At 38.8% G+C, this 72,089-nt stretch overlaps 2 protein-coding genes and 1 long non-coding RNA gene across 4 annotated transcripts in view; 1 reads left to right on the top strand and 2 right to left on the bottom strand.

Moving 5' to 3' along the window:
• Positions 1 to 548, bottom strand: part of LOC113063006 (cysteine-rich protein 2) — a 13,046-nt gene extending 12,498 nt beyond the window's left edge. Inside the window, exon 1 of the mRNA XM_026233135.1 lies at positions 362 to 548. Coding sequence (XP_026088920.1) covers positions 362 to 404 — 43 coding nt within the window. The 5' untranslated portion in view covers positions 405 to 548. The remainder of the gene's footprint in view (positions 1 to 361) is intronic.
• Positions 549 to 12,688: 12,140 nt separating this feature from the next.
• LOC113063009 (uncharacterized) lies at positions 12,689 to 36,773 on the top strand. 2 transcript variants are annotated; one of them, XR_003278610.1, is made up of 6 exons: positions 12,689 to 13,220; positions 22,721 to 22,785; positions 33,624 to 33,733; positions 33,823 to 34,636; positions 35,108 to 35,349; positions 35,807 to 36,773. It is a non-coding gene; the product is annotated as an uncharacterized LOC113063009 (long non-coding RNA). The 2 variants fall into 2 exon arrangements; XR_003278609.1 differs by having other exon boundaries at positions 33,823 to 35,349.
• Positions 36,774 to 38,499: 1,726 nt separating this feature from the next.
• LOC113062999 (mRNA decay activator protein ZFP36L1-like) lies at positions 38,500 to 43,306 on the bottom strand. The gene is made up of 2 exons (XM_026233123.1): positions 43,082 to 43,306; positions 38,500 to 41,351 (listed from the first exon to the last, which is right to left on the bottom strand). Exons 1-2 carry the CDS (start codon positions 43,130 to 43,132, stop codon positions 40,347 to 40,349), a joined length of 1,056 nt encoding a protein of 351 aa, XP_026088908.1. The 5' UTR covers positions 43,133 to 43,306; the 3' UTR covers positions 38,500 to 40,346.
• Between the last annotated feature and the right edge of the window lie 28,783 nt (positions 43,307 to 72,089).

A 72,089-nucleotide genomic window follows, 5' to 3' on the forward strand; every position in this document is an offset into this window, starting at 1 on the left:
TCAAATCAGAAAACTCTGTCTGTGATTTTCATGGATCTTATTTAACTGCACGGGATCAACATTTATGGTATCTCAAATACCATGCAGACAAAATATGATTTGCTGCGCCGTCTCATGCAGAAATCATGTGGATCTTAATAAGAAAACTCATTCATTACCTAAGAATAACGCGCACTCGTGATTACCCAGGTAATTACCATCGAGCCCACGTTGTGTGATTTGCAGACGTTGTTTACAATGCATGCGAGAATGAAAATAATGAAAGTACATTCAGACATTACAGTGCAGTCGATTCAGCCAGCGCGTGCGTGCTTTGTTTTATCCGAGGCTTTGCAAAATAGAAGAAAATTGAACAACTTACCAAAATAAACAGTTTTGTCACATTTGGGACATTTGGATGCCATCTTCTGTGCAAAGCTGGGATTTCCTTTGATTTCAGCACGTTGTCTTTTACTTAGCTCTGAATGCGTGAATGCTCGTACACGCTCGTTCTCAGCGATGCTCAAAGCGCGAGCGCATCCTCCCTTTGAAGATCTCCAGCGCGGAACCTCCCTCGATGACGTCAGGCAATGTGACAAGTGAATGTGCTGCACCCTTCATTTCATTAAACTCTAACTCCTCTTTCTGCGGAGCTACACAGCATTCACAGACATCATATCAAAACCTTATCATTTATGGCTGTTTCACCTGAACACTTTAGGCCACTACACTGATAAACCATTCTTATATTATTATCAGAATAAGTATCAGAATCAGAAAAAGCTTTATTGCCAGGTAGCCTATGTTAACATATGAGGAATTTGTTTTGATGACAGAAACTCCCACAGCACAAGCAGAATGACAAGACAGATAAAAAAATAGAATGGTAATATGAAATAGCAATATACACACAAAATCCAAAATAGAGAATAAATGGTATTTGTGCATGTGCACAGGCGTGTTATGTGCAAATGCAAGGAAATGTGAATAAGAAGTGTTAGATAAATGTATAAATAGTGTTGTGTGTGTTTATTGCCAAGTTAGCAGTTCATGAGAGGGGTTCTTCTTATGCTGGGCTGTTTGGTGCACATTGCTCTGTAGTCAAAAAGAAAGTGGGATGGGTGTGAGGGGTCCAGAATGATTTTGCCGGCTCCTTTGCTCTTGGATGAGTGCAGTTCTTGGAGAATGGGAAGGGTTTTAACAGTGAACCGTCAGCAGTCCAGACTATCCTCTCTCTCTAAAAACTGCTGGGTTGAAAACAACCCAATTTGGGTTATTTTGGCAACCCAGCGCTGGGTCAAAAAGGGACTAACCCAATGCTGGGTTATTTTAGTATGTTTAGTTTAGTATGTTTAACCCAGCAAGCTGGGTTTCTTTTTTATGGTTTAAAATTACTAAACTGCTAGGCTAAAATGAACCCATTGAGCTTGGTTTTAAACCTACAAATCTAGTTCATTTTAAAATCACTTTTACAGACAAAGAATAACAATCAAAAGGTAAATATTTATTAAAAACAAGAGAAAAAAAGTCATTAACATGCATGTAAGAAGAAATGCAGAAAAGTATGGCATTAACAGCATTTACAGAGTTCATAGAGCATTGAACATTTGTTGAATATAACTTTCAAGATCAAATTGGACTTTTTTGGTACATTTTATATATAGTATACAAATATACAAAAACACTTTTATACAATAATTGTACAATTAGTTAAGTTCTTTAAAACTATTCTGGCATGACAGTTCACAAATAAACCACAACATTAACACTGATATTATAACATTTAACAGACGCATGTGTGTGTGAAAGAATGTGAGCAGTATGTTTGAGTAACAGTGTAAACTCCATTTCTGAACAAGCATTTAACATTTTGTTTTTACAAATTATACACTTACAGTTTGTTTCATGGTCCATGAATACAGATCATGCATCACGGTCAATTTTCATGATCTTTTCAGCATAACTGATGTAGTCATGAAGAAGCCCCATCAGCACAGTATGTGACATTGTTTAAATCATCTAGGGCAGCGTCCTCCTTTAAAACCACTGCTGCATCAGTTTAGGACAAAGGACAATATCTTCTTTGACCAGCATTCATCCCAGTCACCGCCTGCTCTTAATCAGTGGCCTAAAAAGAGAAACACATTTGAAAAGAGAAAACACTTAATTAAACTCTATCCATTTTCAGATAGAGGTGTATTCACATCCGTAAGGATAGGTAAAGCAGTAGTGTGAGGGCATGTAATGAATAAATACTTTGCTTTCAGAAACATTAAAACAGTCATGACTTTCACATACCTCACAAATTGTCATGTACGTGGAGAGCTGCTCTTCAAAGGGTTAGTTCATAAAAAAAAAAAAAAAAAATTGTCATTTTTTACTCCCCCATTGCTAGTCTGGGAGACCAGTATTTTCTTTTGAACATACAGTACATGTTCGATATCATATAATTTAAAATGCATTCATACATAAATATCAGAATGGATTTATGAGGCTTGAAAATACTATCTGGACTCTCAATGGATTAACTAAAAATTATGATTATTAAAAATATATTATTTGTGTTATAAAGACAGACAATAGTTTTATATGTTTGGAATGACATGAGTGCAAGTAAATTATTTTTAGTTTGAACTTTACCTTTAAGAAGGAAGACCAAGAATGATGACTCTCCAAATCAGACAACTCCAAAGCTGGTTTGAGTTCTGCAATAAAAAACACAGACATCAATGGTTTTAATGAAATGAGCACGAAATCATACTGTTGTTGCATCAAAATGTGAAGTAAACAGGCAGGAGACATCAGAAACATTTATTTTCTAAAAATAATTTACATAAATCTCAAAATAATGATGCTCTCCTATGTCTCTGGCTTTCAACATCTACAACAAATTTTATTATAATAAATATTAATATTATTTTACTCTTAAAAAAAAAAAAAAAAAAAAAAAAAAAAACCCGAATAACTTGAAATTATGAAGTTCACTTGCCTTAAACTGTCTTTCCCTCTCTTCTGAAGAAACTTGAGTAAACCGCCTCCTCCTCACACAAGCAGACTTCTGTGTAACTTTAGTTAACTCCTGGCACGGGCACAATGAAGACTCAAGCTCAACAAGTCATATATAACATGCAAATATTACATGCAAAACATCACTTTTAACAATTACCACTTTAACAGCCTTAAAATAATTATGATAGTCTTTATTACATAACGCTGTTTCCTTTAGGAAACTAACGTACATTCAGTTTAACAGCGAAAAATAGGATAACAAATTAACATGAGTGTAATCGTAACCACCGTCTATTAGCACCTCAAAAAGTGCAGATATTGTAAAATCTTATGTAAATATGACATAAGACCTTTGTAAAGAAATCTCATTGCTCTCTGCTGTCTTTACTGACGACATCTTTACCTGAGTTGGTCACCATAGCTTCTCTGAAGGGAGGGGTGGGCGGGGGACTGAGCCGTTGGTGGCAGTTCGCAACCTCACGCCAGATGCCGCTAAAATATACCAACTGCACCTTTAAAATTTAATATTCCATTGGTTGATAATCATAAACATTCACCTCACAAGATTCTGGAAATTTAGGTCAAATTCATGATTATTTCACTGTTTATAAAACATACAACATGCTTCAAATGATTGTTCATACGGTTGCACTTTATTTTACAGTACGTGTACTAACATGTACTTATAGTCTACTTACAGTGTATTTATCTAAGAAAGTTCTGGTAATACAATGGGGTAGGTTCAGGGTTAGTACCTAGTTATTGCATAGTTATTGCAATTACTATAATAAGTACATAGTATGTACATAAGGAACAGGACTGTAAAATAAAGTGCTACCGTTCATACTGTATATAGAAATAGGCACTATTTTAACAACAAGACAAGGTGTTGAAAAAAATAAAAGAATAGCATTGGCAGCAGCAATCGTCATCCTCTCCACCACGTTTAAAGGTTTATGGCCCACAGAATCTCGAGTATCAAAATAATCTCAGAGTTCCCTTGAAGTAACGACTTGAGAGGCCGTTCATGTCCAATTTCCGCTGTGGAAACTCGTATTTACGATAATTCCGATAGCATGTGAAGGCAGCTTTAGTATTGTTGAGAATATCTAAGCTTTACAAAACTCTTACATGTCGTATTTTACTAAACTGATGAAAACATTGTAGTTTTTTTTTTTTTTTTTTCACAGGGACATTTAATTAATAACTGACATCATTATGTTTTGGTAGTTATGTTGAAATAAATATTTTACCAAAATGTATTTTATAGAAAAAAATATACATATGGCTGGATTTATCTGCAGTCATTCCTCTCAGTCTATTTTAATCAGGCTGTCACAAGTGTCATAAACAGACAGGGTGCTTATCTCTATCAGGTACAGAGATAGTAAAAGCCTGGCCTGATACTTTGTCCATACATGGGCCTCCTGTCTGTCTCAGTCAGACTTCACACCGGCCTTCAGATGCCACGAGAGCAATGTGAAATGCTGGTGGCTCATACAGTCTGTGAGCCTGAAGACAGCACAGCAAGTGTCTCTATACCAAAGGAATAGTATGCTGTTATGTCTTTCCATTTTACAGGGGTCATCTGGGGTTTCATTTGAGTTTAGATGATCTTTCTGCTGCTGATTTCATCACAATGATCTCTAAATATCATGTATCATCAGAGATTTGGTCAACTGATTTGGCATCCCCATTATGCACTAAAGCATATTTATTTTCAAAGCATAATGACTTTAAAGTATTTTTGAGGATGGGGTCACTGACTCTTTGGCCCCCACAGATTTATCATGCTAATATATATATAAATTAGCGTTTTAACTTTTTATTCCCACATTTAAAATCAAAACTTTTTCCGACGTTATATTTTTGACTTTTTATGCAATGATGTCTCTTTCTTCCAGGAATTTGTTGAATCCTGTCACTCCGTTTGTCTCCTCCATGCAGGTGTAAATTAGGTTTCTTTTCAACCAACTGGTCTTATTATTTAAATGAGGATATTATAAAAAGACTTCCATTATATTGAGGCCAGGAGGGCAGAGTTGACAGCAAGGCATGACAAAATAACTTGGGAGCATCACAAAGGTTATCAAAACAGTAAGAGCTTCAGAGGAAAGCATTTAATCAAGCAAATATAAACAATAATTATGGTAATTTTGACGAATTATATATTTCCAGATAGGTTAAACCCCTTATACAAGAGGTTATTAAACCTCTTTACAAACACAACTAATGAAATCATCATTACAGTCATGGCATTCAACATTTTGTGAAATTTACGAAGTTAGTGAAGTTTAAAATAAAAACCATAGATAAATGAATAAGTAAATAATCATCATTGATATACTATTATAGCTTTTGGTAATATTTTATTAAGCATTTTTTTTTCTATATTCACTGTAATTTTTTTAAAAGATTTAGTGTTATTCTTTTGTCCATTTGTATTATTATAATTTTTTATATATACATTTTATTTGTTTTTAGATATATTAGTAGCCTTAAAGTAATACAAAACTAAAATTAGAAATGTTGAATAATGAAAATAAATAATCTCTCTTAGTAACAACAACAAATTACAATCACCAATACCAGAAAATGTACAATTTCCAGGCGGTCCTTTTTACTCTTTAAATTGTTCTTGTGTCCAAATTTATTATTTTATTTTTTTGTCTAATATGTTCAGTGGTACATTGTTGTTATGTCCCTGTTTTGTTTCAGGCGCGATTCCTAGCCCTAACGTTTTTTTATATTCATGGAAAAACGTAATCCGAAAAGTTGTCTGTATCACGTGTACAATCGTTATGGAAGGGTGTCATTTATTGTAGTTGTACTGCGATCCATTAACTATCTCTTCCTGCGAGCCTGTCCTCCAACAAAAAATGACCATTTAGGTCGTTTGGCCTCTAGTGGGTGTAAAAATAATGACAGTATCGCGTAGCGTCTGTCTTCATGAAATGACGTAAAATGTCATTACCAATCAAAACGCATGTTTATTTAAATGCAATGTGTGGAGTTTTTACAACGATCTCACAGTAATTCATGCATATTTTACTAGGTGGCTTTTATTCGTTCGAATGACCACACCTAACCCCACCCCTAGACCTAACCCTCACAGAAATCATGCAAAATTATGATTTATTGAACATATACATTTCACGTGCCCATCCGTTCTCCGGGATCTAACCCATGATAGCATGATTCCATATCAAGATATGACACAATAACCTACCAACTGAGCTACACGAAACGCAAATCAGAGTGCAAATAAAAGAGTACAAAACATTAATATGAAAACAACCTTTTGCCTATGGGGCGCAATTGTAGTATATGCTCTGATGGGTCGTATTTCAGGGATTTGGACAAACAACCTATTAGAGCATATTGGTTGGAGGACAGGTTGCTTCGTGTCAATAAGAAGTGATGGAGGATGGGAGTCTCATCTGATCTCTGCGAGCGCCATCAAGAGGAAACCTGCCAGCTGAGAGACTGCTGACCACTGCCATTATTACCATAGACAGTAAAAGAAATGGACACAGAGACAAATTAAGTCAATTAGAAGCACACACTTCTTGGGGTTCGAACGTACTGAGCTTGATAATGTAAATGAAACGTGAGCATCCTGTAAGTCTTCTAACCACTGTGCCAAGAGAAATCTGAATCACCCACCGAATCTTGCAGACGTTGTTGAATAATTTTGTCCTGTTGCTTTCATGGACTCTTTGTGGGCTTCTCCCTTCACTTCATGCCTCCACGTCCCCCCAATGGCCTCATATGCCGCGTTTCCACAGCAGGAACTTTACCCAGGAACTAGGGACTTTGGCCTGGTACTCTGTGTCTTTCCACCGCAGGAACCAGGAACTAAATAAAGTGCCCCTCAGAAAATCCCTGCTGGCGAGGTGGTACTTTTTCAAAGTTCCGGAACTTTCGGGGGCGGGACTTGTGCGCTAAACATCCTGATTGGTTGAGTTCACGCAGCATTGGTTGAGTTCAACCACCATTTATTTGGATCATTTTAAAATATTACTGTTATTGTGTCATGAAATGTAATTTTAAAAGTATTTCAAGTGAGAATGTAGTTGTTTAAAACTCAACTCTGTGGTTTATTTATAAAGACAGCGCCTATTTAAAAATATGTTTCGCCAATCTCAGAGACGGTGAGCTCCATGCGATCAGCGGGAGATACACAGATTTTTCCTGGGAAAAAAAAGTTCCTGGTACAAATGTTCCGGGTAATTTCGGTGGAAACACGGAAATAGACAGTAAAAGATGGCCTGCGAGCTTCTCCTCCTGTCCATATGGTAATTTCTCTACTGTACCACAGAGAGTCGCAAGTTATGATGCAATCGTTAGCCTATTTATTTATTTATTTTTTACAAAAACTGCTTCTACAGGGCCATAACATAAGATACAAGGTAATGGGGCCTTTTATACATTTCCGTGTTTCTTTAGAAACAATTAATGGACAAATGGAGTCTTTAAATGCCTCAGATGTAAAGTTATTCGCTGTCAAAGTGATGCCAAAATGAATTGGAGTCAATGGAATGCTAACAGCAGGTGGGGGTCCGCTAATCAATGGCGGTGTCACAAACACGCCAGGTTCCACCTCCACACAATCACAGCCCACACCCTCACCTGAGTACTAAACCATCACCACCTGATCCTCATCACCAGTCATCCACCACAGCACCATAAAAGCCACACACACGCACCCAGTCATTGTCCGGTCACGTTCGCGACAAGATCATTCATGTGTGCTAACTATAAGGACTAACGCCTCTTTACCTTTTCTCCAAGGATAAACTCCGAAGACTCCACTTCCATCTTCTCTCTAAGGATAACCCCCGAAGACTCCTCTAAGCCCCAACGGTGCGTGTGTGTGGTCACTACCTTCCCGGCACGGATCCCAACACCCATCCACTCCTCACTACCTGCTCCTCTGCTTGTGTCTATAAATAAACATATACTTCATCTGTTACTCCTCTGTCTCTGAGTGATCTGTAACAGATGACTGGACCAGCACCGAGAGAAACAAGAATGAGCCTCACTGACCCCTTCCAGGAATTAGTTGATGCACTCCGTCGGACACTCATGTCAGCAACAGCTTCACCACCACCAGCGAGCACTTCCTCTGATCACGTCATCCCTCCTTCACCTGCCGTGCACGCCAGTCCCATGGCCCGGCCAGCGCCCTACTCTGGTTCGGTGGAGGAATGCAGCGGTTTCCTGCTTCAGTGTTCACTGGTCCTGGAGATGCAACCGCTCTCATATCCAACGGACCGATCCAAGGTAGCTTTCATAATTTCCCAGTTACAAGGCAAGGCATTGCAGTGGGCAGATTCTCTCTGGACTCAGAATAACCCTGTAACCCAGTCATATTCTAGCTTCATCGAACATTTCCGGGAAGTTTTCGGCAAACCTGCCTGGGACTCCTCGAAAGGTGAGAGACTATATAATTTGAAACAAGGGAAAATGTCTGTCAATGATTATGCCTTGCAGTTCAGAACTCTGGCGGCCTCCAGTGGGTGGAACGAACAGGCCCTGCTCACTACCTATCGCCATGGACTGGAACCCAGAGTGCGGTTGCATCTCGCTGCATACGAGGATACCATCAGCCTCGAGCGATTCATCCAGCTGTCCATCCACTTCGCCACTCGTATGCAGTCGTGCTTAGAAGAGCACCAGGGCCAGGCGCATTCCTCTACACTGCTCTGCCGACCAGAGAACGTCAGCTCCCCAGAACCAGCCAACGAACCCATGTTAGTGGATTCATACCGCCTAGCTATGGCGGAGCGTCAAAGACGGCTGGCCCAGAATCTTTGTCTGTACTGTGCAGCTGCGGGGCATACCATAGCTGGGTGCCCCGTTCGTCCTCCTCGTCCCATGGTGAGTGCCATCCTTCCTTCACGATATCAAATGAAACCACTCACCACTGTTGTGACACTTACTGCGGCTGATGTATCTCTACCAGTTTCTGCCGGCAACTTCACCGCTGATGTCATCCTAGGGCGCCCATGGTTGGAGCAGCACAACCCGGTGATCTCCTGGAAGACCGGAGAAATCCTGAAGTGGGGCGAAGCCTGCTTTCAATCATGTATCTCCGGCTGTCCTGTTCTAGTGGAACGTCCCCCCGAACCACTACCAGTCTACTCCACCTCCATTGAAAGCCCTGTCGAGAACCAGTCCATCTCCATTCCCCAGTGCTACGCCCCCTTCAGTGATGTCTTCTGCCCGAAGCGGGCCTCCAAGCTGCCTCCACACCGGCCGTGGGACTGTGCAATAGATCTGCTGCCGGGTGCACCAGTGCCTAAAGGACGGTTCTATCCCCTATCCGTTCCCGAGGAGAAGGCCATGGAGGATTACATCAGGGAGGCACTGGCTCAAGGATACATCCGCCCATCTACCTCCCCTGCTGCTTCCAGTTTCTTCTTCGTGGCCAAGAAGGATGGAGGGTTAGGCCATGTATCGATTATAGAGCCTTAACAAGATAACTCAGAAGTTCCGATATCCTCTTTCCCTCGTCCCAGCGGCCCTTGAACATCTCCGTGGTGCCACTGTGTTCACCAAGTTGGACTTCCGCAGCGCGTTTAACCTCATCCGGATACGTGAGGGGGACGAGTGGAAGACCACCTTCAGAACATCAACACCACGTTGCGGAGGTCCTGCAATGCCTGAGGGACTACCAGTTCTACCTAAAAGCAGAGAAGTGTTCATTCCATCATCCCTCAGTGCAGTTCCTTGGATATACCATCGACCACAGTGGCATCCGGATGGACGAGGGGAAGGTAAGCACTGTCAGGGACTGGCCCATTCCTACCACTATAAAGGAACTGCAGCGATTCCTTGGCTTCGCCAACTTTTATAGACGATTCATTCAGAATTTTAGTACTATCACCAGTCCTCTAACCAACCTCCTTCGTCAGAAGCCTAAGTCCCTGTCATGGACTCCTGCTGCCACTGAAGCCTTCCAGGCCTTGAAGCTGGCCTTCACGACCGCCCCACTCCTCGTGCATCCAGACCCAGACTTACCATTTGTTGTGGAAGTGGACGCCTCTACCACCGGAGTGGGAGCGGTCCTATCCCAGCAGCAGGGGACACCCAGCCGCCTCCATCCATGCGCCTTCTTCTCCAGGAAACTCAACCCGGCGGAGCTAAATTATGACATCGGAAATAGGGAGCTACTTGCCATCAAGCTTGCCCTGGAGGAGTGGAGACATTGGCTTGAGGGAGCCAAACATCCTTTTCTAGTGCTCACAGACCACAAGAATCTGGAATACCTTAGAGCAGCCGAGAGACTCATTCCCAGACAAGCCCGCTGGGCGCTATTCTTCACCCGCTTCCAGTTCTCCATCACCTACCACCCTGGGGCTAAGAACGTAAAGGCTCTGTCCAGGTGTTATGCACCCGAGGAAAAGTCGGAGAACCCCGAACCCATCCTCCCGGACAAGGTCATAGTCGCCCCTATCACCTGGTCAGCAGAGACTCTACCTCCAGCCGAAGCTCCCAACAACACCCCGCCGGGTTGCCCACCAGGACACCAATACATTCCTAGGACACAGCGCACTCCTCTTATCCACTCCACCCATACATCACTTGGCACTGGTCACCCGGGGGTCAATGGAACCCTCTCGTTGCTACGGGAATGCTTCTGGTGGCCCAACATGGCCTCGGATGTCAGAAGGTATGTGAGTGGATGTACCAGCTGCGCCATGTCCAAAAGTCCTCGCCATCTACCATCTGGCAAACTCCATCGTCTGCCCGTTCCCAACCGCCCGTGGTCACACCTAGGGGTGGATTTCATAACGGACCTTCCACCCTCTGACAACAACACATGTATTCTGATAATTCTGCCATGGCAACGGCAGAACTGATGTTAAACCATGTCTTCAGGTACTTCGGCATTCCAGAGGACATTGTGTCGGATCGGGGCCCCCAGTTCATCTCCCGGGTATGGAGAGCGTTTCACTCCCTCCTAGGTGTGGCCATCAACCTGTCCTCCGGCTACCACCCACAGTCCAACAGGCAGACGGAGAGAAAGGTCCAGGAGATCGGACGCTTCCTCCGTACCTTCTGTCACGGCCACCAGAACTCCTGGAACCAATTCCTGGGGTGGGCCCCAACGGTGCGTGTGTGGTCACTACCTTCCCGGCACGGATCCCAACACCCATCCACTCCTCATTACCTGCTCCTCTGCTTGTGTCTATAAATAAACATCTACTTCATCTGTTACTCCTCTGTCTCCGAGTGATCTGTAACAGGCGGCACCCAGGGGTGCTTCAAAAAAATATGAAACCCTGCCCCCTGATTATAACAGATGACTCCTGCAGTGTGTGTGCTCATTATTTTTGGCTTGACAGCCCATAGTCACTATTTGTTTTGTTTTTACGTATATGGCCACGTACTGCAAAGTTTTGGGAATGATTGACAACAACCACAGCTTTTTGTCTTGTTTTTTTGTTTTTCCCATGTTTCAACATCATGAAATATAACTTAAAAATTAGGCTGCTCATTTTTAGAAACTAGTATGTAAATATGTTAAAACAATTAAGTGAAATTATTAATATGATTAAAGTTCATAATTATAGAATAACTGAATGTTCTTCAGTTTTCACACTTACACTTTATTATAAATGAATCTACATGACTTTTATTCACATCCTGATTATGAAGTCCTCGTTGTCCTGAGACCAATATTTGTTTATGATGACCCTGGGACAACAACTGCCTCAACTGCCAATCAACGTTTATGACGTAATCACTATGTGCGCCCCAAAATCAGGATATGCTGACTTTTATATAGTCGATTGTTATTAAATAAATACCCATTTTTATCTGATGACATATTTGAGAGCTAACTATTAAATTGTATATTCATCAAAGAAATGACTTTTTAAATAATCTAATAACTTCGGTGACTCTTCCAGGTCCAGAAAATTTAACTTGTAACATTCCCTCATATATCCAGGTTTCCTAAAGATTGTGGGAATCCTGGGGCCTCGTTTATAACCAGAAATGGCAATGATATGCAGATGCAAACATTTGTGCCAAACTCTAGCATTTGAGTTTTATAAAAGAGACCCTTGGTTCTTTAAAAACTATTTTAATATATATATATATATATATATATATATATATATATATATATATATATATATATATATATATATATAAATAATTTATTCTTTTTATGTCAAAGCTGAATTGTCAGCATCATTACTCTAGTCTTCAGCCGCAGTGTCACATAGTCCTTCAGAAATTCTAATCTGCTGAATAGTATAGTAATAGTTGTAAATTATTATTGGTGGTCTATGATTAATAATGTTTCTTGTTTAAAATTTAAATTAAATTAAAATTTCTTGTTTCTTGTTATTCAAATTCAAAAGAACAGAATTTCATTGAAATATATACATCTGCATATTTTCACTTTTGAACAATTTAACAATTTATTTTTATTCCTCGTTGAATTCCTTAAAGGATCTGTTACTGGTAGTATATGTATACCTTGAATTTAACTAAAGTCGCTTTGAAAACAAAAAACAAAAAAACATCTGCTATATACCTGTATGTACACTTTTGGATTAAATGGCTGCTAAATATTTCACTGTAATAAAAATGCAATGAATACGAATCTTGAATTTAAAATGGGTTTGACTATAGCATTATTGAATGAATGAAGATAAATGAGATCATGATAGTGCCAGGCTGTATTTAAGCTTGTGATCACACATTAGTGGGGCGTTTTATTGATGTTGCACAGGCTGGAGCATCTGGAGGAGGACATAATTGTGTGTTGAGCGGGGCTCCTGATTTTGTATCCAGTTGCCTCTGTGGTGTTTGACTCGTCTAACGCTCAGGAGTAACTTACTGGCCAGGAAGCCTCTGTACTGAAGGACATCTCGCTGGAGTTCTGCATCACAGTAAGACTCTTTCCAGGATTGTGTGCACTTGTACTTGTAGTACATGTACTCAACCACAAAGTGTCACTACACAATGTACGGTTATGTCCGTCAGTGCTATTTGAGGTCACCTCTGTGGGTAACACCAGAGGGCGTGCGAGAGCCCAGAAAGCCCGGATGAATTAGAAACACTCTAGGCCCATTCACATAAAGCCTTTTCCCTTTCCATGTTATCTGATCTCGGGAATTTCCGCACTCGTTTAAGATCTTCAAAGATGCATACGTGACGTCTTTACTCACCTCCTGCATCACCAGCACGTTTCTCTAACGTGAGGAAAGGTAGGATTGAACCGGAATATGGTTTTCCGCTTCCTGCTTATAAAAAAAAAATACATACAGTGGGGTCCAATTATTATTATTATTATTATTATTATTATTATTATTATTATTATTTTTATTTATTTTTTTTTTTTTTCACATTTAATACATATTTTGAGCAAATTATATTTTATATAATTAAATTGTTTATGATTATTATATTGAGAAACATATAAAATAACAAATAATTTTTTTCTGTTTCTTTTTTTAAAGAATGAATAAATGATGATTATTATGATATAATCAGCCGAAAAAGCACAAATAGAAGCAGTCAGCAGTCAGCTTTTTTATTGTTTTGCATGCCTTTTGCTTTAATGACAGCAGTTGAACTTATTTACAGTATTTCTTCAGTTTGATCATAAATTCCTGATTTCCAGACTTTGGTGTGGACTCTGTTGTACTGACAAACTATAATTGAATATGGGTTGCATTACAAATGTGGTTACAGATCACATTTAGTTACTTATGGTAAATTAGGATGATCGTTTTACTGTCTGTTTTTGTGGTTTGTTGACATTGGGATCAAGTTTAAATGTGGTCCCCCTCCAGCCGGGCTCATTTTAAAGTTAGCTTTTGTGTTTTAAATCAGAGCAGTAAATGGCCACACATGAGTTTTAATACAGCTTTCCACAGCAGTAGAAATGGGCCTCAACATGATGAAACCACATGCTAGATAACCCCTCGAGGTAACTATGTTCTAGCCCCCCTCACACACATAAAAGCTCATAACTGTAAAATAGGTCAACCCTTTAGGTTTCCGAAGTAAAACCTACACTTTAGCACCTGGAGCCAAACTCTAATTGAGTTATTAAGTTTGTTCTTCCAAGCTGTATGCATTTAAAGGAATGTTGAAATGTTTTAGGCTTTGGCTGATTGTATTTATTTATTTGTGTGTTTGAGTAAGAGCTGTGTTAGATACCCGGTGCAAGTGTTTTATCAGATCAGAACATCGACCTAGATACAACAGTCTTCGCTCCGTCTTGTCTTTTTCAGTGCCAGCTCTGTGAATGGCATATTGCTATGTTTTAATTAACCCCATAATTAATATAGTCAAAATAGATCATGTTGTAAGCAACAGTCACTTGCCTGGTGGCCTGTGAGCATATTTCTGGAAGAGCCCTATCAGAAAAGCATCTAAAAATCACACATTTCGCCAAAATAAAAATACAATTACATTTATTACATTGTGATTGCATGTGGAGAAATTTGGATTATAGAATTGGAATTATAGAAACAATTTATTGTAAGTTCTTTGCAAAATATACAAATATTGAATATTTTGAGAGAATAAGGGGAATTATTCGTGTGAGTGGGCGGAGCTTAATATCTCTTTTAGCACACCATGCTTGCTGTGCCTCTCAGATTGGTGGATTTTTCTGCACAGCATCATGGGTAATCTAGATTCTCATCCTGAATTCTGCTATTAGACATGATTAAGATGGGTTCAATTGATTAACAACCTCAGAGCTCACAACAGATCTGTTTGTAAAGGTTTATCAGTTATTAAAAATCGATTTTCACTATGGAGAGTAAAGCTTTTGAAGTATTTGAAGTGGTGTCCGCTGAACTCTCACAGTGACAGCAGACTATTTACTCTGATCTTTGTGCGATCCCTTCAAACTGGACTGAGCTCGAGGACAGATGTTTCCCTTCTGTCTCCCTCAGCTGGTTTTAACGAGCCAGATCAGCACATGTGTGGGCGAGAAGGTTGACTGTGCTCAGAGGAATCGGGCAGATGGTAAGAACAGCCTTCCATCGACTCCAGCCTAAAGTGATTTTTGTGTAAAAGGGGTTCGATGGTGATAATTTAGACCAGAAATTCCCATCAAGAGGCTCTTCTTTTTTTCATCCCTGCCTGATGAGCAGGTCTCTGATCTGGCTAATGGAAGTCATCGTTCCCAGCCATTCCTAGATGGTATGTGGGACAAATGAGCGTCTGATATGACCTTCCAAACAAGCAGCTGTTGTAGGATCTTTGGAACTACATGCTTGACCTTGGATGGTATTACGGTAACCAGGGGGCTGAAACCGCAATCCTCTGACTCTACAAACCTGTCTGGGCCTTCTGCGGATCCCACGACTTCTCTGATTCCATGGCTGTTCAGTGACCCGTGTCTTCTGTACGTATGGACCAGCGCATGGATCCTCTGGCAAACGTATACAGTGGGAAAGAGTCTTGTTTTGGGGCAAAGCTTTGAGGAAAGAGATACAGGCTCTGTTCTTGTGTTATCTAACAGACACATGTTCCTGGTCTGTAACTTTACCCCCAGACACCTCTTTCTTTGCATCCCACTGTTCCACTCGGCAAGGTTTCTCCCACTCACTTACTCTCTGTATCATTCTCTTTCCCATGCATTGTTTGAATACGCCCAAGTGAGAATCTTGAAATCAAGTGAAAACTTTTTTTTTATTTTTAAATCTTTTTTTTTTTTTTTTTTTTTTTTTTTACAAATATCTACTCAAATTTTGCGTCTATTCAATTATAACGTCTCACAAAGATATCATGGATTAAAAAGACTTGAAATGAAGCATAACAAGTCAATGTGGACTACATTTATGATGCTTTTTTATCATTTTGGGAGCTTCATTTATATTTATTATAAGAAAAAAATAAAAGAAAAATGCCATAAGTTAATTCACATTAACAACGTAATTGTAATATCAATAGAAGAAAAGAAAATGGCATGATAACTAAACCCACACTATAATTCCCATTAAAAATAATATTATTACGATATCTATAGAAATTTTGAAAAGAAAAATTGCATGATAACCAAATTCAATGCTATGATTCATGTTAACTTTAGAAGTACAATATCTATTGAAATTTTGAGATGAAACACCTCTAGTTCAGAGTCTCTCTTTTGTGCTTCACAAAAGAAAGTCACAATTTCTTTTGTAACTTCGTAAGAGTGAAGAAATGATTATAGAAAAATAATTTGAGAAAGCTCCCCCTTTAAAATGCTTACATTTGCATTATAATGTCAAATTAGTTTAGAAATACTGATTGCAACTTAGATGTCTGTTAGCACCTCAAATAATGATGTCTGCTTTTCAAGCTGTTGTTGTATTATGTAGCTAAGAGGAACTGATTAAGACGGTTTTATTGGTTCCAAGTTATTGAGAAAATGTGTTTTTCTATATTGCGTAGTTCGTTAGAGGGATACTCCACCCCAAAATAAAAATGTTGACATTAATCACCATGTGGGTATACCATGTCTTTCCAAACCCATAAAAACTTAATTCGTCTTCTGAAAACAATTTAAGATATTCTGGATGAAAACTAGAAGGCCTGTGACTGTCCCATTGACTCCCAAATAAATAACAGTGTCAAGGTCCAGAAAGACATCGTCAGAATAGTCCTTCTGCCGTCAGTGCTTCAACCGTAACTTTATGAAGCGACGACAATACTTTTTGGAGAATATGAGCTGAACGCAGGCAGTGTACACTATTCTGTGTCAAGTCAAGTCAAGTCACCTTTATTTATATAGCGCTTTAAACAAAATACATTGCGTCAAAGCAACTGAACAACATTCATTAGGGAAACAGTGTCTCAATAATGCAAAATAATAGTTAAAGGCAGTTTATCATTGAATTCAGTTCAATTCTGTGTTAGCCGCTCCACGGGGCTGTGCTGTTTTTTGTATATATACACGTAGAAAACTTATCCTTGTGCCGCGGCTGACACAGAAGAGTGTACACTGCTTGCGTTAAATGGATATTATCCAAAATGTTACTACAGTGATGCGGAGAGACACTGAGGAGACGAATTGTTGAATAAAGTCGCTATTTTTGTTTTCCTTGCATACCATATAAGATATGGTAACTTGTAAAAGCGTTTTCTTTTATTTTAGCATGTTTATTTTATTTATTTTTCGTAACCTGCCATTTTTATACAGTGTGTCCGATCCTGGCTTATAAAAGTATCCCTTTTGCAATGAGGAACGGAACTAGATGATGAACTAGCAAGGGTTTTGACATGATTGCAACACATAAACGCTAGGTTATGACTCTTTCTACCACTTATCCAATGCAAACTGATGATTGTGCAAAGTTTAAAGCAGCGTTTAAACACACAAAAAAAATCAACGTGTGCTGGATCTGACCTTAAATCAGTGTGATTACATAGGCCTCCTTAAAACCGACTAGTCATTCAGAGAATCCACGGATGAAAGCACATAGTTTTGCACATTCTACTTGTGACTAAGGAGAAGTTAAGTATCTATTAAACAAGTCAGCAAGTGAGCTTTACAACATCAATGAGACATTCACAAAAACTTTCCCAGTTGATGGAGAGTATAACAGAGAAGATAGTTGGAAAAACTGCAAGTCTGCATGATTATTGGCTCAGTTCAGTTGCCAAACAGGCTTTTTAAAACCAAAGAAACTCTCCAAATTGTGTAACCGCGTTATCTTTGAATCTACATCACAACAGGAGAGAAACTCCCTTGTCTACATCCAGTCCAAGTCAACAACTTTCCCATTCCCCTGTCTGACAATCCATCAATAAAAATCTTTGGGCATGCTGAATTTGGTGCAAACATTGAAGCGGATCCTATAATGACTGATTTATGGGTTATTAAAAAGACAGCTGATTGAAATGTGTGAATAGCCCGGTTGTCACGCAGTGTGGGAAAGCACCCGTCGCTTCTGTTGGGATCGGAGAGTGTAGGCGGATTGTTCTGGAACTCAGAGCATTGATTTAAGAAGCTGGATCTTAACAGGGCGTCACATTTGTTTAGTCTGGCCCTCTCTAACCTTATTACCATCAGAATGAGTTTTGCCTGCTGATAGTGCTGTTTATTTGCACACGGTTGTCAGGCCTGAGTCACTATAGTAATTATGCATAAACGTGCCCATAAAATCTGTTGAATGCAATTCAAACGGTGCAGCTCCTCATCTTGCGGGTGCAGATACAGCAGACTACCACAATCTGGTGTATTTTACTTGCACTTGTTTCTTTAAAATGCGCTCATTTACACACACATCTGGATTCACGCAAGTGTTTATTTTGCAATAATGACTGGTTGACTGTACATCATTTGCATCGTATGCAGCTACTTGCCAAACGTTTTCAATGTTTATATAAACCTTCTGTGTCAAAGCTTTGGTGAAATAGGCTTTCAACCGAGGTGCAGAAATTCCTCAGGTTTCATTAAAAATATCTTCATATGTGTTTCAAAGATGCACAAAGGTCTTACAGATTTGGAACAACATGGAGGTGAGTAAATGATGACAGAATTTTTGACATTTTTGGCTAAACTATCTCTTTAAAGTAGTGCCAGGTTGAGTCACAGGGATTGAAGAATGCCATGATTCACCAGTAAGAATGACGTTTACCAGAGCGTTGTGTAAGATAAAAGGTTATAACACTATTTTCATTTGATGACTTATTTGATGAATAGAGAACACACAAACATTGCAGGATTGTGTGTGTTTAGTATATAAAGCGTGATTTTGTGGTGAAATTCTGTGTGAAAAGTGGCACTGTTTGGTAAAGTAGTCCTTTTTATCTGTTAATGTGAAACAGAGCTTAAAACCGATCTGGAGCTGTAAAGTGGTTGCCTATAGTTTCCAGATTTTTTTAGTTTTTTTGAGGATGTTGTTTTTTTCAGAGGAGGGGCCTTCCAGGCATCCAGTTCACTAACACATGCCATGCCAGCCTGTCCAGGTTTTTTCCCCATACTCGACTTTCCACAGGAAATGTTTTTCGAGGAAGTGAGAGTTGCTGCTGATGTGACAGTTTTGAATGGTATTGTCAGATGACAGCATGGTGCTTAAATGTTGCATAACAAAGAATCTCTCAGGAAAGAACGACTCTCAGGCCGTGACCTCAGAGGCTCTGACTGGCACAGCAAGCCAATAAAACACGCAGGTGTGTTTATATAGCAGTTTGAAGAAGACCCCTGTGAGTGTTGTCTATACATACTTCCTCAGGTGTTTAATCTAAAGAAGCGTTTCCATTGTTTCTCAGGCTTATCATCTGCTCTGCACTCCTTAAACCTCAATAATGACTTAAAGGTGCTGTAGGGAACTTTTGTAAAAAAAATATTTTTTACATATTTATTAAACCTGTCATTATGTCCTGGCAGTAGAATATGAGACAGATCATCTGTGAAAAAAATCAAGCTCCTCTGGCTCCTCCCAGTGGTCCTATTGCCATTTGCAGAAAGTCATGCGCTCCCGGTAAAAAACAACCAATCAGAGCTGCGCTCCGTAACTTTGTTTGTGTTCAAAATGTAGAAAAATGAACATAATAAGCGAGTAACCCATGAATCCATTTTCCAAACCGTGTTTTTAGCTTGTCCTGAATCACTAGGGTGCACCTATAATAAGTGTTTATATTCGGACTATTTTAGATTGCTTCGGGGGTACCGCGGCTGAGTAACCCAGTACCTTTGTGATTCTTCATAGACATAAACAGAGAGAAGTAGATCCGGCTACGATGTTCTTCCGCAAGACGCAAGCAGTTCTGTTTATTAACCGCTAGAGCGTCAAAAGTTCCCTACTGCAGCTTTAATGTCTCTAAGTTTTCAAGTGATTCACAGTGGATAAGTGAGAAATGATAATTGGGAAATAGAGTAATATTCCAAAACAGCTGTAGTCCACAGTTAACCTCCCAGTGGCGGATGAAATGAGAATATTTTCAGTCATGAATATTTATTTCTGATTATGAAAACATATTTTTGCATTTTATATACACTACTGTACCATTCAAAAGTTTGGGTCAGTAAGATTTTTGGTTTCTTTCTTTATTTAATAATTATCATTAAAATGATTGAAAGTGACAGTAAAAGACTTTTATTTCAAATAAATGCTGTTCTTCTAAACTTTCTAATCATCAAGTATCCCACATATTTGAATAAATAGCACATCTTTTTTCACCGTTCTTAATTATAATTGTTTTTTAAGCAGCAAATCAGCATTTTATACTGATTTCTGAAGGATCATGTGACACTGAAGACTGGAGTAATGCTGCTGAAAATTCAGCTTTCATCGTAGGGATGAATTAATTATTAAAATACATGATACATAAGTATATATATAAAACACCAAGTTTTAATCAAACTCAGTTTTTAAGTAGGCATTAATGCTAAGGTCAGACCCTGATCATTTGTTTGTTTGTTTTTTTTAGCCCTTCAGTATCTACCGAGGAGGACTCATGGAGTCTCATTGTCCAGTATAAGGACACAGAACGCAGACTGAAAAACAATGTGAGAAAAAAAAACACCTAGCTAACCAGGTGACAAACTTCAAGATGTCTCCCCTTACCATCCTGTTCCAACAGAAGGGACGTCGAAACATGGAATACAACTGCACTCACCTGGAGATTTCATCTTTTAGACAAGCTCAAAGAGAAAGAAATTTGCTACAGTAACTCCATCAGTCATTGTTTAGGCCTGCCCTACTTGTTTTCATCCTGTTAAATGATGACGTACGTCATTGTCCCTACACCCTCACAGCCCTGAGGACTTTGTTTTTGTCTTTTCCGACTGAGCTCCCACCTAAAGAAAGGTGACTGATAGAGAGGCAGTGGTCCACAATTGCTGGTACACAAGGAAGGCAATGGGGCCTGGCTGTTTTGTGCGGCTCAGTGGATCTGGCAAAACAAAACAAAAAAACACTCAGAAACTCCCTGGCTTTTCAGCCATTTCCATTTACAAATAAACCTAGAGCAAGGCTTGCTGTTTGTGGATGGGTTAACTTGAGACAGAAATGCCTTTAATGAAGTTCCAAGGAATACTGCAGTCATATTAAGCAGAAGTTACTTTTCTTTGGGAGTCTGAATCATTTCTGACGAGTGTTTATGCAACAGTTAGCAGACAGTTGCGCCCTTCACCTCGTGCCCGTTTCCTCTTTTGAGTTTTGATGAGTAAGTTTTTTACTAAGGTGTCTCATTCTGAACATGCCACACCCCAGTGCAGGGTTTCGATATTAGTTGACCAAAAGAGTTAGGTAGATTCTCAAGAATCTCTAGTAGGCAGTGACGCAGGCAGCCTGCAGACTCAATGCTGCTGCTTTCCTAAAGGCTGTTTTCAAGGATCCTTTTATTGCTTTTATGCTCATTGACGTAGCAGCCACATTAATGACTTTATTTGTTGCAAGGGGGGAAAGAGTTTAGTCATGTGAAAAAAATGTAATCTGAGTGTTAGGGTTGTTAATTTAGTCTACTAAATTATTATTATTATCATCATAAGTAAATCAAAGTAGGGTGAAGTCAGTTGTCTCCTGACATTTTTATAAATGTAGTGGTAAATAAATAAATAATACATTATATTTTAAAAGCTTTTTTTTATTACCCTCATTTGGTGTCTTTGTGTTTGTGTACACTACTGTTAAAAAAAAAAAAGTTTAGCTCTGTTTTTATTTATTATTACTATTATTATTATTATTATTATTATTATTATTATTATTATTATTATTATTATTATTATTATTGTTATTGTTATTATTATTAATTATTCTATTCAGGGTTGCATTAAATTGATCATTAAAGTTTGTTACAATATTTGCAGAAAAATATAATATAGAAAAAAAAAAACTAGGTAATTGCGAGTTAAAAAGTCAAAATTTCGAGTCATAATGTCAGAATTGCATGATATAAACTCACAATTCTGACTTTTTTTTTTTACAACTGCCAGCACAAATCTTTCAATTCTGACTTCATAACTTGCAATTTTGACTTTATAACATGGAATTGCAAGTTTTTTAAAGTCAGAATTGCATGATATAAACTTAAAATTTTGAGAAAAAAGGTCAAAATTGTGAGTTATAAAGTCAGAATCGCATGATATAAACTCACAATTGCAAGCTATAAAGTCAAAATTGCGAGTTATAAATTCAGAACTGCTAGATATATTCTCACAATTCTTACTTTTTCCTCACAATTGCAAGTTCATATCTTGCAATTCTGACTATTTTACTCCGAATTGCTACACATAAACTCGCAGTTGTGAGAAAAAAAAGAAAGTCAGAATTGCGAGATATAAACTTGTAATTCCAAGAAAAAGAGTTGTCAGAATTGTGTTACAAAAATCAGAATTGCGTGATATAAACTCGCAGTTGTGAGAAAAAAAGAAAGTCACAATTGCGAGATTTAAACTAAATTTAAAGCAAGATATGAAAAAGTCAAAGTAAAAAAAAGTCAAAGAGTTTATATCTCGCAATTCTGACTTTATACAGTAACTCGCAATTCTGACTTTATAACTTGCAATTTTGACTTTATAACTCACAATTTTGAGTCACAATTACCTTGTTTTATTTTTTATTTAGTGGAGGAAACAGCTTCCATACAATATATGAATATTCATAAAAAAAGAGATTATTTTAATATAATGTAATATTGAATCCACCCTAATTATTAGCTATTTAACTTTGACCTTGTATTGGTATTGTGGCTTTAAAGTGACACAGAGCCCTTCTCTTACTCATCCTGAAAGTCCTCTTGTTTCTTCCTTTAGATTGTCATACCCAATCACCCATGGGCTGAGCTACACCCTTCAGAGGGAGGGCATCCGTCTCAAGGGTGAGTGTACTAGATAGACAGCAAACTGACAAAACTTAACCTCATGAGCTCATGCTCATGTAATCTCCTGTAATAATCCCAGTATGTCATGCTAAAACATGACACCAGTTAAAGACATGTTTAAGTACTAGAGGAAATGAAAATTATTCATAAGAAGTAATCTGACGTTGCTCTAAGTAATCATGATATCACACAGGAACTGTAGGTGGCTTTTTTTTCTTTTTGCTAATCCATGTCATGCTTAAAAGTATATGTATAATATCTTTTAAGGTTTAGTTTCGTTTTAGTCATGCAAGATTTCAGTTGTTGCTGGTTAATCTAATTTTTAGTAACTTAAAGTCATAATTCAAATTTGGTCAGAACTTCTGCCCGCTGCATTTTAACGTCCAGGACCTCTGTCGGGACCATTTCAATTCATCTGTAGGCTTCACAGCTAGCACAGCTTGCCTCGGGTGGTTTGTGTTGATTTCCAACAGAGGAAAGAGGATAACAGAGGGAAAACATAGTGGGAATGTTTTGGCTCTTCAGCAGATGTTTATGGGAGTATATGTGGCAGAAGAGAATTCAGAAGTAATTGACCTTGATGCACCCCGAGTGGTTGATGATTGATATCAGTGGTATCAGTTCAGCATAATTTAATATCAAAGAATAGTCAAACAGCTCACACTTCCTGTTAGTGCCTGTGCCATCGCTTATATGAGCTCACATTCAGAAGCTTGTTCTTCTATTTTGGGTTTTATTAGAGGAAGCAAGTTCTGAATTAACGCATTTGGTGCTTTTGTTTAGAGAGATGTTGTAGATTTTGTATAGGATTTATCGTCTCACCAAGGCTGCATTTACTTGATCAAAAATACAGTAAAAACAGCAATACTGTGAAGTATTATTAATACAACTAAAAATCGATGTTTTCTATATTGATATATTTTTTAATGGAATTTCTGTGATGGCAAAGTTCAGTTTTACTCAGTGTCACATTTTCTTTCATAAATCGTTCTAATCTGTTTTACGTTTGTTTAATAGCGGTGCTGCAAAATTTAGCGGAAACCGCACAGTATATTTTTTCCGGATTCTTTGATGTATAGAACGTTTAAAAGAAAGAATGCAATTCAAATAGAATGTTTTGTAACAATGTAAATGTTTTTTTTTTTTTTACTGTTTTAGTTGGGCTAAAATTTTATTTTACAATTTTTATATGTTTTTTACTGTTTTAAATAAATAAATAAAATCAGTCAATCTGTACGTAGACCAGAGTTTGTAAATAAAAAGTAAATACAAATCTTTTGTTATGCGTTTTATAGGGTACAAATGCTTATATCAGCCAAACATTAATAATTATTTATTATTATTATTTAACAATATTATCCAAAATTGTAAATGTTGAGCCTAGATATTATGATTTTTTTTTTTTACTTTGTTGCATCACTACATCTAAGCATTGGCCTATTTGTGTATTTTGCTGACAGGGCTTGTCTATAAAGTGATTGTGTGTCTTGTGTCAGAGAGTGAGAGAGTCTTATGTGTGTTCATTTGAATCCAGCTATTGAATAGTTTCGCTGTGGTCTGGCTCTCTGCATCAGTTTGTTAATCAGTCTCTCTCTCTCTCTCTCTTAACAAGTGCATCTTTGATGTGTGGCGCGCGATGCCTGCCAGCCTCAAATAAAGCCCCTGTATGAAAAAGGCCTTTGAAACACTATTCACACACTTCTCTCTGAGCTCTTTACACAATGTCCTCAAGTCAATCACACACGCATGCTTCCAGCCAATATTTGATCCCAACACGTCTCTGTACTTTACTTCAATCCACAAATAATTATTGTTGGTTTCTGGCATGTGGCTCATGCAAATAACCTAAATAATAGAAACCTCAACTTCCTCCCATATTTCTGAAACAAATACTTCTTCGCCCAGCTGTGAAAAACACAAGACATCTCTCATTAGAAAACACTTTTACGAAATATTTAAATTTTAAATAAATGTTTTTTAATACTTTCTCTTCATCAAATAATCCTAATATATATATTAGGGAATAAACATTGAATAAACATTGAAAATAGTTTTTAATGCTTAAAAAAAAAAAAAATAAATAAATTATATATATATATATATATATATATATATATATATATATATATATATATATATATATATATATATATAAAAAATTGTTTTTATTTATTTTTTTAAGCATTAAAAACTATTTTCAATGTTTATTCAATGTTTATTCCCTAATATATATATTAGGATTATTTGATGAAGAGAAAGTATTAAAAAACATTTATTTAAAATTTAAATATTTTGTATAAGTGTTTTCTAATGAGAAGCATTTTAGCATTTTATTAAGCATTTTATTTTTTAAGCATTAAAAACTATTTTCAATGTTTATTCCCACATATTAGAATCATTTATGAAGGATCATGTTACACTCGAGACTGGGATAATGATGCTGAAAATTCTTAGAATAAAAAACATTTAAAAATATTTTTAAATAGAAAACAGTTATTTTTAACTGGATTAATATTCTAAGAAAAGTTGTTTTCTTATTGTATTTTTAATCATATAAATGTAGTATTGGTAAGAAGACTTGGTATATCTTGGTAAGATATATATATGTGTATGTATAATTATTTTTTTTTAGAGAGATATTTGAGTGATTCTGTCGTGTCGCGTCTGGTTAGGTGTTAGGATAAATAATCGATAATTATGATTGTTGTCATAATTGTGTAGTCCTAAAACAAGGCAGAATGCAGAGGAGAGAAAGGAACAAAAAAGATATTGCCCAAGGATCTCAAATGTCTGGGATTTCACTTAGGGTTGCAGGATTGTTTAACAGCCTGCTGAGACTAACCATGGAGCACATATGGAACATGCTGTCACTACAGAATAGAAGAGCTGGTCGGCACAGTGTGTGTTTGTGTCTGCCTGTCTATCTGTCTGTCCGTCTCCATATGGTCGCCCTTTTTATCTCACCATGAGCGAGAAGTGACTCAAACCTGCTTTCATACGTTACAGTAAACGCTGTAGCGCCAGATGATACAAGCGTGCTAACATTAATCATAATCTGCCTCTCTGTCCTCTCAGTCTTATTCAGCTCATGCTGATTCATTTAACTGAGCTTAGAGCTTCATGCCTAAATAAATATTAGGTGCATTCATTTAATAACCTAGCAGATTAAAAAACTCCCAGAACACCTATATCAATGTATTATTAAAGGTGTGTGCAAATGTATCACTATGAATAATGTAGGTCATAATGCTGCTACAGTATATGGTACTGTATGCACATCATATTCTTAAAAGAACAACAACAACAAAAAGAACAAACTTATGCCTCCCACGTCTTATGAACTAAACACAAACAAGCCTTTTCATAGTGGGAACAGATTAGCTGGTAATCACCTAAGATTTGTAAATTCTCACTTTGAGAACAAAACTCTTGAGCTTTATGGTGTAATGATCTCACAAAGTCTAACTAGTCCAGGGTCTACAGTTAAGGGCGACTTGGAACTTTACAGCAAGTCTAGCATGTTAACCTTTGTTGGAATGAGGTCAGTGGCAAGTGGGCTGAGAAAGATACATACTGTATGTGAAATAATGCTAAAGATTGTTCTTAGGAAAATGGCTTTTTTGCAATGTTGGACCAGTTAATACAGAGTCAAGAGTCAGATTCCTGTCAGCGATGAGTCATTTAAAAAAGAAATTAGGTGTTTTATTACCATTTCCCCATATGAATTTCTGCAGTCTGAGGGATTGTAAAACATATTTTGGTATTGAGACTTCTTGATTTGAATGCCTTTTGCATCCTTCTTTGTTCCTTGCGGTATTATCATGTTTAGCTTTTTATTAATGTTTCCAAAGCAAGAACTAAGTGTGTAAGAAGAATTCTATAAAGGAATCCAATAAATTAGAATCAGAGTTTGTGCTAGCTTCCAGCAAAGTCATTACAGAATGGCTTGTGAGTATTGGTTTAGTACTGCAATAGTTGTCTGGAAGAACCCCCATTTGGGAAAGAGAACAAATTGTGGTGTGCCACTCATGTCTTGCTGGTAAACAGTAAAAAAAAAAAAAAAAAAAAAAAAAACCTTTTCCTTGCTGTTCATTTGAATGTGTGAGTACAACATTCTGTACAAGATGATGAATGCTGTGCAACTTGCTGAATTTGATCTTTTCTTAAAGACCAGCTTGGTGTCATTCTAATTGAATTGAAATGATTGAACTTGTCAAACCTGAATTCTTGGCAAAGGTAAATTTGCTTCAACTAGAGACTGAATGTCTAAACAGACAGCATGCTGCATAGGCTACAAATGAAGCTGTATGGCCAAACTTTCTGCTGCCTATTTGGAAAAAAACTCATGTGTTAGTGCAGATCTAATTGAAGCGTGCTAGGTTTCCTGTATGTTCATGGCCAGTGGCATAAGCCGGAGAATCCATGAGATGGATATGAATGTAGCTTTTCATTGCAACTAAATGGCACACCTTCTAATGTGAATTAATCCATGTGAATTGTCTTTAAATGGCTTATTGATATTGAGCAGTGCCACCAGGAAATTCACCCCTTTCCTGAGCATGCAATTAAGTATGTTGCAAGAGTGTCCAATCTCCACCCTTGGTGGGACACTATCCTATAGATTTCCACTCCAATCCTAATTAAACCATGAATTAGATAATCAAGGTATTCCAGGTTACTAGAAACTTCCAAGCTGTTGTGTTGGGGCAGGTTGGAGCTAATGTTTGGCCACCCCAGTTCCACTGAAACTGCATGTCTGCTCATGTGCGTACACATTGGGTGAAGCGCCAAAGGTGGGGAAGATTCCAAGAATGATGGACTGTTACCCAAGTGCTCCTTACACTGAACCAATCATTGAAAATCAATGCAAATAATTCTAATTATGGTATATGTATAGTGTACCTTGACAAAAACATATTCCTGTACAACACATGCATACTATTCTGGTAATAAAATTTGCATCACCCACACTGTACGCCACGGACCCTCACGAATACTATGGGCTTAACCCGAGTGGGGCATTAGAAACTGGAAGTCCTCACCTAGAGCCTCAGCAACACATTGTACAGGTTTTAATTATGTAGCCTTCTCCCAAACCACCCTGATTAAAAATAAATAAATAAACATATTGGGGATCATGTCGTTGAGGTTTAATATTTGAAGTAGTACCTGAATAATTCAATGCAAAACTGGAAACTCCTTATGTTCAAAGCGTGATTCAGGGTCGGTTTGCAGTGTTAGATAACCTGGGGCTGTCATGGGGTGAGTCATACACCTCTCTGTACCTAAGAGATGAGTGTTAGTGTATATGCACTTTAATGATTAACCTTTACACCAGTGTTAGTGAGGTCACAGACGGCAGCTTCTGGTGTAGGTCAGAACACAACAGCTGCTCGTAGGGATTAGCTGTCTATTTCTCCCTTTTAGCTGTATACATCTCTTTCTCTCTTGTTCTGTTCCCACTATCTCTTAAAGGAATAGTTCACCCAAAAATGAAAATTACCCTGTGATTTACTCACACTCAAAGCATCCTAGGTGTATATGACTTTCTTCTTTCAGACGAATCCAATCAGAGTTATATGTAAAAGATGGCCTGGCTCTTCCAAGCTTTATAATGACAGTGAATAAGGTGTTATTTTTCAGCTGTCCAAATGAAGCCCAATGAAGTGCATCCATCCATCATAAAAAGTGTCCAACAGGCCTTTATTCACCCCCCCGGAGCCATGTGTGACACTTTTTATGATGGATGGATGCACTTCATTGGGCTTCTTTTGGACAACTGAAAAACAACAACCATTCACTGCTATTACAAACCTCGGAAGAGCAAGGAATTTTCTAATATTATTGGATTTGTCTGCAAGAAGAAAGTCATAAACACCTAGGATGCCTTGAGGCTGAGTAAATCATGGGGTCATTTTTTTTTGGGTTAACTATCCCTTTAACACACGTCTTCATAATTTTGCTCAATGTTTAGTGTCTTTCAGTTTCTGATTGCCTCCTTATGCACAGTACTGTTCATTTAAAGTTTTATGGGCACCTCTCAGCCCTTATTCTGTCAACGTGAATTATACCAGATTCTGTACCAGATTCACAGCCCTTTACTCTTGGTAAGATGTTGAATTTAAATATTGCACTCTTGTTGAACTCTTCGCAGATAGCTGATTCTAAACATTTAAATAGGGCCTTTCATTGTAGAATTGTTTCTCTTGACTTATTGCTCAGAGCAAAGATTTTTTAAGCTTTGTTCAACAGGAACAAAGTGGTTCAGCTGATGTGATGAAGCTCACTTACAGCTTATTTTAAATTATAATAAAGAATATTATTTTATTTATTATTATTATTATTAGTAGTAGTAGTAGTATTCATTCTGTTGTGTCTAAAAACACTTATGTGCTACACATTTCAGCATCACAGCAACATTATAATGTTCACTGTGAATTTTCTTTTTTTCCCCAAGAGGCAAATCATTACATATAACAGTTTTCTAAATGCTTACTTAAGGGTAATCTGAATCATATGCTCACCAATGCTGCATTTATTTACAATAAAGTGTGCATTTATAATAAAGTTCTTATGATGGCAAACCTGAATTTTCAGCAGCCATCGATCCAGTTTTCAATGTCACATGATCCTTCAGAAATCATTCAAATATACTGTGTTGGTGCAAACCATGTCTTAATACTATCAGTGTTGAAATAATTGTTTGTGTATCGCCAATATCATCCAATACTAATGGATATAAATAATCTCTAATATTGGCTGATAATCAATATCACTACATTTTAGAGTCAGTTGCCAAAGCTAGTTACCCATACATCGTTTGGAGCATTTGGCCTCGCTGAAAAAAGTTTCCCAAGAAGCTGAACTTCAGCTGTACTGGCACAGCTAAAACAATGACACTTTATAATTGTCCTTGGCTCCACCTATGCTCTATTAGATTCATTTGGAAAACTATTATGTAATACCTTTAAATGACAGTAGTGTTGGTCCAACCTCATTGGATTGTGGTTAGACAGACAGAACTTTCTTTCCATAATGGGCAGGGAAAAGCAGGTCTGGAATAATGCTGCTCCTGTTACTACACTAGAGCCTAAGACTCTGCTTTAATGAGAGGGATAACAGGCCTAGGTGGCTGGAGGCAAAGGGAAGCCTTTGGGAATGGCATTAACCTCTTGGAATTAAATTGCCAAGTTCAGCTTTGATCCTTTGGAGAGGGTATTTTATTTAGTCCAGCAATGGTTTTGCCCCCCACCTTACCTCTCTCTCTCAACTGCTCTCTTTTTCATTCCCAGAAACTGGGTAGAGATGAAGAGGGGAGTATACAAGACTGTATGGAGAGGTGGCCACCATATTTGTGGCCTCAGGGAGTGGTCAACCCCAATGATGTGCTGCTCTCTCTTCATTATCCCATTTTCCCTCTCTTTGTGTTAGGTGTAAACACACAGAATCACAGAGGCAGCTGGGGTTGGGCCCGTCAAAACAGGGGTTGTCTTCTCTAGCTGACAGATCTGTGTGTGGTCTTCCAGGACTTTGGAAACAGACCTAACCAAAGAGGTCAGCAGCCATGACCATCAAGCTTGACTCAACAAATTAAGCTAATGCACAGCTTTGCCCAAGACACAAAGTCTGCAAAAATGCTCTTTTGAAATCTTTTGAAATTACTTAAGGTGGAATTATCTATTTTGGTTCCTTAAATGAGAAAATTCAGAACAGTTGTATTGATTCTGCTCATTTCCATTATCAGGCTCATCGGGCATCATCATCAAACTCGTCACATGTTGACACTTGGTCAGGACCCAGAGGGCCACTTTTTAATGCAGAGGGTACTCCATTAGTGTCATTTTTCGACATGCAGGGTACTCTGTTGACTTTCGCTTGTTTTCCTTATGTGTCACATCATGACACATTTAATTATTTGCATGCATTTGAAAAATAGAAATACGTTTATATACATTTATATTTAGATATTTTGGAACACCTAACACCACCCCTACGCTAAACTAACTCACTTCTCAACAATGTCTTCATATTGACACCAAAGGTTTCTTATTGGCACAATAGAATACCCTGCAAAAGTACTACCAAATGTCAAAATGTTATGATCTATCAGCGCTCACAGGCAGGGTGCCGACATATAGCGCCACTGCACTTCGGCGGTCTCGAGTTTGAATCATGGCTCATGGACCTTTCCCAATCCTGTTCCCCTCTCTCTTTCCCACTTCGTTTCCTGTCTACTCACTATCCTATCGTAATAAATGCAAAAAAGATTAAAAAAAAGATACTGAGTCGCCACATCACTAAAACCATTTCACCAAACGTGGCTTTCCTGTACTGATTGTGGTTGGTTAAACCAACCAATTTCACCTCAGATCTGCCTTTGTGTACGGAAAGAATATCCAGTGCTGGGAATCCCCAGCATAATTGCTTTAGGGAGAATTAGCCTGGATTTGGAGCTGTCTGCGCCACAAAACACAAATCAAAGTCAATGAATGACTGAAAAACAACTAGAGTCTGTAGTTGGTTCTTTTGGCAAGCTGCGTTAGGTCATAACGAAAACATTTTACTGGCATACTATTCACTTACTGGATAATTATATAGGGAAAGACTTCAGGTTCAAGAACAGCTGATAAGAGTCGATGGAAAGTGTAGGGTTTAGTTTGTTTTCTGCAGGAGAATAAATTGAATGTGGCCATAATCACATTGCAGGAATGCAGTCAGTGTACTCTTGTGAAACACCCCCTAAGCCCTGGCTCTGTTCCACTCTCTCAGAGGCTCACAAAGATGGCTTTGTTCTCTCCTCCTCTCCCCTTTCTCTTTCTCTCTCTCTTGACTTTTCATTTCTTTGCCTCCTTCTAGCTCACATTTGCTTTCCTCTATCCCAGTTTTACTTTCCCTCTCTCAGTCAGTCAGTGTTCCTCTTTTCCACTTTTACTTTCTCTCTTTTTAGTGGCTTCTGGGTTTTTCCCATACCTTCCCCTACTTTTATTTTGTTTGAAAGATCAAATTTCTGGACTGCCATGTTTCATTTTGTTCATGTTATGTAATTGCTTGTTTTCTCCAGAAGAAAATCCTTATTGTTTATACAGAAAATAAGTTGTTGAAAGCAGCAGGACAACAAGGCATCCTTTTTTTTTAACACTGCCTTACCAAACCCTAAAACCTCGCACAAAGCCTTATAATGCTTAGACTATGCAGAACCATATTTACAATGTTTTATTTGTGCATTAATGCACAATTGTGTTTTGCATTGTCATTGATGACCAACTTAGAACCGACCTGTTTGAAAAAGCTTGATTGGAACTTGACCAAATTCTCCAAAATGTAACTTGTTTGCTGCTTTGAACTTCAAGCTTTAGCTATGTAGTGAGACACTTCCCCAAGCTCATATTAGAGAGACATTGAGAGAATTGTGCTGCCAAGAGGATTTGCCCAGGTGTTGGGTAATTTCTGGAAATTTGTTTCTTCTTGCCTGGTCATTTGGTGAAAAGGCATGCAAGAACTGGCGGGTTTTCTTCTAGGAACTGTCATCTGCTCACATCTCAGACTGCAGCTGCTGCTCTGTATTCCAGCCACATTTGCAAGCATGTGAATATGGAAGTAACAAACAAAAGCCTCTGCTTTAGCCATGTTTCCCTTAAGATTCAATCGTTTCACAGGTGCTGGTTTACCAATACACATTGAGACATAGTGTGTGTGTGTGTGTGCGCGCATGTGTGCACTTAAGCACATGTGCGGATTTCTGTCTGTACTTATGTGTAAGTGTCATTGTTGAACAGAAACCCCCTTTCTATTTAAGTGCCAAACAGAATGACTCACCCTGTCACAGCTGCAAATGTCCATACTCTCAGGACTCAGTGTTCTGCTTTCAGGAGAGGGCATTGCATACATGGGTACCAAAACCCAAACCCCTGAAAGTAAAATGGGGTGTGCTGTACACTCTTAGACTGCGAGTCAAACCCAGATAGAGCTCTGTCAGTTGTACTAGTCTTCCTGATTCCTGAGGCCTAGCCTACAAAGAACGAGGTTGAGCTACATGAACTATCCTGATCTTATCTCCAATGAAAAACGAGCCTGCAAACAATGGTGTTTACTGTCAACAGTGGTTATCATCCAGTTCATTACATTTATATTGAGATTATGTAAGGGCAATTACACAACTTTCTGGTCTTCATATTTTGTCTCTGTTAAAAAGCCGCAGTGTCCTCGAATCTCCACAGAGGAAATGGAGCATTTCTAAATCAGAACATTTTGACTCACAAAGAACAAAAACAAGTCCCCTATTAAGTTGCCCCTTTGCCAGGCCACAGCCAGGTCACATGGAGGATTCGCAAGTCCAATGGGATCTGCAGGAACAACAAAACTCTTCATCCTGTCAGGAAAGCATGGCAGAGGATCCTAGACCTACGACAAACTAAGCAACTTATTTGAAGCCTGGTCAACATGAAAATAACAACTTCTTTTTTTTTTTTACCCAGCGTGTCTAAGTTGGAGCCTCACATTATTTTCACACAGATAAACTTGAAACAAAAGGCCTTGGCTGACTCAATGTTTCCAGCAGGGTGAAGAGTAGAGGGATTTTACAGAGCTGTACCATGTGTCTTGGCCAGTGCCACACTGACTCATCATCAGCAATCAGCATTGGATCTGGATGCCTTTTGCTGCAGTGGTTCTGTGGGGTAAAGGCTCCCATGACTGTGAGACGATTTTTCAAGCTGCTCATCTCTGTAATTTAGCAATTCGGTTTGATTATTGTGGGGATTTTGTTTCGACTGAACCCAGAATAGCTTGGGCCGATGAGCAAAGGGGGTTTACTAATCTTTTTCCTGTTTCCTAAGTGCAAAAACACATTCTGATGGGGCTGACAGGTTCTCCGCAGCTCTGGTTTCTCAGTGCACAGACTGATGTGTCCCCCTAATGAGAAGTTTTCTGGACTGCGGTGCTCCAGGTGAAGGGACTCTTTCTGTGTTACTGTATACAGCAGCAGGTTTTACTAAAGGTGTTCATTTCAAGAAACCTTTTATTTCCTCTTTCCAGCCCTCCAGACTCCACCTGAGCTCCATAAATCAAAGAGGCAGAGACGCTGGGGGTCAGTGCGAGAGCCCTCAAGAGGAGTCGTCTCTTCACTTCGTTCACTCAGTGCTTGTCCTGGTTCAGTGAGTTGGGCCTTGCGAACCGGATCACACTTTTTTTTTATATCTGTGCTATGTCATGTCCACTTGTTCTACTACTAAGTTCTCAAAGCTCTTAAATGCCATTTCCAAAAGGGGCAGCATTAAAAACAGTGAGCGTCAGGCCATGTACACCCCTCCTGAGCTACAGGTTTCCTGTCTCGCTAGTCTTGCTAGGACTTGCCCCATATATTCTGCTGTATTGAGTAATAAAAAAGCATAATAGCATTCATATATTCTGTTTAACCGCACAGTGTGCGTTTGTCTGAATGTGACAAAGGGTGAGAGAAAGACTGGATATGAAGGGAATTTGGAGCGGCCCCCTTGAAGGCATATGTAAACATTTACGCTTTGTCTCAAGCCGCTGGTGTGATTACAGAGGCTGTACTGTACAGAGGCAGTCAAATGGAAAATGCAGAGCACATGAGTATGAGTGGCCTTCTTGCTGGAGAGCATTTCGTGACCACTCTGCTTCATGGTATTAGCTGGGCGCTGCCTCACGAAACTGATGTGTTGCATCTGATATAGAGGCTTGTTTGGAGATCCAGTCAACATCCGTCCACACTCTGTTCAAGTATGTTTATGGGTTTGCTTATCTCCAGATTGAATAGATGCCGTAGTACCGGGAGGGGATCAACTTGGCGGCGTAGAATGACGCAATGGAAACGCAACCAGAAGAGGTAAATAATTAGGTTTGCAAGCAGCTTAGAAATTTGGAACACCAGCCATGTGAAATCAAACCCTCTTGTTTTGACGCGTCATGCGTTTTTACTGGTTGTGATTGTTACGAGGAACTGGAGAAATCAGTCGTGCCTGTTATTACTCCAAACGTAGAACCTGCCAGTTTGTGGGATGCTAATATCACTCAAAGGTTGTGCTAGCTTTAGCACAGTGCAGTGTACATACAGTAGATCTTAGGGGGGTGTTCAAAATGCAATGTGAAAGCAACGGACAGCAGTCATTTTCAGTAAGAGCCGGCGGTTTCCAAGACACAAGTAACAGAGATTGTTGCTGATGTGACGGCTTTATACAAATAAGCAATGCAGGGACTACCAATGGGAATGCCTACAGTGATCTTCCACCCGATACAGATTTTTATCGCTGCCTGTAGGAGTGGGGTTTTATGCTCATGTATTTGCTTTCTATTCTAGGGCCCCATCACGAGGTTTGGACTGAAAATGAAACAAGACTAGCACCCAGCCTCATGGAAGACGATTTTCTCATGAAAAACCAAAGCTTGGGCATCAAGAGGTTTCATCACGGCCACAGGAATGATAGTAGCAAAACATAGCTGGATATGCAGTTAGCCATGTTCTACATTGTCTTCCCCCACAAACCAGGCCACATTAAATTTGGCGCTCATTTGCCTCAGCTGCTCACTAGGAGATCACAGGTCAAATAAAGTGATTAAAGAGAAATCTTGCTGTTCATAATACAGATGTCGAGTTTTTAGAAATGAATCATTTGCATTTATGTTGTTTTCATACTGTAAAAATATTAACTTATAATTAAACTAATAATAAATGGGTTGTTGCGTGTTAGTTGCATTACATTGGCTTTTATTTAACCAGTAAAATGTTTTATTTTATTTATGCATTTAACAGATGCTTTGACTTACATTGCATTCCAGCTAACAATTTTCTCCTAACATGTGTTCCGTGGGATTCAAACCCCCAACCTTGTGCTTGCTAACACAGCGCTCTACCACTTGAGCTACAGGAACAATACAAATTTTTACAAATAATTTTTACAAAAATTTTACAAATATCTAGATGTTTTGATGATTTAAGCCCCATTAAAAATATCTAAATATTTTTTTTTATGCTTTTGTGTTTTTTTTTTTTTTCTAGGGAATGAAGACCCAGAAAGTGTTTTAAACCAAGGAACAGATCCAGGACTTCAGCCAATCAGAGTGGGGATTGGGTTCCTCTACAACCTATCCCAGGCCACACCTTCTACTTGTTAAAAACTTCCTTTGGCTGCAGAACATAGTGGCTGATATTCTTCTGTTTTTAACAGCTGTGAAGTGGCTTATGTTGAACTCTCAATGCCGTGCATTATCTGAAGGTCACAGCATTATCTTCATTTGAACATCAAGGCTATTTCGATTGGTCATTTTTGATAACTTTTTTGATAACTAAGAATTTTAACTTTTTCATCCATTATAGATATTCCTAAGAATGAAATACTGATTGGTTAAACTTTGCAGGAACATGTGGTGGATCAGCAAAGAGCGCCAGACACAACGCAAACAAATCGGACCCAGACTCCCCTTCCCAGAACATGACCTCAGTTCTCATCCAGTTAGAAAACTGCAGCATCAGTCAGCCATTGATTGACAGACGTAATATCCCTGTCGCCGGTGGAGTGATAAGACGGCAGTCTTGAACAAACGCTTCTTGACCCTGACCGGCCGTTGCCATGGCTTCTATTCCCATGACTCCTGTTCCCATGGTTCCTCAACCTTAAAGGGAAGTTTGTCTGATTAGATGAACAATGGTGTTATTTTGGGTGGTTCCTCCTTTTCCATCTTGTTTTGCTTTTGGTTGTAAATGTGCTCATATACACAAGGACAAATTTCTTTGTATTTATATTTAGGATTTATTCCTTCCTAATATGGCTTTTATAGACTTCAAACACTTATAAATGAGACTGATTTTCAAACTCAACGTCTTCCAAACTCGATTTTATTATCATCTCATTAGCAGGTTCTGCTGACAGTGCAAAGCTCTCTCGGCCATCAGATAAAGTCAGTTGTGACAACCCAACATGCATTGCTAAGTAGGTGTGTATCTCTGTCTTTCATCCTGTCTTCATATCTCCCCCCCCCCCCCCCCCATAAGCAGGCTGATAGGCTGAGAGCTGATATGTTTTGACCTGTGGCGATATCGCTGCCTGTGCCTGAACCGAAGGGAGGAATACTCTCCTTGCTTCCAAAGAAACTCCTTCCTCTCCTGCAAAACAGAAGGCTCTGGAGGGAGACATAAAAATCGGAGCAGAGTCATGAGATCCTGACGTGGTTGCAAAGTCCATGTTGATCGTTGCTCATCCGTCACATCAGGCTTTGTCTGAGTGCCAGACTACAAATCAACCGCACAAAAAGAGTATGCACACTTCTGCTTGGGGTTTTATTGTACTTGGGTTTAAGTAATGTGAATGCTTTCTGTCGAATATCAGTATATTTAGATTAGCCTTCTTTTTTTTTCAGCAGTGTTTGTTTTGGAATTGATAAAATTGGATACTTGTGACCTCAATTCACTTCTGTTCCGCACCTTTTGTTTTCTTTTGCTTTGTGAGGCTTGTTTAGGCATTGCACAGGCTTGAGGTTTTACCGAGAACCACGCGTTCTCTAAGTTTAAAACTCCCCGAAAAATTCCCCTTCAAGTGCAAATCGTTATAAAATTTCTGATACTTTTTTTGTTTATTCATTGCCCTCTGAAACACTCGGAGGAACAAAAAGAGCTGATAGAGGAATTACAAAGTCTATGCAGACATAACTGTGCTTAACTGTGATGTTCTTAAAGGCACAGTGACCCACAGCCCTGGTGCGAATGGACACTAACCGTGTGTTCCTGACAGAATAGCTAACAGCACTTTTCCCTAAAATTATATATATATAAATAAGGCTTTAATGTTACTTTTGATCCATTGCTAAATTAAAAGTATCAGTTTCTTTATAAAAATCTTAAAGACCCCAAACTTATGAACAGTATAGTAATATACATTTTTTTATCAATGGAAAAGTGTAAAAATTGGTTAGCAAATAACAACACAATTTTCCATTTTAGGTTAACTATTTCTTTTAAGACCAAAGGCTAAAGCAGTGCAATGCTGAACTTTGTACCACTCAGATGGCCATCTGGCTCCTATCTGCTATGATTGTATTCATGATCACAGCTTTCCTCAGGGATTCTCTCTCTAAGGCAAATTAAACTAAAACCAAAAACCGACTGTGCTGCTCACAGAGCATGGATGCTTGTTCAGTGACGTCGGGAGCAAACATGCACTATAGACTGCTAGGTCCCAGCACAAGACCCTTCCTGACAGTTACTACAGTAACAAACTGTCTGTTCTCAAGGGGCCTGTGCTTGCTATCTAGCAGTCCCGTCCTTGCCATTACATTTAAATGAGATTTAAAAAGCCGTAGAAATCCATGCCAGGAAAAGACACAGTTAAGGGGCTTTTCACAACGTTACTATTGGGCCCGGGACAGAGTTTTGATCTCATGTGTTTGATCACTTTTCCAGGAAAACAGTTTAAGCTTTTTAGCTGGTTAATCAGCAGCCACCTGTCTCGTAGCGTTCAGCTGTATTTGAATCAGTGTGGAATGCAAGTTTGTGGAAGAATACAAATTTATCCAGGGAAAATGTCAAAATTTGGCATGAAATTATAAGTACAGCTGTTTGTATTAAGTTATCAGAGCCAATGCCTTGCCAACTTACAAAAAAATGACTTTCTGAAAGCCATTTTTGGAGTCATTCTCTGTTCTTCTGTCACGTTTATTGAGCTTGTCATGTGTGTGGAAATAAACGATTAGATCAGGTTGCATATAAATAGGAATTTTATTGGTTTAAACTGCAATCTGTCGTTACAAACGAAACATATTGATGTGAACAGCAGTAGCTGCTAACATAGGACACATTCATCTGTAGCTCTCTCAATGTCAATCCTGTTAACCTCGAAATTTCGATCAAAATCTATATAATGACTCTGGATTACAATCCTAAAAGGTTCAAGCCTCTTGGAATGTACTGTTAGGCACTTAGCAAGTAGAAGTGGTCCAAAATCTGTAAACAAATCAGAATTTTGAGTCATGACAAATCAAAACAAAACATCCTTGCTGGTGTACATAATATGGTTTCAAAATGGGCAAAATAAATACACAAATGCATATTTCACAATTCCCTTATTAACTGTCCATTTAAATCAAAATGCTGCGATCAGAGGTTCGGATCACAGCGAGGGTTAATGAGATTGGTACTGTAATGCATTTATTGTCTCCAATTTGTTCATACCAAAAGGAGTATTAATGAGGGGATCCCAGTCTAAACATTGGATTTATAAAATCACAGGCACAGGACTGTTGTGTCAAGACAACTCGGTTTACATTCTAGACGGTCAAAGCCAAATAATAAAGGCTTGCGGAGGCATAAACAACCTGAAATTGCAGTCCAACATAAGGGAGAAAAATAATAAATAAAATGCAAAACAATCCTCATTGCATACTCATTTTAAATTAAGTTTCACTTGAAAAAATAAATCAAAATGTAGTTACAAAATGTCATTGCAGTATAATATATTAACTGTTGAAGCTTAACGAAAAAAAAAGGTATTCACAATCTTACGATTAATACGGAAGATCATAATTTAACATAAAAAGTAAAATATATTCTATTTTTTCATTATCCAGATAAATACAAACGAAATAAAAAAATGCTTAAAATCAGCAATAAATACATTTTGATAAGTTAAATAAGCACTGACAAGCAAAACTTTCAGGTTGAACGTTCTCATTTCCAAACCGAAAATAGCAACAATAATTGTAATGGTGCAATAATAACTATATTATAACAATAAAAGGGGAAATACAATATTGAATTAACGATAGAACATTTCAACGATCTGTTAGCAACGAAACAATTAGTGGCCAGTCAAGTCACATCTTTAGTGGTAACATGAACAGGAAGGGCAACATCTCGCACCTATTCTTTCCAACAACCAGAACACATTATTTTTGGCGTACTGGATCACATGTTTTTAGGGATAATTACCACGGTGACAGAACATTTAGCACCACTGGATGTACAAGTATCTTTCAAAATGATTAATACAAATCTAAGATGGGTTTGATTCTTTTCCTTTAAACCTTGTCTACGCCAGATCTCCAAAAATCGACGTGACTGAAAAAGTAGGAAACTAATTGTTTTGATAGGCACTTTAAGTCCAGACGATCTACCAAGAAAAATGGCACTTCCCGGTCTATAAAGCACATTGTTGGTATAATCAGTAGATTCTTTGAACAAGAAGGTCCTCGGACAATTTAGAAAACTCTTTCAGTTTGAACACTGTGAACTAAATATGGATTTGTTTAACATGTTCCAGTGAGGACTTCGAAGCCTCAACATCTGAGTGGGCCTTGAGGGGAACGGTTTATCGTAAGGCATGTTAAAGACGTCTAGGGAGGCTTGGGAATACGCTCTAGTTTGATGCTACAGGGTAGTAGGTTTTCTGATTCGACTCAGTAGCTACAAGAACACTGTACTTTAGTCCACTTCTCTGCTGTAAACAAGGCAAGGACAGGAAGGGGTTGTTAGGAGGATAATGACTCTCTTTCTCGCCAGCACTCGGCGCTTTCCCTCTCTCAGGGCCTGGAATCTCTGAGGGCACGTTTTAATCATCGGAGATGGAGAGCCTGCTGAAGATGGGGAGGCGACGTGTCGTGTCCTGCTCAGGTGACTCGGATCCGCTCTGGCTGCCCAGGCTGCTCTGGTAACCCTCCTGGTCGGAGAGGGAATCCAGAGGGCTTGGGGGCGACTCGGACATTTGCCTGAAGAAGGAAGGTGCGGTGGGAGAATGAGGACCGGGCAGATCAGGAACAGTGGTGCCACCCAAACTGGGCGCAAACAGGTTGGCGAGCTTTTGACTCGAGTAAGTGAAAGGGTTGCTGGGCCACTCACTGACGTCTTCGCTGGAAAATATGGGCGGAGGTGTGACAGAGGTTGGGCTGTCCTGGGAGCCACCTGAGCTTGGGAAACCGGCAAAACTGTAGCTGTGGTGAAGACGGGGGCGCTCCATCTTGTTGAAGGTGGAGAGAGGAGGGGGACCGCGGCGCTCCTCTGCGTTGTGGATGAAGTGGCAGCGCGGCCCGTATGGGCAGTAACCAGTGCTGTGGAAGGTGCGACAGAGCTCGGTCTTGTACTTGGGGTGCCGATTTAGACTACGAAGCTCGTGCATCCCATGGGCAAACTGGCACTTGTCACCATATTTACAAGTGCCGTTCTCCTCGAAGGGTCTGCAGAGTTCGGTCTTATAGCGGCTTGAGTTGACCTGGCTGTTTCCGTTGGCATTAATGCACATGATGTTGTTCGGCCTTAGACGTTCCCCGGTTTCAGAGTAGGACCGGTCGCGGAAGCTGTTCTCCTTGTTGTTGTTACTCCAGTTCATGGAAGTGGAGCCATCCATCTTGAGACTGTTGATAAATTGGTTCTGCGTTGATTTGGAACTGGTAATGGACACGGAGTGGCGACGCTGATAGAGTCCCAATGAAGGGGTACCCACCACCTTCCTGTCCAGCAGGGACCCGGTGGGGGTAAAGGGGGTATTGGCACCGTTGGTGGGGACAGACTTTAAATGGGGACTGGAGAGGGCATTGTTGTAGCTCATCACTGTATTGTTCTGAAAATGAAGTAAACAAAACAATGTCTCAAAAATTTGGCATGACTGTGACTCACTTTGCTCCACATACCACCAGTGGGAGTTCATTACATGTTGATGGTATTTTCTATCTTCAGGTCAGGTCTAGGGCCTGGATTCAAGTTTGCTTTAAGGCCTATTTTTAAGAGATAACACTAATGATCCTGCACTTTTAACCTACCCGGCAATCTCTTAAAAAGTGAAACGTTTATTAGGTCATAAAATAAAAAAAATATATGTGATGAATTATTGCATAACCAGCAACTAAGAAACACTTTTCCCCCCTATTACTTTATTAAAGTTACAAGTAGAGGGAAAATTCAATATAGTATTAAAATATAGCCTATATATTGGGGATAAGAACACCATGTTTTATGATAGACAACACGTTTGATTGACAAATTTGGCCATTGTGTTGTTTCTTTTTTATTATTATTATTATCAAATCTTCAAGTTTATCAAGTGTCAGGTGGCTTTTAAAGTTTTATGGAAATATGGTTCAACCCAAAACTATTTTGTCATTTATTTGTCCATGAATTTCCATGTTTTCCTATATAGAGAGCAATATTCCAATTCTATTTAAGTCTGACAACAGAGCTATGAGAAATTAAAGTTGTTACCGACTGATAGGCCTAGTATTCCCATCAGTAATAGCTCTCAAATATAATTAGCAGTTGATTCTATTAAAATATGGCAGGGCATTATAGGGTTGATATCACTGATGCCAAGCACTATTGGTTCTGGTATGTCACGTGATAGCAATGTCTAAAAAACAACAGCAGAGGGTGAGATTAATAACAATAATGACTCCAAGTTTTAGTTTGTTTCTCACACAGCTATCATATGGCTTCAGACAGAGGACCGGTTATATAAACTACATTTATGATAATAATATTATTTTTATTTTTTTAAGGCTAGACCTTTAAATACCACCATACACTTTTCATCAAATCAAAATGCAATTTCCCTTTTGTGTTTCCTGGAAGAAAGAAAATAGCACTGCATTGTAATGGCATGAGTAAACTGAGTAAGTAAACTGTTTGTAAATTTGGAGCAAACAATCCGTTTGACACCGGATTATGTTTTAAAAGCGCGTCTCGCGCCCTGTGTTCAGTTTCATTGCGTCCATCTGTGTTTGAATGCACGAACGCGTCCTGCGTGAACGCCCTCAAAGCGTCAGAGAGTCAAGCTTCATGTTCACACACTACAATGTGGCATTGCATATGCTCACAAGTGACCTATGGATTATTTTAAAAGATAGGTTTATCTACACTGACGTGATAAATCAGACAAAAGTGCTGTTCATTTCAGGTTAAACCTACTGTGGTTAAGAAAGGTTAATTATTAAAAGTTGAAGTCTAGCCCAAACATGTTTCGCATAATAGAGGACTCGCTGATCAAATGAAACATAGACGTGTGGCCTTCCTTCCTCCTGTGTGCATTGGAATAGACAGCTAATAATGCACTCGTTTATGTGACGCATAAAAGCAGATGAATTAAACAGGCTTGATAAAAGTACACAAGCAAGATTGTCGTTCATCTCTAACACGCGCGCCGCGTCATAAACCAGAGAAGTTTGACATCGGTGCAGAAAACAGCATCTCAGACAACTGCCACGTTTTGTGTATTGAGTTTATGAGATTTTGCTGTGTTACTCACACATTTAGACTGGTAAAATGCTAAAGCGACTTGCCAAAAAATATATAAATTACCTTATTCGTCACTTCGTAGTCGAAGAAGGGGGACACAACAGTCGCGGTCATTGTCGAATCGGGGGTTGTCGAGAATTCTTCGAAGTTGACAAACAGATGGTTTGTTAAGTTACGGTGGGAGTATTCCTGTGTTTGAAGGGTCGTTGATATAGTTCTGCCCCGCAGAGAGCCCCCTCTGTCCTGTCACAACTTGCGCGCATATCCTTTATAAAAACTCGCGCAGTCTTCCTGGGGGAGTGGGCGGGGTTATTGTCTCCGGCCACAACTCTTATCCCCACGTGACTTTGTGGCAAATCCTTGCCATGGATTTAAACACACACTGGAGTTCCCCCTGAGCATTTAAATTAACCTATTATATCTAAAACAACACAAATACGAGTTTGACTATTTTAAAGTGAAGCCTAAAAGGATCATATTAAAATTCTTTATAAATCAGCTGCCTATTGTAATGCACGGAGGGCCTTAGTGTAAACAAAAGAGCTGTACTGTATATTACAGACTCATATTTATTTAATCAATACGTACAACCCATTTGTATTATTCTATTTGTTATTTATTTTAATACTTAATCAGATTGCATCTACAATGATTTTGTATTAGTAATTTATTTAAATGCACAAAATCGAAACGTTAAAAAATATGATCATAAAATGACTTTTAGAAACATTTATGGATGCATTTTAAATAGAAATAAGGTCATATATTTTCTGTCAGATTTTAAAGAATCAGAGGGACTTGATGCATGAGACATTGTTTGGCTTTTCTAGTCGCACGTCTGAGTTTTATTATTTATTCATTTATTTTATTTTATACAAGGCCACCAAAATCAAAGACATTATTAGGTAAAAAGGACATCGAGTGAGTGTAAGAGAGGAGAATGACCTGAAATGACTGCTCTACACGCTGCCAGCATGTTCTCCTTCACTGTTTCCAGGGTCTTGATCCTATAAAGCCAAGCACTGGCATTTTTGCAATGCCAGTTTCTGGTTTCCTTTGTGCCGTTTTCTCCAAACATTACCCAAAAATAGTTTCTGCAGATTCAGCTGACCCTGTGTAAAACCTCCTGTCCTCAACACTTTGTCAACTGCAACATCCCGAGCCAAAGACCCTGACCTTCGGTTTAAATTTTTATCAGTTTTTATCCAGCCAAAGAATTCACAGAAGTGCTTGTCAATGTCTATTTCAGCTTGTTATGTATATCACAGCGCCATAACCACCAATAGACTCTGAGAGGGATGAGTTCCCCAAGTAATCAAATCTGGCCACTAATATTTAATATAGTTGATGCTGCATTTTTTCTTGTTTGGATGGCAAAAAGTAAAAATAAAAATTAAAAAAAAAATGTTTAGTCTGGTATTATGAAGGAACACAAGCTACTTAACGTCTTATGTCAATTTTTTTTCATTGTGAGTGAACATTTCCTTCAATAATAGATATGTTAGACAATGTTTACCTCATACACTTGAGGTTTGTCTTAGAATAGATAGACTTGAACTTGGAAGACATGTTTTCTCTCTCCTAGAAGGCCCTTCTCAGTTTTACTAGAGATTCAAGAGTGACGGGTTTATTTTGGACTTCTAAAAGGTTTATTCATGGAAAGGTTTTCCCTCAGCTGAAGGCCTTGAAACCCAAAAGCTGTGCTCGATTGAGTCCTTCCAATTACCCAATATCCCATGCGTTGTTTTTGATGCATTTTCACGTCAATAAAATTATGTGTTCTGGATGTGACTGAATTTACAGAACAAAAGGTCATACTTGAGCCGTACAGCCAACAAACGCAGGCCTCAAACGGCCAAGTCCAATTAATTTTTGTTTGTCTTTTGGGTGGGTGACCGCAGGGACAATCCTGTTATAGCCCCACTCGTGACCATAGGTCAAGTTTTGCTTCCTATTCCATTCATGATATTAACTCCGAGATTAATTGCTGAAATTATTCAGTAAAGTCAGCGGAATGTGAGTCAAATATAATTGTTCCTGCGAGAGAGCAGGACTTGCGATGGAAAATAAAACCAAAAGCAAGGTGGTGAAATTCCCTGGCTCCAAATCTGGATGCGATTAGCCGTAATGTGCAACATATGGGATCGAGACAAGAAAAGAGATGGATAGTCCTTTGTGCAGACGTTCTCTAATTTAAAGATGCTCACATTTTGCACACTCCTGTCTCCTAACTGTAAAAGGTGTCAGAGGAAATGGAAAGGAACAGAACAAGAGCTAGGTTTGTGGCGCCTGAGAGTCGTTTAGAGATGTTGCGGTTTAGCAGTGTAACTTCAAGATGCACCCTGACATAAAAATGGCTGTTTCACGTTAGGGCCTTTTTTCAAAGCCGTGTTGTTAATGTGAAACAGCTTTTAGATTCAAATTCGGTGAGAAAGGACTTTCACTTATGTTTATGCATTGATATGAAACAGGAGAACGTGTCCTCAGGCAGCGCAGCTGTCACTTATAGCCTATGCTTATTATCATCTGCCATGTCCTTATTTACCTTGGGGTGGGCATCTCGGGCCATGGCCTTGGAAATGGCCTGAAATCACTCTTACATGATACCGATTCCCTGCATCCTCGGACAGGTCACAGCAGGCCACGTTCACATGTGACTCATGCCTAAAAATGTGTAGAAGCACCAACGTCATGCCTTTATATCTTTACTCAAAGTGAGTCACTCGAAAACCCGGTTGATGATGTTTTTTTAAATCCAAAATAATCAGAACCATTCCCTCAGCTTTCAATGAAGGCAGTGCATTGAACTCATCATCAATGTCACAGCAGCTCTGTCCTGTTGATGCGGGGGTTTGTCTGTTGGTGAACTATTGTGCTCCAGGGATTTATCATCTGATGCTTATTCTTACCAGATTTCTCTGCTCAAATCCTGGTGCCACTGGGTTCATGTGTGGAGTGGATTTATTATAGTTAATTCTAGAAGCCTTTTGAATTGACTGCTTATTTGGTTCAAATAGATCTAAAAGTAGTCTAATTTTTTTTTTTTACTGAATCACCCTAAACAAAGTTAAAACATAATATTAGTATATTATGTATAAAACATATTAGTATAAAACATAAAACATATATTAGTATAAAACATACACATATATATATATATATATATATATATATATATATATATATATATATATATATATATATATATATTTTTTATGTTTTATACTAATATATGTTTTATGTTTTATACTAATATGTTTATTATATAACTAAAAAAACAAAACAAAACAAACAAACAAAAAAAAAAAAACTCTAAATGAAGGGGGACTTTTTGCCCTGTTGTACCCTGCATGTGTGCCCAGAGACCTTGGCAGAAACTGTAGTTTGCCCCAGACTGATGATGTGTTTTGTTTCTGAAAGTGAGCTGGTTTAATTCTCAGTAGTGTTTTCTTTTTCACGCCAGAATGTTGCAACATGTTGCCTCTCATTGCTGTTATGTTATTGTAGACATTCCCATGTATGAAAAAGGGAGAACGAGAGACCAACAATCAAGGGTAAAGGGGAGTGAGGTGATTTATTTTGGTTCACACACCCCAGTATGTTATTTCACAACAGGCTCTTGGCTAGATAAGGGCTTTGTGCTTTAAAATATGATTGATCTATGATTTCTTCTCTGTGTTTCTAATGCAGAGCTTATGACTGCTACGCTCATATATTTTCTCTGCCTTCATTTTATGTAACACAGCAACATGAGATAAAATACATCGTTTCACAAGAAAATCCAGCCCGTTGTCGAACACAACATGTTTTTACAAATTGCAGCACCAAAACTGGTGGGTCTAGAGACCCCACAACATCTGGGAGGTTTAAGGAACTGGAACAAATACATAGACACATCTGGTGTGATCTGTGTAGGCCAGAAATGTTTGTAAAATCTAGAAGAAGTTAGGCATAAACAAAAAGACACTTTACAGCTCAAGTTTACCTGTACTGAGCTCAACAACACATTTTGGTAATTTTACCAAAATTACCAAGAGTTTCCTCAAATGTCAGAGATGTAAATTCTGATAATTTACTCATCATCATGCCTTTCCAAATCTGAAAGGCTTTCTTTCTACTATGGATCATAAAAAGAAGATAATTTGAAGAATCTATTTGTCCAAAACCACTTTTGACCCTATTGAGCTGCAAAAGCAATATTTCAGCCTCTGGTCGATCTTGGAAAATACAACTTAAACCTTCATCAAACATTGCAAGAAGTTTTATTCCGACGTCTCAGACGAACTCACTGACACACAGGCCGAAGCCAACGGCTGTTCCTCTGTGTTAGATTATTCCCTTAAAACAAGTCTGAAGCACAAGGGAAGAGTTACAGCCGTCCTGTGATGCAGCTGAAAATGAATGAGAGCCGGAAGAAAGGACAGGACAACAGCAGTTAATTTGTGAGGAGTGAAATTAAGAGTGAAGTGTGGAGAAAGAGGGGGAGAGGGATGAGTGTGCATTGTCACGCTGCTGGAATGTAATGGGGGCACTCGCCAGGTGACTAAACCATTTCTCACAAATGAAATCGGAAGAGTTAGCTTGGTGGAGAGGGAGATCCAGGATGTGGGTTTTTCGTTTTGACACATTTGAGTTTCAGTCTTTTCACAGAAGACAGTAAACAGACTACGGGTGAGGTGGCCTGAAACTATCCCGTGCATTCTTTGGAGTGTAACACACACTTTACATGCTCTGAATCTGCGAATCAATCCAAAGCATGAATTCAGATTCAACGGTTCCAAACCCATATGAGTTTCTTTTATATGTGGATAGCAAAAAGTGTATTTTATAAGAATGACCTGGTCAGTTTTCAATATGATGAAAGTAGAACTAGACTGGAAGTCCACGAAATAATAAAAGCTTGTGCACTATATCCAAAGTCTTCTGAAGGCATGATACGATTGTTTGTTTTGATGAACAGAATGAAACACAAGTAATGAATCACTGATAATCTTCTTCGCTTATTCCCCATACAATAACATCATTTACTACTGAACCATCATAGTACGGTGCATTGCTGGAGAAGTTAACTAGCTCGTCACAACTGAAATCATACATGTTGTTCACCATGGTAAAACTCTCAAATGATATCATGTTGGCGAAGAAGTAATAACTTATGTTTTTTTAAAGGTGAGAGCTCAAATTAACGTCAGATTATTGCTGTAAATAATGATAATGACATCTGAGTTCTTGCATATATTTGTGTATATGTATGGACATTTGTATATATGTATATATGGAATGAAAGAGATAGATTGCACTGCAGTTTGACCAATAAAGACCAATTGTCACATTAACAATAAGCAGGCCAGTGATTTATTTCAACCATCTAACTTTGTGAAGATGTTTGCAAATGTTTATTAGAACAATGTTTTCGGGAAACCGAGACTTGTTGAACTTTGTTAGCACTGACAAAACTTGCGATCATAGTTGGCTAATATTGCCTTCTGGGAAACGCACCCCAGATCAGTCAGATTCATAAACAAATCATTCAGACAGCTATTGTTAAGTGGATCAACCGCTTTAATGAAAATGTCTGACTCAAATGAACCATCCAGTCTTGAAGAAGAACAGAAAGCGGCTTAAATTTGGGTCTATTCATCACAAACGATTCAAGACCTCAGAAAAATGTAAGTACATGAGTCATAGACCTCTTTTGTGGTACTTTTTTATGTATATATAGACTGAGTTGCCAGTATATCCTTCAAAAATGTACCTTTTGTGTAGAAAGTAAGTCAGGTTCGGAACGATTCCAGTAAATAATGACTTAAAAAAATTTTTTAACCCCATTAATATACTCCTACTGGAAGACTGATCCAGAGTCTAATTTAACATACCATGTTATTCTATGTAATGAAGGATAATCATATGCAAATGAAAGCCCTCTAACTTAGCCCTTGCGTGAACAGCATTATAATATCCGCAGACATCCATCAAACCCACAGGCAGAATCACAGACTCATGTTATGTATCGCATTTAAGGTCTGATCTGTTTCTGAAACCCGATTTGCATTTAGCTATTAAGTGTTTTAGTGATCTGTCAGGGAACATATGCAAATGCAGTAATCAGTCATGTGTTACGCTAGTAATGACACTTCTCGTGTCTGAACACAACGTTCTGGTAGATAAACAATGACACACAGAAGTTAGAAAGCAGTACTTATTATTTTTGTTTCATTTCAGCATTGTTATCTCTGAATCATGAAGTGAGCAGCATACAGTGAGCTGAAAGCATGCTCTCATACTCTGAATGCTACAAATGTAGGGGAAAGATTTAAAAAGAAAGGTCATACAAACATAGCAACTGACCACAACATATCCAGATCGATGTATATTGCTTAACTCCATTTGAAAACTTTTGGAAGACTGTAGTTTATAACATGCTTTTAAATCATCATTTGATTTTAAATAAGCATGTGACCAATACGTGTTAATTTAATCTAGTGCACTGTCATCCTGATTTGCAAAGTTATATTTTGTGGTTTCCTCAGGGCCTTCCCCACTGCAGTATCAGCTGACGGCACCTATGCATTTAGGTCACTTCTCTTTCCAGGAGATGGTTTTGTGGTATTTGCATTTGTGATATAACAATCACCATTGTTGGTCTACAGCTCCCGTCACTGTCCAGAGGGTGAAACTAGAGGTGAAATCAACATGTGAGCCGGCGGATCGTCTGTGATACTCTTCTGTAGTAGGAAAATGTAGGGATTCACAGTGCCTCGGGCTGCAGCCGGACTCCGCGAGATCTATTTCACCACACATGAAAGAGAAGCCTTTCTTCGTGGCTGGGATATTATCCCTATTTATCCCCATTCCTGAAATCCAATCCTGAGAGCAGTGAGATAAAGATAGACAATGAATGAGGCAGATTTGTCCTTTCTCTTGGTTTTGATCTACCCCTATTTGATTCTTTTTAGGATCGTTTAAATTAGTAGACTTGATCTGTTGTTCATTGTTAATAGCTATGTTAATACTTAACTTAGCTAACGTTAAACGTAGTCATATAGGTGTCTAGGTACTGTAGGATTCTCCTCAAGTGACTGAACTGGAACAATCTACACTGACAACAACTGTGTCCAGTGTACTTCTGTTCAACAACTTGCAAGTTATTCAGCTCGCAAAATACTTTATGAAAACCATTAAACATTAACCCCATAAAACATGAAAATGGCATGTGATCTATGAGCTATATACAGTGCATGCCACGGTAAAGGCTGTAATTCCGTTGCTCACTGCCTTGTTTTCATCCATGTAAAATTCAATATGGCGTCCACCATGACTAAAGATTATAGGGATTGTGTTAGCATTTTGCTAAGCTAATGGTGCAATGGCCTAATACAATTAAAACAATCTAATTGTCTGAATTGTAATTATTTATGTTGAGAACAATGGAACAGTGCTTTTGGAACACTTGATTATTGGGAACATTTTAATTCACACTAGAAAAAAAGAACATTTTCATGTACATTAGATATAAGAACAAACATGCTATAACTGGCACAACTGTTCAGTTATTCAGAATCGTCTGTTTGTTTTTAAACTGTACATTTATTTCTCAACAAAAACTTTATTCTCTCTTGGAAACTTGAATAATAAGAAATAGTCTGTGTTCTATACAAGTTAAGCTCAAGCAGTGGCATTTGTGGCATAATGTTGATTACCACAAAGTGTTATTAGAAATCTTTGCTAATTAAAAAAAAAACAACAAAAAAAAACATGTGGCACACACAATAAATAGTGCAAGTTATTACATTTTAGAGGATTTAAAACCTAAAACGTAAAGCTAATTAAACATCAGTTTATCTGTTAAACGTGTGCATTATTTGAGTTGTGAAGTCATACTGGCTGCATTCAAGTATTATTTTATTTTTTTTTAATCAACATTACTCTACAATTCAAATGTTGTTGATTGAGCTTAAAGGGTTAGTTTACTCAGAAATGTAAATTCTCATCATTTATTCACCCTCAAGATTGAGATTCCTTTTTCTGTTAAGCACATAATAAGATATTTAAAAGAATGTTGGTTAGCAAAAAAGAAAAAAAAAAAAAGAAAAAAATGATGGTAGCCATTGACTTCCATAGTAGTTTTTCCATACTATGGAAGTCAATGGCTAGCATTAACTTGAGTGTGATTAAATAATGAATCTCTTTAACTTGTACTAAGCCCAGAATATTCCTTTTTATATTCTTTCTAGGTAGCATTCTGTTTTGGACAGAGCTAATGTGTGAAACAAATCAATTTACACAACTTTCTTCCCCAGGGGATTATGAGGGAATTTCACAGCATGCTCTGTCTTTCTTTTTAGCTGCCTATATCCCCACTACCACACCGCTTCAGGGTGAGACAGTGAACCTTGCACTGTTGAACGACTTCCAAATACAACAAACAGCGTGTGGTTTCGCAACACCTCCGTCTGATAAACCACACTTTGTTTCACGTCTACTTTTAAGCTTGGAAAGTTATTTGTTTACTACGGTATGTAGAACCTCTGCACTGCTTAACTAGTTATCGGTGCAATTTACTTTAAAGGTGGTGGACTGTCTGCAAATATCAAAATGAGCTATCTATCTTTCTGGCCTGCTTCCAAAAAGCCTGTGGTTGGGCTATTGGTGGTGCAAGGTCATTGTCGTTCTTGTGGTTTACACATAAGCTGAGGCATGATGATGTCATCTCCGTCTATTCGAAGTTTCTGAGAGATGACACGAGTCAAAGCCTAGAAACGGTAGCACTATTCATGTCTTTGTGCCATCCTCATAGACTTTTCCCTGATTGTTGCAGGCCATTCCAGTGCAGTCTGAAGTTTTGCGCTTGTTGTCTCACGCTCTGTTCTCGCAGGGACACACAGCCAGATGTAGTTCATGAGCTCCAAAGCAATCAAACCTTTATGGCTATTACATCTATTCAAGATAAAACAAACACTGAGCTTTGAGCAAGTCAGAAAGCGGCCGGGGGATTGGATCGCACACACAAAGAGCTGCGCGTGTTTGCTGTGGGACAGTCGCGGGAGAACTGGGTCAGTATATATCTGGGACTGTGTTGTTTCTCTGGTACACAGAGCACCTGTCGTACCTGCAGAGCTTGAGACACTGTCAGATTCACCTGGTTTCCTGCCTGAATTTCTCAGAACTGAAGAAAACGCTGCCTGTGTGAGCACATACACACTCTATTGACACACAAGCAGATAAGTCTTAATTCCCACCACTGTGCGTAGTTGAAATTGGATAACAGAATTCTCTGTATCTCGGGGGATTTTGTGATTGGGTTCTGTCATGTGTGAGATAAGAAGAAACTAATCGATGTATCCAAATAGAGGAGGGAAAGTGCCGGCCAATGCGAGCCACAGGTGAGGGCACAGAGCAAACACATGTTAAGTGGACCAGGGTTCACAATGGAAGGAGAAAAGGAGGACAGACATCAATGCCTGTCGTGCCATTTGCCAACCATTTATTTTTATTTTTATCAGTAGTACTCAGAAACACAGATGCAAAATCATACAACCATAGTGAATGACGATAATAATAATTACTTCATCTACAGCGATATCATTGACTTGATTGCAAATTAAAACAGACACTATTTCAACTGAACAGAGATGACATAACTAAATTCAATGATGAACTGCCTTTAACTATCATTTTGCATTATTGAGACACTGTTTTCCAAATGAATGTTGTTCAGTGCTTTGGCGCAATGTATTTTGTTTAAAGCACTATATAAATAAAGGTGATTGATTGATTGATTGACACACAAAGGGAACAATCTTTACTCCGGATCAACAATTAATCCTGCGTGTTCATGAGCTGACATTTCACACTGTACGTTCCTAAGCTCTAGGTTAACATTTTTATTGGCACGTTTGTCAGTGTCACTGTTTGGAGGAATGTAGCATGTGACCTGTTTAGATAACGGCTCTAGACCTGCACATCCTCATATTATATACTGGAGAACGACCGTTCTATCAAGATTTTTCTGAAAATACTTTTTGGTGGACTAGAAATGCATCAATAATATGGTCTGAAACAATGCGTCCTGTTTCAGTGATTGTCTAAAGTATGTGAATATAAGGCATGCGATTGAGTGTCTGTTGCTAAGCATCTAACTGTAACAGTGTACATGTTTGGTATTGCTATGCAAAGTTAATTAACACCGCAACCCTGTTAACCTTAGTGTTTCATGACTCCAGGTATAAAGCAGCGCCAACACAGCCTCTAATTGGCAGGTGTGAAATTTACCTTTACCCGGGTTAAAAGTGAGTGAAAAAAATCTGTTAGTGGAGCATTATCTTTCGGCCCGAAGTATGTAACTGCAAACCACGCTACTCAATCTCAGTTTTATGGACTGCTGAATTTTAAAATGTGCTGAATTATGAATTGCTTTCTGACACTAGTGTGTGTTGCATTTTTCGACATGGCCACAAGAGGCGCTATCACAGTCATTACTGTAAACTGTGTTCTGTGACACGTTATCTAACCGATTTTTTTTTTTTTACCTCAACATAGCACAAAAACATTGTATACAGTATGTGTGAACAATGCATTGGCCAGACAGTTGCGTACGTGCGCAGGATGTTGCTGACCTTCAGCAGCTTGCCGTCTGTGAATGCTAGCCAGTGTTAATCAGTAACCCTTCTGACCTGATCTCTGTCCTGACCTCTCTTCAGAGTTTGACCTAGAAAAGACCTGCAAAGAATTATACAGTACAAACACACATCCTTTAAAGAGATTAGTCATGATCCCCTTATATCTTGAAGTCTCATGGCCACATTTCCATTAGCTAATTTTTTAAACCTGTTTTTAGCTAACTTAATAAAACCTAGCAGTCTACTATGAACTGAAACTTTGCACCACACAAATAGCTCTCCATGATGCAGAGCGAATACTGAGATGATCTAATAAACATAAAACACATTGCACACACCAATAGTGCATACAATATATCAACATACCTTTTTGAATGAATGTTTGAATGTGTTCTTGCATGCATTCTTGGATGGGATCAGTGTTTAACCCAGAACAGACATGCAAAGAAAAGATACAAACTTTCATGATCCCCTTTATTCTTTATATGCAGAATATATCCATATATTCTTCATATGGATTGCCACAGTTGCCCCGATAAAACCCCAAAAGATCAGAGGAATGTTTGTTTACATTAAACATTATGTATGCTATGTGTTGTTTACATCCATAGTGCTTCTTCACACTGACGTCAAATCAAGCATTAGTTCCTTTATATACAGTAAATGTTTACCAGGCAAAGACGGCAAATGTCACAATGACCTAAAAATACCTGTTTGCATGAAGCATCTTTTGATTACTGTTGCTTGTTTGGGGCCCTAAACAACCATGCAGCCCTCAAGCAAAATGTTAGCATCAAGAGGTTGATGCTAGAATATTACAGTGACGTCAGCTAGGCCTAGATTCATAAAATATGCATCTCTAGCAGCCTGGTTAATTGTCAACAACATGCACTCTCTTGCAGGTTTGATAAGACAGCGTCTGCCAAAAACATCCACTTAAATGTAGACATAGAATTGGCTTCTTGGCAGTGGCAATGAGAAATGTCTTCAGAGATCAAGCTTAGTGGAGCAGGAATGCTTGCTTTGAGCACGTTACAGCATTCTGGCTGTACGCGCACCACAGGATAAGGATTTATTGCCAAGTGCTCTCCCTGAAATTGGTGTTCAACCCACCACATAGAATCACCCCAGAAATTATAATGAAATCACAGACATTAGCACCGTGGCGGATTAGAATAGCTGCACGACTTTGGAATTTTCTTTAAGACTTTTGGATGAGAACCAATAGATCTGTGCAGATGGTCTGAGCACTCCAACAAACTTTTGACTTGTTTTTTTTTACTTTAAAAAATTTGAATGCAGCTTACTCCGTGCCATTTCATCCGCCTTGTAACAATCAACACAGGTAAACACAGTATTTAGAGAGAAATGAGATCCGGGGTATGAGTAGGTAGTCATTTAACAGTTACAAACATTCATCAGCAGATGTCATTTCCAATAATCCAGTCTGAGTATGAATCAACCGACCGTTGACAGGGGGACGTTTCCCGTAAGCTTAAGAACACTCGAAAACCGATGCTAACATACAATCTCCAAACACAACCCTACTTCACTTCAGATGCTGTATTCCCACCCACACATAGAAGAGGGGAGTTGTGTTTTCCGATGGCTTCCACATGTCGAGAGGAGACATGGCTGGGTGATTCACCTCCATCCAGGGACTCATCAGAGGGGAATATTCTGTGCTTGGGTGACGGTTAACAACTGGGAATTGGTCTTTGTTCTCCCAGACACCAAGCTACAGTTTTCACTCTTTCATCTCATTTCCCCTCACCAATAAGCTCTTGGAGATGGTTTATTGTTTCAAATTGATGACAAAAACTCTATGAACTTAGGATTCTTGCATGCAACCCTAACTCTTTTAACTTTTCTTTTTTAACAACTTAGGGCAGATGATGTTATCCCGTCATGCAAATTCTCGGTTGGGAGAATCATGTGGAAATCACTGATGCTTATGTGGTCCGCATACAACCTCTTGATCATGTTGGGATCCTCGTTTTCAAATGGTACAAACAGCACATAAATTCTTCTCTGAACATGCCAGACCATTTGGTTGAATCCTATACCACTCCACAACAAGGTTTTCCAAACCTGTTCCTGGAAGGGTACCATCCTGCGGAGTTTAGACTCAGTGTTAATCAAAATCATCTGAACCAGCTAATCAAGATGTTCAGGATTACTTGAAAATAACAAGCAGATGTGTTGGAGCAGAGTTGTAACTGAAGTCTGCCAGTCTTTCAGGAGCCTGCTCTAAAGTTAACGGACTTGTTAGTTATGCAAGGGCTCATAAACCTCCTGACTGTCATAACGCACACCCTTAACCCCTGTGAAGAATCTGCAAAATACACTTTTACTGCAAAATAATAAGACATTCAGTTTATTCCTGCCCTAAATGCACAACATTGGCTGAGCTGATGTTGCTGTGAATAGATTTGAATAGAATAGGGAGTTTTTAAAGGAAGTTTAAGCACAGTCTGGTTTCAGTAACCTTCAATAACATGGCAAGAATCCCACAATGCTCTTTGCTCTCTGTGCAAGTCTGCTGCAACCTTGTTAAGATCACAAAGCACGAGCACACATACACATATTATGACAAAATTCGTAAAGTGAGTCATCTGTTTCGAACCGTTTTGGTTTATTGAAATGACCGCCAATTGCACTTTGTCACTGTCTATCTTTCTTTCACACTCTACTGTATATGGTCTTGTCCAGATAAGAGTGCAGCACTGTGCTCTACTGTACTGTAATCTCGTGTTTGACCACAGAGTGGGTTTATGTAACTCATTTCATTCTCAAGGTTCAGCAAATACATGTTCCTGGCCGAGGGTGCGGCCCACAGGACTTCATTCAGTGTTTATATGTCGGCTCCTTTTATGAAGTGGAGAAAATGACAGAAAATTGAAGTTGATTAATAGTATTTGTGTTTTAACCAAACATTTTGAAGCAGTCAACATATGTATGCCAGACAAATAAGACTTAAAAAATAAAATGAAGAGTATAAAAATAAAGGAATATTGACTAATAATTATACATCAGAATTGTGATGCTGCTTGTGATTCAGGTAGAGGGACTAGAATAAATGTAAAATCATCAATCACCATTTATTTGATGTGTTTTTAACTACCTACCTTTCATGCTAGATTCATGTTATACTGATATACTGGTTAATATGACTTAATTATAAGTTAAACCACGAGATCTGTGCCTTTGAGAAAACAATGGGACACCAATTTGTATCCTAAACTGACGTTTCTGTCACGTACGGTGATACAGGAAACGAGAAGAGATCCAAGTGCAGGTATGAGTCTTTATTAAAGGGCAAATCCAAAAGGGTAAACAGTCCAGGCAGGGTCAAAACCAGAATATCCAATAACATAACAAACAAAAACAAGAACACACGGCAAGAGCAGACTCAGGAAAGTATCACACATAAGACAAGGACTCCGTGAAACAGACTCAGACAGACCGGGTATAAATACACAGAAGGATGGTGAGGGAACTGGAGACAGGTGGGGAACAATCAATTAACTCAAACAAGGAGGAAGGTGACCAAATAAGGGAACAGGAAGTGATAAGGTGACAGACACCGTAGGAAAGGAGGACACCTAGTGGAAACCAAGGGAACACAACCCAGACACTGTGACAGTTATCTTTTGAATGCTCATGCTGATTCATAATCAAAAGATAATTTCTTGATGTAACATACAACCTTAACAACAGAACTGACTTTACTTCTTTGTGTGTGTGTGTAATGTGACGCACGTCCTGATTTTGCTAAGTTAGATGTTGACCCTGGAACAACATTTTACTCCAAAAATGTATTCTTGACCATATCCCTACACCTAAACCTAACCTTAACAATGAGTAATTCCTAAAATCTGAGGAATTGATAGATTATTGACACTGATGTACAAGCACCAAACACTGATTTTAAGCATAAACTTCACAAAATCTATAAACTGGTTCTTCAAATCTGATTGGTTAATCACAATGTTGTTCCAAGGACAACAAAGGTGTTGTCCCAGGAACATGTCTCACTTGGTAAAATCAGGTTCTGCGTGATGTGACAGCAGGAGGGCTTTTGTTTGTATAGAGGAGATGAACTGTGAGAGATGTGTGTACGTGATTGTCGGTGTTTGTGGAGGTTATACAGTAGAGCTAGGCTATAGAACAATACATGTAGGAGTGCTTTGCACACAGAGCCCCCCCGGTACACATCGAGATGCCATTCAATTTCCTGTCTACCTTTATTTCTATTCTTTTTTCCCTCTCTTGAACATGAATTTGATCGGAAAAAAGACGAGGTGTTTTGTTATTTCTTATTACTTGGCATACAGTGCACCTTCAAGACAAAGTTGGCATGAGTTTCAAAGACCTCGAGGAATTATATTGTCTCCAATTTTTGCGCCACTGAATGCTCGGCCTATACAAATGCTTTAGGATGCTTATATTGAGTCTAGGACTTAAAATAATGCATGATAGAGGGCTTTAATTGAAAAGGGAAGGGTTGAGTGGCTTAAATGATTGGATGAAAGAAAAACAAGTCTACAGCACAATCTGTTCCTAGCATGCTAACTATCCGCGCTGGTCTAATTGGACTCAACAGTGATGTCTATAGTCATGCCTGTTTTCTGATTTTAAATCTGCAATGGCATGTTTATGCATAGTGTACTTCAGACATCAACATGCAACCTTCACGAATCAGAATATGTTCTTATGGTGTTCTGCGTGTGAAGGGAGCTGTTCAGCATTCGCACTGCTGTTGCCCGGGATCAAATTCACTATATGTTTAACCAACGAGCAGCTGGACGCGTCCCCTGGCTTTAATGCCATGGGAACGTGCCTTGCATCACCTTGTGTGGTTATTTGAGCAGCACATTTTGGATTTATTAGCAAATCGGCATGGATGAAAGAGCATCACCTGCGGCTCAACCTGGCAAAGACAGACCTTTTCATCTTCACTGCCACCCCATCAGTACACAAGCAGTTTACCAGGAATCTTGGGGTGAAAACCAGACCTTTAAAGATCCCACTGCAAAAACAGCACAATCATGCAGGCTTGCACTACACAACGTCCGGAAGAATCAGACCCTTTCTAACAGAGCATGCCACATGGCTTCTCATACAGGCCCTTGCCATTTCTAAGAAGGACTATTGCGATGCACTATTGGCTGGACTTGTAAACTGTGCAATCAGACTTCTGCAAATGACGCAGCAGCATGTTTCGTTTTCAATGAGCCCAGGAGAGCCCCTGTCACACCACTTCTCCTCTCTCTCTTTGAGTCAATGTCGCTTTAAAAGAGCAATAATGATCAAATCAAGTTCTTGACTGATGTTTCCTAAACCCCTTCACATTGTTATGCTTTCAAATGAAATCCAATAATGTTTGTTTTTAAAAAGCCAGAAAGTTCCTAAGGCTTAATAAACATTTCATCCAGAAGGAGTTAAGAGGACACCGTGTTGGATCCGAGAAACATGCACTTAGTGTAGCCACTGGGCTCAGACAGCTCCCGTGTGCCTAATGGCCAAAGTTCACACCCCACCTCTGGGTATATGGCCACTCTGTTGAGTAAACTTCCCTGAACCCTCTGACTGCTGAAGGACAGAAGCCGGTGTTGGCTGCCCTCCACAGGCTGGGAGGTCCGGCCTCTGCGGCGAAGTCTTGCCGTCTTTTGGCGGTTCTTGTGCCTTGTGGGTAACCCATCCTGTTTGTTTAGCAATATCAAACCGTGGGTTTACAGAAACCCCATGGCAATGCTCAAATATTATTCCACACCTTCCCATGGACGAGAGAATAATGTGAAACTAGGCTCTATTCAAACTGAGCAGAACAACATGAAGACAATGCTGAGGAGTTGCGGGAGAGACTCTCTCTGCTCATATAACCCTTGTAATTTTTAAACATTATTTTAGACAGTGAATTTTCCAGTGTGGTTGAGGGCCAATTAGTTTTTTATCCTGTGCATTAAGCCTGACAGGCATCACATGAATGCAAAGCACCGATATAAAACATGCATTTAAGAAAATACATTTATTTATTTTGTATTATATACATTTTTAAAGTGACAAAAGTACATGCCTTATAAAACAACCCCACCAATCTTCATTTGGTTTGAAATCTTTATCTAACGTATTTCTAATTTACACACACCATTTCGAACCATTCACGTTTTTCTAATGAATTCCAAAAAATAACAATATGTTTTTCAGTGGCGACATCTATTGGTGAAAATACTGAGTTTCAGGTTCAGGGTGTTTGGGGTGACGTCAAGGTTATTATAAAAAAAAAAAAAAAAAGTTGTTGTTGATTAAAATAAATCTGAAATAAAATAACACATATTAGACGAACACCAATTTTATTTAATTATGTCAATTTTAATTTTTCTAAAATAAATTGAAATGAATTACATAAAACAAATAAAAACGACAAAAGCACATGACAAAATGACAAAATATTAAACAAAATTTTAAATTTAAAATAAGATAAATTTAAATATGAATATAAAACGAATAGTTAATTTAAAGTAATATTATATATAAAAATAAATACTGGGTGGAATTTAAAAAAAAAAATAGTTGAAAATGCTAGTCCAATCATTTGGCAGTCTCTCTCAGATTTGGGTTCTTTTGTTTTCATTATTCACTTTAATTTATGAACCGAAAATCCATAGAGTCAAAAATCTGTTAAGTGCAGAGTCCAGGGGTCTCTATAAATGAACAGATCAAATCGATCCAGTGTGTCAGAGACTCACCTCTCTCAGTCACTGTAGTAAAAGTGGCTGTTATAGATTGCCAGGCTGAACTATATAAACTCCAGTTTCTTTGTGTTTGGTGATTCAGTTGAATTTTAGCTTCAGTTTGTACTTCATCTTTGTAAGATGCTATATTTTGTGAAAACTCTTACCTGCATCTGCCAAGCACAGGTGATTTGTGTCAGGGCATTGGGCAACATGGCAACATCACACTCTCAGTCATATTTATGTAAACATAAATGAATACATTTCTTCAGCAAGGTTGCATTAAGTTTCAGATAAACACTGTTCTTTTGAACTTTGTATTAATAATAAAAAACAAAAAAGTGTCTGGGTTTCTGTAAAAATTTAAAGCAGCACAAGTACACTTAACTGCATTTCAGCATTAATAAATGTTTCTTAAGCTGCAGATCAGCGTATCAGAATTATTTCTGAAGGATCATGTGACACTGAAGACTGCAGTAATGATGCTGACAATTCAGCTTTGCATCACAGGAATAAATAACATTTTATAATATATTAAAATAGAAAAACGTTATTTTAAATCATAAAAATATTTCGCAGTATTGCTGATTTTACTGTAGTTGATCAAATAAATGCAACCTTGGTGAGCATGAGAGACTTCTTTCAAAACTCTTACTGACCCCACACTTTTTAACTGTAGTGTGTATGTACATTTTCCCATATGTATTTTTGCAAAAACAAGGCACACAAGCTTCCAGTTAATACATTTATTTGTGTTTTACGATAGCTCGAACTAATTTGTTTATGCACAATGGTAAATACAATGTACTGACCCATTCTTAGCGTCCATGCTGATGGGATTCACCAAATCAGAATCAATGAGCACTTTTCTGTTCCTGCCATCCAGGTCAGATGTCTCGATCCTGTCTTTCCCACTGTCTACCCAGAATAACTTCCTGTGCACAGTGTCCACCGCAAATCCCTCCAGCTGGACCAAGCCTGGAATTTCACATTGCATAATTAGGGAATCTGAAGAGAAAATGATGGTAATTCAACCATAATAATTCCCTATTTTTAAAATGGGACAGTCTAGAAAGATAGATAGATAGATAGATAGATAGATAGATAGATAGATAGATAGATAGATAGATAGATAGATAGATAGATAGATCGAAAAAAGATAAAACTGAAAAAACTGTTTTATTTTAGATGTGTGCATCTTTGATAACACTGCTTAGTTTTAATGTGATTTTGCAAATCTTTCAATGGAATGTTTCTTTTCAGGCTTTTCCATGTATGAAGTGTGTCCTAAATAGCTTCATTACCCACAGGGAGGCTTTACATCATCGTTATTTCTCATCCTCGACGGTCCACACATCAGCAGAAACTGCCGTTGCAGTAACATTGCACAGACAGGAAGTTCCCGTGAGCGTCACACAGGGGCATGTAGTCCTGAGAGGACAGACGGCTGACCATAGTAGTGAGTCATGAGTGGAAGTCTCCACACGGGGAAGCAGCACCGCTGAGTAAGACACAATATTTCTTCTGAAAAACACACCCATATTTCTGAAGTTTCGACTCATCCATATATCTTGCCTCAATGACTGACTATGTGAGCGTTAATTACAGTAAGGCTGTCTCCTGAGGGATAATCATGTCATGTAGAGCTGGAACTGAACACCACTCCCACAACACACATGCAGTACAAAATCTGAGTCCATGTGTTTTGAATGATTTCATTTGCAAGCTTATTGCTGATCTCCACATTTTTACAGCAACTTCAATGGCAATGGACCATGCAGATTTCAGCAGATTAAAACTAATAAAAACTAAAAGAATACAAAATACATATATATTTTAGATAGATAAATGACCCTCATGTTGAGAGTTATTTTATGTATGTGTATTATAATAACAAAAATAACAACAGTATTAATCATAATAATAAAAGTAAAATAATTTTGCCATCAAATAGTATATACAGTGTGTGTGTGTGTGTATATATATATATATATATATATATATATATATATATATATATATATATATATATATATATCGAGCGCAGCGTCAGTTCAGTCAGGCCACGGAGGCAAGGCTGTGAACGGCTGATGCGGTCAGCTGTCAAATCGCTCCAATCACCACATCTCTCCTATTAGACACGGGATATATATATATATATATATACGTGCCACTACTGCTCGGTCAGTATGCTCAAAGACTCGCAACCCTCCCTCCCTCCCCATTATATGCATGAGCACATTACTGCGCACCTTCTGGCTGTCGTCTTGTTTGTTTCAGATCACTAAGGCTTCCAAAAATCTTAGCTGGCATGGACCTCTTTGCGGAGAGACACCCATCTTCATAACCAGGCTACAGGATAGACGTACCACTGCCACATCTACATGATTATCACCGTTTGCTTTAAAGACTTTATTAAAAAGTCTAAATTATTATGTATTTCTAAATTCATGGTTCCGGGGAGTTAATGTTAAAGCTCTTGTATGTTCAATTATTCTGGGAGCAAGAACCTCCATAAGGAACCATACCGCCAAAGATAAATTTTGTTCATTAAACTCAAGTTAACTTGCCAAAGTGGTTCCTGTCTGAAATAGTCACGGGGCGAAGAATCACTCAACAAGGGGTGCGTGAATTAAATGCCCCGGAGGGTGGATTTATTTGTAAGTGTAGGGTGCCTGTTGAAGTGAGCTGATCTGCTTTCTGGTGGCCGGTGCTTCCCGTGTGCTCTCCGTGCTCTTCGGTGCCAATCAAGGTGAAAGTGGGTGTCCTGACGTGCTCCAAAGTGTGTGGGCTGTCGGTCACTCGCTGCTTTCTGCGAAGAAATGAGAGAGGGATTAGACCAGCATTGCATTCGGTTCGAGAACCTCTTCTTGACTGCCCACCTGATGGCCAGGGCTTCAGAGGCATCCGTCTGCAGCAGGAAGGGGCAGCTAAAGTCCGGGGCGCGGAGTACAGGTGAGGACATGAGTGCAGACGGAGTCCAACATACTTTCTCCGGCTGCCCCTTCCTGGTCAGGTCTGTCAGGGGGGGCGGCTAAAGAGGAGAAGTTGGGGATAAAACATCGTTAATAACCAGCCAACCCCAAGAAGGCTCGTACCTGGGTCTTTGTCCGGGGACTTGGGGCGGCGTGGATGGCCTCGACTTTCTTGTCTTGTGGCCGGATGAGACCTCGGCCGACTTGGAAGCCCAGGTACTTGGCCTCAGAGAGGGCTAGGTGGCATTTTCGGGGGTTGGTGGTGAGCCCAGCCCGCCGGAGCTCCAAGAGCACGCTCTGCAGATGATCCAGATGTTCTTCCCATGACTCGGAGTGGATCACGGCGTCATCCAGGTAGGCGGCCACGTATGCCTGGTGGGGCCGCAGGATGATGTCCATCATTCGCTGGAACGTCGTGGGGGCCCCGTGTAGGCCGAAGGGAAGGGTCCGGTACTGGCAATGGCCACTGGGGGTGGAGAAGGCAGTCTTTGGCTTGGCGGCCTTGGAGAGCGGTACTTGCCAATAGCCCTTGGTGAGGTGCAGGGTACTGATGTACTGGGCCCTTCCTAGGTGGTCCAGCAGCTCTTCGACCGGAGGCATGGGGTACCCGTCGAACTCGGAGACTTTGTTCAGGCATTCAGCATTTGTTGGACCTCTTTTTCAATAGACTGCTGACAAGCTTCCGGGACCTGGTAGGGCCGTTGCCTGATGACGACTCCTGGGGGCGTCCTGATGTGGTGCTGAAGCACGTTGGTCTGCCCGGGCTGGGAGGAGAACACATCCTGGAACTGACTGACCAGGTGCTGCAGCTCCGTCTTCTGGGCAGCCGAGAGGTGGGGGTTGACATCCACAACGACGGGCTCGGTGAGGCTCAGGGCAGCTACTTGGTCCCGGGTCCCCACCCATTTCTTCAGGAGGTTGATGTGAGTTGCTCCGCCTGCCATCGTCCCGGCTGTCTCAGGCGGTATGTGACCGGCTCAATCCTCTCCCCCACCGAGTAGGGTCCTTTCCAGGAGGCCAGGAATTTGCATGCAGAGCTGGGGACCAGGACCATGACGCGGTCTCCCGGTTGGAACTCCCGTGGTTGGGCAGCCCAGTCGTAGTGACGTTGCTGCGCTTGCTGGGCCCTGGTGATGTGTTCCCGGACTAACGGCATAACTCGGTCGATCCGTTCCCTCATTTGTCGGACATGCTCGATGATGGTACATTGGGGGGCAGGCTGCTGCTCCCATGCTTCCCAGGCCACGTCCAAGAGGCCCCAAGGTTGATGGCCGAACAGAAGCTCGAAGGGGGTGAAGCCAGTTGAGGCCTGAGGAACTTTGCGGATCCCAAAGAGCACGTAGGGGATCATGAGGTCCCAATCCCGCTTGTCCTGCGCCGCTACGCGTCTGAGCATTTGCTTGAGGGTTTGGTTAAATCTCTCTACGAGCCCATCGATCTGGGGGTGATAGACGGTGGTCCTCACCGGCAGCAGCCTGCAGAGGTCCGCCATTAGCCGGGACATGAAGGGGGTTCCCTGGTCAGTCAGGATCTCCGAGGGGAGGCCGACTCGGCTGGCCAGCAGAAACAGCTCCTGGGCGATGGACTTAGTCGACGATGACCAGGATGTGCTCATACATATACATATATATAGACATTTTTCAAGGGGCAATTTTACTGAATAAAAACAAGATTATTACATAATATTGTACAAATGTTTGGGGTTATTAGGTTTTTATTAATACATCTATGCTTTATTATTATAAAAGAAATGTTCTTCACCACCAAATGAGCATAACACAATGATTTCTGAAGGATCATTTGACACTGAAGACTAGTGTTATTTTAGTGTCATTTAGATTCTATTATAGTTTTTGTTAATATTTTAATTAGAATTTTTAATTTTGAACTGTTCATTTTAGGTCAAAATTGTTGTGTTTTTGGCGTTTTATTAGTTTATGTTGTACTGTATGTCTATATATTTTTATACCTTTTTATTTGAGTTTTAGTTTTAGTTATTCTATACATCAAGTTAAACTATATGAACATGATAAATGTTGCATTGGAAACAAGCTATATATTAAATAATGTTTCACAATATCACTACTCCAATTGTATACTCTAATAAATGGAGCCTTCATAAGCACAATAGACTTCTTTCAAAAACAAAGGAGGTGTTTTTCTGACCATATCAAGGGTTAGAGAGCAGTAAGTGCAGAATGTGAGGGTGATCACAGTTGGCTTGCGCTGTGCCAGGCATTGTCTGTCCTGCCCTCTACTGTCCAGGTATTGCAGGGCTTTGTACTGAGGAATAAAGGCTTGCAAGCCTGGGTAGATGATTAGACCCTCCTGCAGAATTTCTCTGTGATGATTTCACACAATTAAGGGTGGTTTGCACTTCTCTAGCATAAAAAAATACAGAGGACCATTGAACATTTAAATACATGATCAGAATTCACTGAATGGCATGATGGATTAAGCCAAGTCCTGGAACATAGGGTATTGTTCCAGGAACATGTTCTAGGTGTTGCTTATGAATGATTAAACAACGCATTTGTGTTTGACTGATTTATAATTAGCCACTGAACATAATATTTGACTTGGTTGCCGGACTTCTTCTGTGTTATAAATAAAGAGAACAGTCTGTTACTGAGCTGACAGGGAGACTGATATGTTTTTGTTTGATAAGTGTTGTGGTTTACGTGGTGGTTGGCAGAGGAAGCCGTCGCCCTTGTATTCAGGCCAGCAGTGGCAGTGGAAGGAGCCCTGGGTGTTGGAGCAGGAAGCAAACAGATAACAGAGCTGCAAAAACACTCATCAATGTCTGTAAAAGAAGAAAATGACGGGCCTATGAAAAAAAAAAAACTCTCAAATGTGTAGCACATGTTTGGTTGCATAAATTAGACTTGTGATTGAAGAGCATTAGTCATCCTCATGCATGAAAATGTCTGTGTTGAATGAGCATGATTCATGAATTACTGTAAATTGTGCCTTAAAATGAATATTTACATACATTTTGCAAATTAACTGAAGCGTTCCAACAATCCTACAGCACTTGAAGTTGCCAGTCTGTGGTAGGATTTTTCATTGGCAATTTTTCCGCAGAAAACATTATTACGTCAGTAGATCGAGTCATTGAATCATTTACTCGAAAGATAATCAGGCCCATCAGATGCAATTAACATGAATTCTCTTATTTTCATTATACTCACAAGGGTTCACGAGACCACCCCCTCAAGTGGTGAACCACCAAAATGCAGAAACCTTTAGAAAACATATGATGGCACAAAGCCTTGGTTTCTCAAATCGCTTAGCTTAGACAGTTTGAAACATGACTGATTCACAACAAAGATTCATAGAAGTTTCCAAGCTAAATAAAACAGTGTTTCAAAAGTGGCCATAACTAAATAGCAGTTTCACACATGTAAAAACCCCAATATATACGAATACATCAAGGTTTTTTTTTCCTTGTTCGCTTAGGGGGGGGAAGAAGTTTGAAAGACCTGAACTTGACGTTGGGGGTTTCAAGTGCTTCTAAACAGTGAATCATTTCAACAAGCAACAGATTCAACCGAGTTTTTAAAAACTCTCTGTGTCACATCATCACTGTAGTTCAATAAACAAGAAATTAATACTGAGCCAATATCAGCGTAATCGTACCATTAACTTTTGTCTATTTTTGCTTCAACAAGGCTTCATTTAATAAAAAATGGGTTTCACTTTATATTGATGGTCCCTTTAACACATTTTGTTGACTATCGGTAATGTGGCACATACATGTTGACTCTCATTAGATTATTAGTAGTGTATAAGTAGACTGGTAGAGATAGGGTTAGAATAAGTTAACACGTACTTGCAAAGTTGCTTATGTGCCTCTGTGCGCTCATCAACATCTGGATCACATACACAAAATCCAAGACAGCCATTCTGAACTTTAACTAAGGCAGTAATTTAATAATGGCATGAGAAAATTACACACAGTCTTTAAGGGAACTCTCAAAGGAGCAGTCATAGCAAGCGCTTGGCTTGATGTCAAAATATGTCATAGATAAACACTGAACTATTTGTATCATAGCAGTTGCATCCATCCCTTTGGAAGCCCATGGCACACTGACAATGGTAATGAGTGCCATCCCCTGGGAGGCAGAGAGCCGTGGGGTCACAGTGGTGCTTCCCAGTCGAACTGAGGTTCAACTCCAAAAGTCCAGGGAGCTCGTCTGATAACATACAGTTAAACAATGACTTGAACAAGATACAAAATGTTCTGAAACGGAACTAATAAAGGCCAATAAGGTAGTATGGTTTAGTTATCAGTATGTTGTTACCTCCTACAGGCCCCACTTGGCTATGGCATATCTAAAGGTGGTTCCTTCTGTGAGCATGACCATCATGTTCACATTGTGGTGTAGCAGCTAGGAGAATGTCTCCGATCAGCAATTTTCTGAAACCACCATGTACTCTTGCAGTGAAGAGCAGCTGAGCATTATTAAAGCATTAACTTTGGACTCGAGTAGTTTATTGCTTTTAAAATATGCAAAAGGACTATCAATAAAAAACATGAATGTTCATAAAAGAGTTACATTAGTATTATCGGAATTAAGGATTTTTCAGGTAATCAGAATATCTCCTGTAGCTTTGGACATTTCATTGGCCCAGTAGTGTTGATGTTTAGTTCAACAACAGTGGGATGTTTTTCACTCCATTTATGGAAGCCCATTTCCGTCATATAACATCAAAATGCTTTGGTAAATCATAATAATGACATAAAATGTCATAACTATAATACAAACTTTCAAAACGATGACATACTGAGTGATAATTATGACATAAAATCTGAAATTATAATAAAAGTACATATTTACTTTTTATCCCATAAGAAATCATATGATAATAAATCTACATTTTATGTCACATGATTTAGATTTTTCCCCCCTCATAATTTATACTTTTTGTGTGATAATTATGATTTTATCTTATAATTATGACTTTCCCCCTCATATTTATAGATAAGTATCTCATAATTTTGACTGCATCTCATGACTTAGTATCACATAATTTCAACTTTCTATTTTATAACTTTGACTTTAATCTAATGACTTAGTATCTCATAATTAAAAAAAAATTTATATATATATATACACGCAATAAGTTACTCCTTGTTCATTACAGTTCTACTCTGTGGACCATAAATAGAAATAGTGAATGTGCATTTAAAATGTATCTCATGATTTAGTATCTCAAAACCTCATCTCATGACTTATCTCATAATTTCAGCTTTACCCAGGACTTAGTATCTCATCATTTCGACTTCATCTCATGAATTAGTACCTCATAATTTCAATTTTTTATGTCATACTTATTACTTTACCTTATAATTATTACTTAGAATGTCATCTTTTATGTCATACTTTTATTTTACCTCATAATCATGACTTAATATCTCATAATTTCAATTTTTTGAAACAGGTCGAATGAATTAGCCACCTCTTAAAATACCTACAAATTGGTCATGAGAAACTGTTGGATTCTTATATTGAACTTCAAGTGGTTATATGAATCCATTCCTCGAGCCTCTTGAATAATGGTAATACACTGACCTTGTTGGCTGAAGACCAGCTCTGCCTGAACAGAAAACTTAGCATGGAGAAAACATGTCTTTCTTTTTTAGACTTCTTCATGATCTGTGTGACATAAAATAATAGATAAGATAAGAAAAAAAACAGTCACAGCTGCTATGCTGAAGCCATTCAGATGGTCTTGGAGCTCAAGAGCAAACAGCCAGCCAAATGTTAAGACCAGCATGCTCACAGCCATCAGAGCCCTGGGACAGGACTGTGGAGATGTTTACTTGATCTTCTCCCACCACAGCAAAGCCATGGATGTCCACATTATTTAGCTGAACTTTATGACAGCATGGACCAGTTGGATAGATAGACTGTACAGAAACCATCCTGAGAGCAAAATCTCAGGTGCAAGCCACACATTTTGGTCATGTTATTTAAACTAGCATGTAGTAGTTCTTGGTTCAATTTTGAAAGCTGTTGAATAAGTGAAGCAGGGATGTCCATTTGTGTCTTATTAGCAGACTTATCTGCAGGCGTGTTTGATTCTACTGTAATTAACGTTTCATGCAATCACGTATAGAGGTTCTTGCTGGTCTCATTGGAGCCAAACAGACTGTAGAAGAGTTCTTCTTTGGTTGATGTATCACCTCTATTAAAACCAACCTGGTGTTTGGCATGTCCATTTTATCTTCAGTGCTTCATACACTTCATTATCAGCTTCCTGAAGAACTGCCCTTCAGATAATCCAAAAGGGAAAATGTGTCCTTTTTCAAGAGCATTCATAAAACAAACATTTGTAAACAGCAAAGCAAATACAAATACAAATACAAAGCAAATAAAGCAAAAACAGCAGCTCTCATTTCGAGAGGGAGCAGCTTCGATCTGGAACACTTAAATATAATTGTCCCTGAAGAAATTCATGAGATGTGACAATGTGGTCACTTAAAATTAAAGAATGCCTTAACCACAATCCACATAGTTACCAAAATCTCTATGCAAGTACAAAGCATCCAATGCACAAATGTTCATCAGATTTGAATAGAAAATCATTTGTGCAAACAAACATGTGCTTCAGTAAATCAGTATTTTAAATATTCCCCTAGGTTACACTTTATTTCAAAAGTCCACTTTGGACATTTTACTAATTATAAATACCTTTTGCAACTTAATGTCAACTAACTGTCATTAGACAGTTGACTGTTAGGATTAGTAAGCTGACATGTATTTGCAAAGTTACATCCAGTAGGATGTACGTTGGAGATCATCAAATAAAATGCTAAGCTTAAAAGAGGAAGTTCACCCCCAACCTGCCCCACCCCTCCAATAAATAAATAAATAAATAAATAAAAATTCAATCATCATTTACTCACTGTCATGTCATTCCAAACCTGCAAAATTTAGTTCTTCTGACCAAATTCTCATTTTGCGGTGAACTACTTTAATTACTTAGATTTCTAGAAAAATTTGATAATTTTCAGGATTGTTAGAATCCTTGGATTTTCATAAACACTTCCTTCAGACATCACAGACAAAGCCTAAAACATTAGCATAAGATATGTTGTCTTTATATATTTTGAACTTTAGCACATCATGCTGCTGTGACCTACACACACCTGCAGTGCTGGTAAAGGAACACAATTCAATTCCAAGTATTTTCCTGAACATAGGGTTTCGTTTTCATATTTCTGGTTTTGGAAAAGGAGACATATTTGACAAAAAAATTTTTAAAGTCTTGATTTAAATGTTTGCCGGTTCCCGCCTCCTCCCCATTATTGTGAAGTTTTTATATTGTTATACACTCCTTTAAGGATTCTTTTCATCATTCATTTTTAATTTAGCATGTTGCGCCATTGAGACCTCAACCTCTGTGTTGCATTTCTTATAATTTAAACAACTGCATTTTATAGTACTGAGTGGCTAATATTTTAATGTTCCCAGATGACAGCATGAAATCTAAAAAGCATTTACATTAGCATTATTGTAACTCCAACCCTCTCCCTAAAAGGAAATAGATGTTAAGTAGCAAAACCAATGAAATGTCTTACAGCTACATTAAAAGGATATAGCCAACACAAAAATGAAAATTCTATCATCATTTACTCACTAAACTGGTTCAGTGTCTATTGACTTGTATTGTATGGACAGAAAGTACAATAGAAGTCAACCATGAATGTCTCAAGCTGTTTGGTTACATTCTTTAACTATCTTTTGTGTTCAGAATAAATACATACATATGTAGGTTTGAAACATGATTACTAACGAAACCACTACATGACTAAATTATGACAATGTTTCCATTCCCATTCTTTTAATTTCACAGAGTTTCAGTTTTAATGAAGTAAGACAATAATAGCACAGTGCCATCAGTTCACTAGACAATATACCTTATTTGTAATACATAAAGTAATAAATGTAAATCATACAGTCACTGTAATACATTGAAAAAACTTTTCTGTAGTTGCACGGGTTATTTCTCATGAGCTATCAGTAAATGTAGGGTCCATCACTGGCAACAGCTTTCTATGAATGTTCTGGATTTTCTGCAGGAGGAATCTACATGTCTTGACTGTGGTATGTAGGGTGCAAACAACAGGTCGTTGTCAAGGCTCTTGGCTTTCTGGGTGAGATGGTTGAGTTTGTCTATTGAAATGACAAGATCTTGGAAAAGGCTTTGGCTTGGCTGGGATGAACAGCTGCTCTGTTTTCAATGAATTCAAACAATTCAGACAGAAATGCCCGCCAGACATGCTAAGAAGCCCATTAATCAAATGACAGAAACAGAGATTTAATTAAGTATATTTTAATGGGAATGACAGAAAAATACATTCAGTTTGCTTGTAATATGAAATGGAGAACAAAAGTGGTCCCAGTACTGATCCCTGTGGAGCTCCAGTTGATTTGAGGATAAAGTGGATTATTGCCAATATGATACTGTGATGATGATCCCCCAAAAGAACCCGGGCCCTATGCATAGGCAGTCCTGATGCCCATCCCCCCCACCCCCACCCCCATGAACATATCAAGGTAAAATAAAATCTATTCCAGACTTTTTCTCTCTTCCTTTGGGGCCCTAGTAATCAGTACTGGTTTTACCCCCAGTCCTGACGCCCCTGATGATTGATCACTGCTTTCTAAACGAGCACATGGTGAACACATGCTATATGAGCACACACTGTTTCATTAATTATGTAAATGTC

The sequence above is a fragment of the Carassius auratus genome, chromosome 45, assembly GCF_003368295.1.
Source record: "Carassius auratus strain Wakin chromosome 45, ASM336829v1, whole genome shotgun sequence".
NCBI lineage: Eukaryota > Metazoa > Chordata > Actinopteri > Cypriniformes > Cyprinidae > Carassius > Carassius auratus.

Coding starts and splice junctions, on each gene's coding strand:
- LOC113062999 (XM_026233123.1), bottom strand. CDS start 43,132: ATGACCGCGACTGTTGTGTCCCCCTTCTTCGACTACGAAGTGACGAAT. Junction 41,352..43,081: donor ACTACGAAGTGACGAATAAG/GTAATTTATATA, acceptor CTTCATTTTCAG/AACAATACAGTGATGAGCTA.